This window comes from Hevea brasiliensis, chromosome 17 (genome assembly GCF_030052815.1).
Source record: "Hevea brasiliensis isolate MT/VB/25A 57/8 chromosome 17, ASM3005281v1, whole genome shotgun sequence".
NCBI lineage: Eukaryota > Viridiplantae > Streptophyta > Magnoliopsida > Malpighiales > Euphorbiaceae > Hevea > Hevea brasiliensis.
The window spans coordinates 46,203,980-46,276,068 of record NC_079509.1 but is presented as its reverse complement, the minus strand read 5'-3'; the positions used below and the strand labels follow the sequence as shown (position 1 = coordinate 46,276,068).

Here is a 72,089-nt window from a genome sequence, read left to right as displayed (position 1 = left end):
GATACTAGCTAAATTTTGAGGATGAAATTTTATTTTAAGGAGGGGAGAATTGTAACACCCAGAACCTCCGAGCTCTGAATAGTATCATTTTTGGTCTGTGACTTATACTATTCAAAGACACCTTGAGGACCAAAAATAAAATGAAAATTTATTGAGATAGACACAATAAAAATTCAAGTGAACCAAAAATCTAAGGACTCATAGGGTATTATGAAAAAAAAGGATTATGACCCAATGAGGGGCATTTTGGTCAATTCACTTTAAGAGTTGATTTTTGACCAAAATGTCAATTAAATTAAATGAAAATAAAATATTGAATTATGAAGAAATTTTTAGGAAAATTAAATGTAAATGTAAAAAGAAAAAAAAAGAAATAATATGCATAATAAAAATTCAAAAGAACCAAAAATCTAAGGACTCATCGGGTATTATGAAAAAAAAGGATTATGACCCGATGAAGGACATTTTGGTCAATTCACTTCAAAAGTTGATTTTTAACCAAAATTCAATTAAATTAAATGAAAATAAAACATTGAATTATGAAGAAATTTTAAGGAAAATTAAATGTAAATGTAAAAAGAAAAGAAAAGAAATAAAAACTTAAGTTTAATTACCTTTATGCCATAATTAAAATTTTAATTTAAATAAACTAGTTTTTGGGGATAAATATATAGGAGACAAGACAATTAACTAAATTAAAAAAAATGCCATTTCCTTTCTTCTTTCCTTCATGTGCCGCCACCCTCACCCCATCGTCTCTCTCTCTCTCTTTTCTTCATTTCCTCCATTTGCAACCTCCCTCCACTCTTGATTTCTCATCTTTCACTTATGAGTTTTCTTTTAATTAATAGAAAGCATCAAAGAAAACCTTGATTGAGGGATAGGAGCAAGAAGATTTAGAAAATTGGAAGAGACATTGAAGATTAGAAAGAGAGTCACTTGAGGTAAGCAACTTTCACACTTAATTATAGGTATATTACATGGATTTAAGTCTATTTGAGTAGAAATAACATGCGAAATTGAAAGAAATTGTGCATTTATGAAGAGGGAAACTTTTGGCCAATTTGGGGAAAACTTAGTGTTTGATGTATTTGAATGAAATTGACGATAAAATCAAGCTTAGTTGAAGTAGTATGCATGATTGGGGCAAAGAGATTGCTTGAGATTTACATAAATTGAATTATGGAAGATTAGGGTTCATGGGAAAATTAGGGCCTTAGTGCTAGAGAGTGAAATTGATGTGTGTAATGTTAAATTATGGTCATTTGAGGTTCCTTTAGTTTGAATTGACTTTGGGTTGATGAATGGAAGTAATAAAATGGTAGGATTAGGGAAAAGTGCAAACTAGGGATTTGAAAAATTGGGGATTTTTGTGCTATAAGTGCTATGGATGTATTAATGCTAAATTATGGTCATTTGGGGTGAGTTAAATGTGAATTGACGTTGGTTAGTGGAAGTAATTGAAGAAATGAAAATTTAACCTAGGGTAGAATTTTACACACTGACTTCAGTGTGCTTGGCAGCCCATAAGTTGAGCTACACAACTCCAATTGGCGTAAAACTAATTAAAAACGAAACTTAAGACATAGGGCTAGAATTTTCATAAAGATACCCTACCCAGAAAATGACCATAAACTGCCCTAACTGAACCTTGAAACTAGAAGCCAAAATTTGGACATCTGAAAATTTATCAAATGAACAGTAAATTTTGCAAGGCCATAACTCTCTCTAGAAAACTCCGATTCAGGTGATTCTTAAACCAATGGAACCTCAAACATAGTAGAAAATTTCATATGAAGGACTTAAGGCAAAATTATGGACTTAGCCCAATCAAATTGCTAAGCAAAATTAAGTCACCAAATCTGCCAAAATCTAAAAATTTGCAAATTGACCATATGAACAGTAAATTTTGCAAGGCTATAACTCTCTCTAGAAAACTCTGATTTAGGTGATTCTTGAACCGATAGAAACTTAAAACATAGTAGAACATTTCGTATGAAGAACTTGAAGCCTAATTACAAACTTAACCCAATCAAATTGCTGAGCAAAGTTTAGTTGATAAATCTGCCAGAATAATGAATGGTAACATAAATAGTAATTTTTCATAGCCATAACTTTCTCTAAAAAACTCCGATTTAGATGATTCTTAAACCAATGGAAACTTAAAATATATTAGAACATTTCATATGAGGAACTTGGAGCCAAATTATGAACTTAACTCAATCAAATTGTTAGCCAAAGTTAAGTCACCAAAGTTGTTAGAATCAGCCCCACGTGCATAGTAATTACTATTTTGGTCATAACTTGGGATACACAACTCCAAATGAAGTGATTCAAAAAGGGAAATAAAGACGAGACCTAGAGGGACAAGTTTCATGAAGAATACCTCACCAAATTATGATGGGAACTAGGTAAAAATTTAGGTTCAATGCTTAGAGCTCCAAGCTATCCACAATTTCAAAACACTTTGAAATTTCAAACCTAACTTAGGGAGACATTAGACCTTTATGTGATGAGTACTTGGCAGCAATTGAGATAAGTATTGAGGCATTCTATTTGTGTGTTTTCTATTGAAAAAGAAGTTGTAACAGGCAAGTAGAAGTAAGTAACGAGAAAGAAGAAATATTGAAGGTTTGTGCACAACTAACCTTTTTCTTTGTTTTAACATTGTAAATTGATTTGAATGAGTTTATTTGAATGAGTCTATTTTGAATGAGATATGATTTTTCTCTTGCATTTGAGAAATTGGTGTATTGCCACCCCTTTATGGCTTTTATGATGATTTGAATATGTTTATTGTTTTGCAAATGTGATTATTGATTTAGAAACTCTTGAAAATTATTTTGAAACCACAGTTAGCATGACAGTCACTTCGGAACTCCCCAGTAGTAATGGGTACTTGGGGTTTGATATTTGATATGATTATGTCCTCCATTAATAACAGTTAGTGGGGTGAGACTATATGAGTACTCATTAGCTAGCTAGCCCTTCCCTCATTAATAATGATTAGTGAGGTTGAGATTGCTTTGTCATGGTGTATAACACAGCATTGATCGTGAAATTTTGTGTCATAGTCTAAACTATGTGTTGATGTTGGCAACACTTATGCTTTGTGAATGGTGATTTGTAAAGTATGATTTCTCATTCGAAATGTGATTTCAATAAATGATTCTTATGGACTCAAAAAGTTTTGTCATGCTATCATGATTATGCAAATATATAATTTCTTGTACTTTGACAAGTTGTGTTTTACCTTAAGTTTTAAATTTATTAGTTATGCACCACTGAGTGATATACTCAACGATAGCTTATTTATGCTATTGCAGGTAAGGGAAAGGAGAAGGCTGCTAAGTGAGGGACTTGGAAGCAGCATTTTGGTTTTGACTATGGGTATATATTGTAGGTATGTCCCTGTAATTTCCTTTTATTGTATTTTGTACTTATATGTATGGATGTATGGACATTGAGTAGTATGTATTTAAAAGCATTACATTGCTATCATATTTTAAGTTTGTAACTATATGTATTTTATTTTGAGACTTATGGAAATGTAACTTTTATAATATTTAGTTTATCATTATTTCCAATGAATGTTTACATTGAATTTTAACTATTCTCATGCAGTTTTCCGTAAAAGAATTAATAAGATAAAAAGTTATGATTTGTTTAAAATTCCTTGTAGCATAATTAATGGGTTATCGGTAGGTGCAGTTCAGTAATTCATTAGGTATGCTACGGGAACATGTCATGCCTTACAAGGACATAGGTGTGACAGTTTCGCTCAAAGAAAAGTTTTAAGCAACTTTTGGGTGGAAGGAGCTCCGATAGCCAAAAGATGGACTTCCGGCAGCCGAAGTCTTTTTACTATTCAAATTCATTTTTAGGCATAATGGAGTTTGACAGCCAAAACTATGACTTCCAATGGTAGAAAGTCCTTCAACAATAAGGGTATAAATAGCCAACAAATTATTTTTAGACCCAAAAGTAACTTGAACTCTCACTCCTCTTTTTCTCTTAATGTGGTAGACATGCAAATGACTTTCCAAGGAGATTTTCTTGGCAATTGCACATAGTGAAGCTTGATTTCTTCTTCAGGGAAGCTTGGTCAATGTGGATTGAAGTTAGAATCGTCAATTTGCTTCCTTTTCCATTTTAAGGAAAGGAGGTAATTTCTCTTTCATTGCTCTTTTAGAAGAATTCATGTATATCTAAGTGTATGAGATTGTTTTGGTTTTGAGTTTCATGTGATTTTTTACATGGTTTTAAGTCTTTGATTTTGGAAAAAGAGTTGCATGTTGAGTTTTTGAATGAAAGTATGTTTTTTTTATGTATTTTGGATGTGGAATGAAGTTTTGTTCTTATTTATGTTAAGTCCAAGTGTTTTTAGACCTAGAATGGTTAGTTCCTTGGTTAAGCTTAAGAATTTTGTGTTTTTAAGTTGATGGAAGTTGTTTGAACCTTGAATTCAAGCTCCAAATGGTTGCATGCAAGATGATCATAAATTCAAGTTGTTCTAGGCCTTAGGAAGGTGTTTATATGTTTGGATTATGCTTTGGAGCTTTAGGGGTATGCTTTGGATGTTTTGGAAGACGATTTTTACTAGTTTTTTAATTGGGAATTCTAAAAATTCCCAGGTTCAACTATCGAAAGCCATTGTTTCAGTAGCCAAAGCATGCAGCTTCTCGGGAAAATCTAGAGAAATTCTAAGTTCGACAGCCAAAGTCCAAGACTCTGGCAGCTAAATTTGGTTCTGCTAACTTTATTTCTCTTCAATTCTAAGGTTCCAAAACATGATTTTATGGTTCCTCAGGGCCTAGAATAAGATGTTTGCTATGTGTATAGAGTTCTAAAGCTTCAAATAACTCATTGGGTTCCAATGATTATAGGATATGACTTGAGGGATTCAAGAAGCTAAGGATCCAATGTTAGCTACCATTCATGTTAGGTGGATGATAGGCTATAAAAGGTAAGTAATTCTAACCTTAATAAATGAAAGCTTATTAAATTTAAATTATGATCATCCTCATGCATCATGTCATATTTATTTAGGGCGTAAGTATCTAAAACATGAATATGTTACATAATTACATAATTGTCGTTGCTGCATTGATGGATGATGGATAACCTACTAACTCCCCCCATTTTTATGATCATGTTATGTTATGTATGTTATCAATCCATAAAATCCAAGAGGAGATCTTACAATGCCTCTTGATGCATGAAACATGTCGTGTTATAAGCAGAAGTCCTGAGGAGCCTATGTATGAGCCGAGTATATTGGATTAGGGGAGTCACTGGTGACAATCTATCCTATGTGAAATGTTTATGGTGTGAAAACTCACCTAAATGATGCATTGCATATGTATGAAATGAATGTGATAATGAAATGTTGTTGGTTATTTTATTCATTAAGCTTGTGTAATCTTACCTTTTCCCCCTAACCCCTGGTGCAAAAGTGTAGGAATAGAAGAGTTCTTTGGAGTTTGAGTAGCAAGGATAGTTGTGGAGTGTTTAAATATATGTTGTTTTAGTAGTGGACATGTAATATGTAAAGAGATAGTTACTATGGTAATCAAGTTTTGATAGATGTTTTATCTTAAACACAAGTGATGCAATTATGTATGTTTTAAATCTAAGCTATCATCATGTGAGAATGTATGTATGAACTAATTACACTTTAGTAATTTTTATGTATGCAAAAGTTCAAATTCTAAACTAATTTTATGTTTATGATGAATGAGAAAACTAAAGTCTAATGGTTTGGAGTATGCTTGGATTATGAAATATAGGATTATGTTCATGCTCAATAGATTTTTAGACTAGCTACGAGTTATGACAGCCTTAAGCTGACTCGATCTCTAGCTCCGTTAACGGCCTCCTGGCTAGGTCCTTATAATATCAGCGTTTGATGGGATATTCTTAAAGACATTAGATGGTGGTGCCCTACTAGTAGCTACTGGCGAGGATGGGACAATCAAATGTTCCCTGTGGCTTAGGCAGTAGTTGAGGGTGAAAAAGAGGATAGTTGGTAATGGTTCTTATAGATATTATTTAAAGAACTAAACATAAGAGATGGATGTGGATAGGCCTTTATCAGTGACCAACAGAAAGTAAGTCATTCTCTTACTTAAACTTAATTGTTGCAGATATCATTTAATACAAATGTGGATTAACTATGATCTGATATTGCTGTAGCATTTTATTAATGCCATTAGTAGGTTGGCCCCTCATGCTGAGCACAGGATTTTTGCCAGGCATACATGGGCTAATTGGAAAAAAGTTCATAGGTTCTTATAAATATAGAAATTTGTTTTGGAATGCATCCTATGAAGCAAATTACAAGAAGAAGTTAGATGACATGAAGGATTAGCCTCAAGCTGCATATGATGATTTTTTAGAAAGAGAACCCAAATTCTTCTGTAAAGCATTTATTGGCACTAGAACCAAGTCACATATTATGAGGGTTTTAACTCTTACATCACAGAAGCTAGGTCATTTCCTCTTATTGATATGCTTAAGAAGATAAGATCTCAGTTAATGGAAAGAATGCATGTGATTTTGAGAAATATATTTAAAGTAGAAAATATTATTTGCCCATGGACTAGAATAAGGCTAGAGTCATCTAAGTTTATGATAAAAGATTATACTTTAAAGCCTGCTATTGGTGATATACTTGTGGTATCCATCAAAGATAAATTTGTTATTGATTTGGTTGGGAAACATGTACTTGTCAAGAATGGGACTTAAGTGGTATTCCTTACCATCATCCATGTGCATGTATCAACTATATGAGGCAAGAACTTGTGAATTATGTGAATGAATTTTATTATAAGTCCACTTATATAGCAACCTGCCAAAATGCTTTGAAACTTTGAATGGTCCCAAAATGTGGCCAAAGTTAGAAAGTTGGCCAATACAGCCTCCACCTATCAAGAAAATGCATTAGGAGGCCCCCAAAAATGTAGAAAAAAGGATGTGACATAAGCAAAGGATGGAAATAGTCAAATTCCTAAAGACAAGTGTGAAAATGAAATGCACAAAATGTCAAGCTTATGGACATAAAAGGAGATATTGTCAACAAGCAACATCTAATGAACACTTTAGTGGTATATACATATATACTGAATATTTTGTGATGTTTAATGTACATGTATGCTTCTTATATATGAATATACTTGAACTAAGTACAAATTTGTTACAGAAGAAAAGAGGCAGGCCTCCACTGAGTGGTAAATCAAGTGCAACACTAGAACCCTCCGTGAAGGATTAAGAAAAAGAAGGAAACCTGAAGAATAAGATGGATGCAACAATGAAAATGGAGCAAACACAGTTACAGAAAGGAGAGAGGTAAATAATAGAGCACTACATTGCAATGAGAGTATTGTATTTACCTAATGCACATTAATTTATCCATATGTAAATGAGAATTTAACTTTAACTAAAGGTTAGACAAGGCTTCTTTTTTTTTTTAAACCTATATCCAACACCTATTTGGTAGTAATTGATATGGTGTATTTTTTGGTTATGCAGATGCCTTCAAAAACTTGTGTCAATAGGGTTATGCAAACAGACACAAGTGGAAATGCTACAAGGGGTGGATTTAGTAGAGGTGATAGAGTAAGTAGAGGTGGCAGAGTAAGTAGAGGTGGCAGATGTGGAACAGGTATAGTTATGGGAAGGGGTGGAGTTACTGCTAGGGTTGGTGTTGAAGGAATGATTACAAAACAAGATCAAGTCATTTTTAGTAGCCAAAAGTTAATTTTGACCCAACAAGTCAACCAAAGTCAAAGGAATTAACTAGGAAATAGAGAGTTGTTTTAGTTATGCTAGATGAATGTTGGCCCTTTTTGTATTTGGAAAGGATGATTATATAGATCTTTTTGTGGTTGATAGGTGATGATAGCAAATTTTTTTGCTTTGTAGGCAAATGGTGTTTATTTCACTTTTTCTAGCTTACTGAGTGTGGTTATTGCACTTTTTGTAATTACTAGGTATGAACATGATGTAATTGAGAATTGGGTATTAATGATATTCATAGCTCACAAGTGCAATTTCCATTTCTTTTGTAACACCCCTAAGTTCGGTAGTGCGTTCTACTGCTCCGGTGACCAGTGCTGTCCGGACAGCTAGGATGCCTAGAACCGTACTTCGATATGAGTGAGGAGACATAAAATAATGAAATACAAGAAAAGAAAGTACAAGAAAAACAAAGGAAAAATAATAGCAAATAAATGTAACCAAGTTAAGCGAGCCGAGAAACCTAGCGATGGGTGGCCAGACCGAAGTCACGGCGTGGACCGTTGGATCGCCCTGGATCATGGGAACCACGGAAAACATTTTTAGGACATAAATAGAACCTTATTGAAGAATAAATATCATAAAAAAGATCAAAGAAAAATTAAATAATTAGTACAAAGAAAAGTGAGAAATCGAAAAACAGACAAAACCCGGTAATACCGAAAAATCGGGAATGCCACCCGAACAGGAGCATTATGGTCATTTGACATCCCGAAGTGTCTTTTGACCTAAATATCCATTAAAAATAAATAATATTACACTTAAAAAATGAAATGAAAAATTAATTTGGTGGTACCTAAAGTAAATAGTAGAAATTAAAGGTTAAATGTGGAATAAGTGGGAATTTAGCTTATTATATGATTAAGTGACTAAGTGGACCACTAAGGGGATTAATTAAATACATAGTGGGACATGTGTACACTTAAAATGCAGCTGAATAATCCATCTTCCTCATTTGCATTCAACATTGCCGAATTGAGGAACCAAATAGAAACTCCATGGGCGTTTGCATGAAAGCTTCATCCACTCCCTCTTTTCATCTCTAAATACTTAGGTTCCTTCATGAAAAATGGTCTACACATCACAAGGAAGATATTGATACCAAATTTGAGAAGTTTGGTGAAGGTTTAGCAAGTTACAATTAAAGGTAAGTTTGCATTTTTGAGAATTTCTTTGTTAAAGTTTATGTTCATGTTATGGGTGTTGGTTTGGTGAAGGAAAATTTTGAGTTTGAAGGATTATTGTTGTTTTCATTTTGGACAGCCATGAGTCACGTTTTTTATGAGATATTTGTGCATATAATTGATGAGAAATGGTGTTGATCATGATGAATTAGTAACCTAGTGAATTATTTCATGTTTATATGGTGATTTATGCACTTGGATGGGAATTGGTAAATTGGATGGCACTTTGATGTTGAAGAATGGTTTGCGGCAGCTTGGGGACACTTGAGTAATGGTATATATTGAAGGAAGTGTGGGCAGAATATTGACCTATAAGGTTGATGAGATGTATGTAGATTGATATTGTAAAGTGTATGTAAAATTTGTAATGGTTAGGTGTGTTTGTAATGGTAATTAGAAATTGTAATTGTGAATGATATTTGGCGTGTTGAGGGTAATGGTAATCTGCCCAAAATAATGTTAATGTAAAGTAGATAATGCTTTTGGTAATGTACCAAAACAGATTGGTAGGGTATGGAAGTAAACTTTGCAAGTTAAATGTGTGTTTGAAGTGGGGTGTTAAAGGCATAGTGAGGGCAGTGTACATTTTAGCCTATAATCTTAAATGTGTAACCTCAATTGGTATGAGACCAATTTGAGGTGAAACTAGGCACAAAATGTGCCAACTTTCATTGAGAAAACATACCAAAATTCTGCTTGCAAGGTGACCTAAAAAAATGACCAATTCGGATTAGGTGCAATTAGGACCTGAAAAATGACCAATTGGGCAGCAGTGAGTGTTTAGGCCATAACTCACTCAAACCAGGTCCAATTGACCTGAAATTTTGACCAAGAATAGTTAAGACCCATACCTACAAGTCTTATGAAGACACCAAAGCCCAGAAATGACCATAAGCAAGTCAAACAACTTGCACAAGTTCGGGTCCAAAAACTGGCCGAACCAGAATTGACCAATTTGACCTAAAATTGACCTAAAATGGTACCATTTGACCAGCAATAGTATAATGACCATAACTCGGTCTACTTAACTCGGATTGACCTGAAATTTTGCCCCGCGTGCAATAAGACCTAGATCTACAAGTTTATAGTTTCGACCGAGACCCGAAAACCGAGGAAACTAGACCGTCCAGCTAGGTCAAACCAGTATCCCGAAATCCAGCAATTTGCATTAAAATGCACTAAGCAAGGAAATGACTTTGGTAAAACATACCAAACCTAAAACCCTATCGAATGTGACATATTAACGACACTAAAACCTAATTTACCTAAAACGCAACGAGGGTCGGTATATTAGGTGATTAAGTGAAAAATTGAGTTCAGTGCATTATTTACCAAACATTATCGTTAGAGACAATTTAATTTAGTACTGAAACACTTCAAATTGTGTTTCTCAGTTACTAAAGACTCAGGAAAAGAAAAGGAAACACTGAGTCCAGACCAGGGAGACAGTCATCAGAGGTTTGTGCACAACGGCTATTGCTTTTGAATTTTTCAATTGAAATAAATATTGAATATTTGTATATTATTGTTTTAAATTGTGTTTGTGCACAATAACTGTTTCTTTTGAATTATTTTCAATGGAAATAAATATTGACTATTTGCATATCATTGTTTTAAATTGTGGAAATGTGTTTGGTGGACACTTATTGATTGAAAAACATTGTGAATGGTTTGAAACTGTGAAAAATTGTTTGAATGATATTGATGGAAACTTATTGATTGAAAAGCATTGTAAATGGTTTTTGTGGAAATTGAAGTTAATTATGAATTGGGTTGCCATTTTATGAATGAAACTATGAGTTTGGAAATTTATTGGATTCTCACGAATCATTTGAATAAAATGTTTGGAATTGATTTTGTGTTCACACTTAGCATGACAGTATCGTATCATTCCTTCTCTAATTATGGGGTTGTGATCGTTTATTTTCCTTCTCCATTTATGGAGTCGTGATCGTTTATTTTTCTCCCTCTCTGATTTACCAGTTGAGGTGATCGGATGAGTTCTCATTATATAGCTAGCTCCCCTTCCTCATTGATTTCGATTAGTGAGGTTGTGATTGCTTTGTCGTGGTGTACAACACGGCATTGATCGGAAAATTGTGTCATGGCTTAAGTTGTGAATAAATTGGCAACACTGTATTCTTAAATTATTCGACTAAATTGCATTATTATGTATTGTGAGATTGTGAAATTGATTTAAATTCTCATTGACATATACTGTCTTTTGAATTCAAACATGATCTGACTTATGGAAAATTATTGTGATATTGACAAATGGAGTTTAAATTCTTGTTGACATTTATTGTCTTGAATTTAACTATGATTTTAAGTATCCACTATTTACATGACTTATGAATTGTGATTTAAATTGTATTTGGTTAATGTTGTGCACCACTGAGACATTTTCTCAGCGATAGCTATTTAATTGCTGTCGCAGGTAGAGAGACAGACAGGGCAGCAGACTAGGCTGCATATACCTCCAGCGAGAGATTTTTTGGGTATAATGAGTATACCAATATTTTGCATTTTGTACTGTAATGTATGACACTGTATGTACATATTGTTTTTGGTTTTGAGCAGTTGTAAATTAAATTGTACATTGAAGTTGTAAATTAATTATGAGTATTTTGGATTGTAAAAGTTGTATTATATTTCCTTATCTCAGCTTTTGAAAAATCACTATGGAATTGAGTTGATAAATTGTTGTGTTGAGAAATGCGTTGGAATTGAGATTTGAAAATATATTGAAGTGCCTTTTTACAGGTTTTCTGAAGAACTGTTTTATCCAAAATACAGATGGCACTCTGCCAAAATTTTTACAGAAATTCCAAGTAAACCAAATGAGTTAGTTATTTCACTCAGTTCACCAAAGTCTTTAACACCTATAAATAGTGCTCACCACTGTAAAAGAAGTAAGAAAAGTTTTTAAAATCCCTTGTAGTGTATTTAATGGGTTATCAGTAGACGGAGTTGGTAATTCATTAGGTATACTACGGGATCATGTTATGCCTTACTGAGGGGTAGGGTGTGACATCTTTTCTTCAAGAAATATTAGCAATAGTCATGTGTGTTTTTATCAACAAATGGCAGTCACTACTCATGTTGTAGCAGTTAAGTTTTTTAATAGCAAGTGTTATCAGTAATACAGCATACTAATATCAGTAAACAGTGTACATATGGCAAGGAATTATATCAACAATATGACAAACTCATTTGGTATTGCATAAACAATTTACATTTGGACAGTGAACATTCAAATTTTGTCTCAATATACAATTAGAAATCAAGGCAATCTCATTACATTCATCCCTTCACCAATCTGTCCATATAACTGAAATAGCCACAAAACTCTAACTATAATAATAATTATAGAGCAGACCACATGTTTCATTCTTCATTTCCTCAAATCTTTCTTCAATACCTTCAACATTTGTCTCAATCTAGCATTCAACTTGGAATTTTGGGTTTTAGTGTCTTCACATTTTTTTTCTAATTCATTAATTTTCCTTGTCAGCATACTGCCTATCTCTTCCAACCCTTTTACTTTGTCCATAAGTAAGTTTCTTTACTAAGAAACTCTGCACCTCTCTCTCTCTCTCTCTTGACCCATGCATGGTGGGTCATACCACTGCAAGAATGAACAATCATTCCCCTATATTGAGGTAGCCAGAGAAATTAATCATTTCATCATAAGAAGATTGAACAATCAATTCCCATCACACCCTCAATGAAATAACTTAGTAAGAATCATAGCCAAACATAAAATCAACACTAAGGAAATTTGATTTTACTTCTGATTCTCCACATCGAAAGAATCTTCGTCCCGGGTTAACCAATATCCACGTCGTGTATAGTGATGCCCTTAACCCATGTCTGCAGAACACAACTACTTCAGAGCTCACTTCTTTCATTCACACAAGAGACACATTAGTTGCAGATAAAGGAGCTAAGGATTGAGGTTTTGTCTAAGAAGATGAAGACTCATGAGTTGGGTACCTCTATTACTTTTTGTTTCGTTTGTAACGGTTTTAGTAACTTAAAGTAATTAGGCCTAATTAACACTAATTAGGGTTTTTAATATGATAATTTGGGGTTAATAATACTAAGGTGACATCTTTTATTACATTTAACGGGTCTTTTGATGGCAAGGTAGAATCATAAATGATGATGATATACGTTTAGGATATTTTTATTAAAAGAAAAAAGGTTTTGGGTATAATTGTTAAAAATCCTAAAGTTTGTATTTTTTTTTTTTTTGCTATTATCCCTTTAGAACAAAATGTACAATCATTTTATTATAGGTGATCCCACGTAGGTCTCATCATAATCACTCAGTACGTACAATAATTGTATTGTATAATTTCTTGTCAACATGGCAGTACCTATATAGGCTAAATGCTATAGTTCTGTGAAGTGCCGTTATATAATTGCTATTTACTTTCTGAGTTCGCGGTCATCTCTCGTACGGGATAAGTACTAAAACACGGGGGGCTAGCTAGCGTTCCCTGTAGCATATAATTGAAATTCTGTCAACTTTCATACAGCCTAGCCTTCCTTTTTTTTTTTTTTTTTCAAGCTCACCAAATTTGAAATGAGCTTATAATGTTAACGCGGTACCTACCAACCATTAAATATTGTAAAATGTAGAATTGGCAATCAAATTGAATAGAATTGAGAGGATTCAAATCCTAGTAATTAGATTTCAAATTATGGATCATTTGAGATTTTTTTTTTTTTAATGTATTTGACTCGAATCATTTCAAATTATAAGTTAATTTCATTTTCCTTTTTGTTCACTATATATAAAAAGAAAAAAATTTGAATTAAATTCAGATTAATTTATAGATTACAGATCATTTTATCTAAAATGATATAAAAAAATAATTTTAATTTATTAATACATAATTAATTTCAAATAAAGCTGAATAGCTGAAAAGATATTTATATAGTTAACTTTGACTAATATACAATTAAGACTTAATTATAAGTCATTTAACCCTTAATTTTGTGAATTATTTAAATTCAATTATTTCGAATTTCGTACAAAACAGATTATAAACTATTTTGGTTAAGATAGGAGGAGTTAAAATTTAACACATCTAGTAAAATTTAATAATGTATTGTACTTTTCAGCCTTGTGCTTGCAACAATGCTGCAGTGGCTACTGTGAAAGTGCAAGAAGAAACAGTGCTCTTTCTGTTAGGTGGTACAAGAAAATTGATAAGGCTATATATATCTTCCATTCCAGTGTACGTTTCGAATATTTTCACACGAGAAATTAGCATTATATCACAAAAACAACTCCATATTCGGAAAATGACAAGTATATCCTAGTACCTACAAATCGCCTAATACGACACCGGATTTCTTAACCATGATATGATAATACGAACCTTCAAATTATTGAAGCTTGATTCGGGCCACAGAGAAACAGTTTTCGGAGCTCAATCATCGTAATCACATAAACCAAATCTGTCTCAGCACCAAATTCAGCTCATTTTGCATCAAGATTCATATAAGCAGTAAAAGTTTAATCTACGCTAAGAGTCATGGACAAGGACGCAATCTGCCAAGTGGGGAATGTCAATTTTCTGTGAAGTCTAATCATCTAAATAATGACGTAGATGCAATGAACTCTTTGCTTGTAAGTTTTTTTATAAGATAAATTTTATTGAAAATAAGAGGACTTCGTACAAAACACTGTAAGTTAGACTTTGTACAAAATCATTTTTGCATAGCCCCAATTCAAGTACAAACAAATTAACAATTGAAAGAGAATATAAAGTAGGAGCCAAGTCATATTGATTCATATCATTTTGATGGAGACAACATCAAAATTAATAATTAAATATTATTAACAGTCATAATTAAATATTATTATGATAGGTAGTACCGTAATGAGCTAGACCAATTAGATTCATAAATTAGTTAAAACAAAAAACTGTAAAATCAAGCAAAAAAAAGAGTTAAACTCTAAATGGATCACTGCATGTAGTTCAAATGACAATTGAGCATATTAACTTGAATACAATCTGATTACACTTGAAGGGAAAGTATTAGAGTCTCACATCAAACAACAAACAAAAATTAAAAGAGAATTCATAAAGCTTGATTAACTTAAACCATTTTGAATAGAGATAACTCCACAATTCTAAACACTTTCTAAATCATAGAAAATTTCACACATTTTATCACTACAATAAATCAATCAAAACGTGTTTGAAATTAAAGCTAAAACTGCTTTTTTGAAAAATATTTTTTTTTTACCATTAGCTGGACTAGAGCTCAAGCTCTTACAATTCTAAAAACAACCTTAACACCAATAGAAAAAACTCTCTTGAAATTCTTACAACTAATATATACCAAATCAAATTTCCATGATCTCAAATAACTTTATTCAAGATAATATTTTTCTCAACTGCAAAAAATAATGCCGAGTAAACGACAAATAATTTCCACAGAGTGACAAACAACATTTCCCAACCTGTCAAAAGTAATTTGAGCACACCTTACCTGATATTTAGAAGCCTAATTAATTGCTAACTTACAATTACCAACTTGAGTACACACATTTGCACTCGTGAACACCCCAACAAAAGATTTCAACAAAGAAAACACCAGCATTAAAAATTTCAATACATTCGAAACCATAAAATGCTTTGCATGTCTACTTGCCAAGTTTCTGCAATAGTTTAGTCAACAAGAAGCTTCTTTAGCTGTGAGTGGAGCATACCTTTCCCCGTTGAGGAACAAAAGGAAGAAAGTCTTGATTTTCTATTAATTCGCAAGGAAATTGACAATATATGTATATATGGAACATTCTTATATACTAGTAATTACTCAAATCGGTTCCACAAGTATTGTTCTGTTACATAAAAAGAATGGAGAATGGTGAACGGTAAACCATCTAGCTTACAATGTCAAATATTATGCTTTATGCTCCAATTTCCATCAATAATTTTTAATAATGCATCCCACTTTACAGTTAGGTATGCATCACAGTCACTAGTGAGCTTTAACTCAGTGCTATTAGAATCTTTTTCAATTTTCAGATGTGATGTGAGTGTACAAATTTGAACTTCAATGAGAGCACAATCAATTATAGAAGAGAAACGTATGCATCACCATTAAACCTTATAATTCAGTCCACTATTTCCCAGTAAATGTTTGCATGCATAGAGCCCTGTCTGAAAGGAGAGTTGATGAAAAGGTAGCCTTAAGTCATCCAAATTGCCAGCAAGATTAGGCAAAATTTGGGGAAGTCGACAATGAAATCAGGTTAAGTAACAAAGCAAATGGTAAGGAATATGACCTGACACAGAAGATGAACGACAAACTTTGGTACACCATGTGCTTCGCCGATTCCCTGTGCTACAACTTTTGCAGACCTGAAATACTTCTTTCAGGAAGATTGCGGATCTGGGTGCATTCCTCGTCTGCTGTTACATTTGATGCCTTAACAGTGGATTCATCGTCCTTCCTAATTGATTTCTCCATCGAGACTTCCATGGTGTCCCGCTTATAGTATTCACCAAAACCTGAAATCATAAAGAAATTAAAAAAAAAATTTATAAATAAAAATAGTGTAGAGTGATCTCTTAGTGATATGCTATCTCATTCGAATCCAAATTACAATCAAATTATAATAAAAAAAAGGTAAACCTTAACAAATATTCACAATAATTTATTTGATTAGAATTCATTACCATGCTTGTATAGGATCACTACTTTTTCCTGTATGCTTCACTAAGTTAATTGTTTAACTTTCACTGGTTTCATCCAATAATTTTTCTAACTTTCAGTCATTTGGTCAATATTTAAATTAAATTTTAACTTTTTTTTCCACAGTAATTTTTATGTATTTTTCCAACATAAGAAAAATAAAATTCCAAATTCCAAAAGCAGTGAATTTCATTTCATTTGTAAATAAATTCCTTTATTATCAGCATAATATATATTAAAAATATAATTTATTTTCAATGAAATGAATTTTATATTTAGAATAAATGTAAAATTCTATTTATTTTTCTAGATTTATTAATGAATTTCGATTCATAATATTTTATGTAATTCATTTATACCAAATATAATAAAAAAAATGATGTAAATTTAAGTTCTTAAACCATAAGGAGCATTACACTTTGAATTTGTCACGGCCCAACCTATGGGCCGGACCGGCACTAGGACCTGGGCCAGCCTAAAGCCCCTGAGGCCCGTAGTAAGCCTAACTATTCACTTAACCCAACTCTAAGGCCCATTTGGGCCCAATTTCAAGAAATCAACCGGACGGAGTCCGGCCATAAAGTGGACCTTTCAACGGGGAGTTTTTGACTCACCCGACCTGTAAACAAAATATAACATCAATTGGGGAGCTCAGCTCACCCTCCACATACTCATCATCATAAAAATAAATTGGAGCTCAGCTCCCTCATCCAATCCATCAATCATGCATAGAATATTTTACAGGTCCACAATAATAATTTAGTTTACAGACCCAAATCAAATAAACATTTCTAACACATGCGGAAATTCTAGGAGTAAATAAAATTACACAAATATTGATAAATAACCTGCGAAGGAGAAAAGCAGGTTAACCAAAATAAAATCTTCCCGTACCTTGCCTCAAAAAATATTGAACAGAGTGAGCGTTCGACTCGAGAGTAAAATATCAATTTTAACCATAATCTCTATAACTATCTAAAACTAATGCAACTTGTGGAATGAAATGCAACATCGACAATAAATTCACATCATAGCATCAAAAGGTAATTTGGAGCACTCACGCACTCGTAGCATCAATCATAATATATGGGAGCCGATCCCTATCTGACTCTCTTAAATCCAACTTTGGTGCCCAAGAACTCATTTCGGACTTCCACTTAATAACCAAATCGGGGTCCCAAATGAAGAACTCAAGCCGTGACTACCCCTCAAGGATCGGGTCCCAATGAAGAACTCAAGCCGTGACTACCCGCCCTATCCATAGTCCACACCACATCACACGCACGCCAACGCACGCACCGCTGCTCCAAATTACCACAACAACACTCATGGCACGTTATGATTATGAATGCAACATAAATCGTGCCTAGAGTTTAACTACATAAATATATATGCATATAAGTGATGCATGGGCATCTTTGAACATATAATAATATCGAAATTACAATTAAAATTAATATTTTACTCACGGACTTGACGACAATCACTGTGGCCGGGCGGAGGAAGAAGGTCATCTGCTCACCTGACAATTTTATTACAATCATTTAATAAATCTGACTCAATACAAACAAAGAAAAAAAAGACCAATACGTCCTAAGTCGTGCCGAAAATCCGGCAGAGTCTCCCCTATACCTAGGACCTACCCAACCTGCAAAATGGCTCAAAACACACTTCTATATTTACAATCCATATATCCACAGCTCAATCATATCACACAGCCCTCCCGCCCATCAAATCAATCATCCATCACAGTATGTAATATTTCAATTTAGTCCTTATAATTGACCATTTTTGCAAAAACTGCCCAAATAAGCTCTAAAAATTCTAAAACTTTGCCCCGCGGTCCTTAGCAATATTACTAGGCTATTGCAAAAAGAATCATAATTTTCTAAGCTACCACGAATATTTTATAGATTTTTAATCCTATTTAAGCACTAGAAAATTACGAAAAAGCAAGGTTCGGGTTTACCTTTGCCAATTCCGACTTCGGGAACGCGCCGACGCGTCGACAATGGGGCTAGCCAAAACCTCGATCCAATTCGGAGACTTTTCCAGTAACGGGTCTGTCTGGCCGGAATTTCACAGACCCGATCAACTGTCGAATTTCCGCGAATCGAGGATACCAACACGAAGCCCATAACACGGGGGTTAGTACATAAATTTTTCAGAATTTTCTAAGCTCATTAAATGCTCGGAAAAACACTGCGAAGTTCCGTGGGACCCACCGAAAAACGGTGTCGGAAAAATTTGAAATTTATGTCGCCGCGAAGCTCTCGACGAGTGGAGCGCGCTGGTAGCCTCGGTTTTCTCGTGGGATTCACGGTTTTCGAGAAATCTAGCCCAAAAGTCGAAATGGGCTAAAATCTTCCCGAGCAAAAATCGGACAAACCGCTCAATGGATTTCGGCGTTCTTGGTGTCTATGGAAAGCTCTCGCCGAGTAGATGATTTTAGACACAAGACCCGGTCCAATTGGTGGCCGGATCGGCCGGATTTTGGCCGGAGAAGCCGAAACGCCGCGCGCGCGAGGGAGGGAATTCGCGCGCGGTTTCCAGCCATTCTGGGCGGCGGCCGACTGGCTGGGGTGACAGGGTGGCGGCGCCGGCCTACTGGGTGGCGAGGAGGTGGTCGGCCAGGGGGAGGGAGGAGAGAGAAAAGAGAGAGAGAAGGGGAGAGGGAACGACGCGCGCGGGGAAGAAAAAAGGGAAGGGAGCCGGTCCGATTCGACCGGTCCGATCCGGTCCGGTTCGATTCGGCCGGTTCGATTCGAAATACAAAATTTTGAATTTTTACTCTGCCTCGGGACCGAAAACGAGGTCCAAAAATTTCGAAAAAATTCCAGAAAACTCAGAAAAATACGTAGACTCCAAATATATTTTTAGTTTTGCCACGTGGTCTTTAAATTAATTTTTAAAAATCATTAAAGTTTATATTTTCGGAAAATCGAACCCGATTTTTAAAATCCGAAAAATCTCAAAAAATTTTCCTAAAATTTAAATAAAATTAAAATACCAAAAATGCTCATAAAATTTAAAATTTTGGGGTGTTACATTCTTCCCCCCTTACAGAAAATTCGTCCTTGAATTTTACACAAGGCAGAATAAAGCACATGATTATACATTGAACAAATAAGGGTACTTGCTACGCATGTCCCGTTCTGACTCCCAGGTGCACTCTTCCACTAACTGACTCCTCCACAAAACCTTAACCATAGGGATCTGTTTGGATCTCAGTTGTCTCACTTGGTAGTCCACTATGGCTACAGGCTGCTCCTTAAATGTCAAGTTCTCCTTTAGCTCTATCACATCCGGCTGTAGTACATGAGAAGGATCTGGAATGTATTTCCTGAGCATGGAGATGTGAAACACGGGATGAACGTGAGAAAGATTGGGTGGTAGCTCCAACCGGTAGGCAACTGCTCCAACTCTATCAGTAACCTCAAAAGGTCCGATATACCGAGGTGCCAACTTGCCCTTCTTTCCAAATCTCATGACTCCCTTCATTGGAGAAACCTTCAGGAATATTCACATAGTCACCCACTGCAAACTCCACATCCCTCCGTCTGGGGTCTGCATAACTCTTACGCCATCTAAAAGTCAAGCTGATTGTTCCCTGATTAAAGGAACTACCTCTGAAGTGTACTGCACTAGGTCTACATCATGCACCTTCGCTTCGCCCATTTCTATCCAACACAGAGGAGACCTACACTTTTCTTCCATATAGTGCCTCATAGGGTGCCATCCCTATGCTGGAATGATAACTGTTGTTGTAGGCAAATTCCACCAAAGCTAGCTGCTCATCCCATTGACCTCCAAAATCCAAAACACTCATGCGAAGCATGTCTTCCAGTGTTTGGATTGTCCTTTCTGATCCGTCCGTCTGCGAGGGTGGAAGGTCAGATCAAGTTCAACTGTGTGCCAAGTGCCTCCTGCAACTTTCTCCAAAACCGAGAAGTGAACTGGAGCCCTCTGTCAGATATTATGGAAGCTGGAACTCCATGCAATCTGACTATTTCTCGAATGTAGAGTCGGGCGTACTGTGCCATAGAATATGTAGTCTTCACAGGCAAAAAGTGAGCTGATTTGGTTAGACGGTCCACAATTACCCATATCGAATCATATCCTCGTGTGGTACGAGGTAACCCAGTCACAAAATCCATGGTGATCATTTCCCACTTCCATTCTGGGATAGGGAGCTCTTGCAGCTTCCCTGACGGTCTCTGGTGTTCAAACTTCACCTTCTGACAAGTCAAGCACTTGGACACAAAGTTTGCTATGTCTCTCTTCATGCCATTCCACCAATAGCTATCTTTCACATCATGGTACATCTTGGTGGAACCTGGGTGGACACTGTACAGTGTGTAGTGTGCCTCTCGCATGATTTCATTCCTGAGGTTGTCCACATCGGGCACACATATCCTAGAACCTTGCACTAGGGCGCCATCATTGGCAAATCCAAACTCACCACCTTCACCTTGCTGTACTCTTTCTATGATCTTCATCAATTGTTGGTCTCTGTGCTGGGAAACTCTAACTCTGTCCCTCAAGTCCGCCTCACCAAATGTGAGCCAACAATACCCCCTCATCTGAAAGATCTAGGATTAAACCTTGATCCATCAACTCATGTACCTCCTGAATCAATGGTCTCTTCTCTACTGAAATGTGCGCCAAACTGCCAGAAGATTTTCTGCTCAAGGCATCTGCCATAACATTAGCCTTTCCAGGGTGGTACTGGATGGTGCAATCATAGTCTTTCAGAAGCTCCATCCATCTCCTCTGTCTCAAGTTTAAATCCCTCTGTTGGAAGATGTACTTCAAGCTCTTGTGGTCGGTGTATATCTCGCACACTTCACCATACAGATAGTGTCTCCAGATCTTTAGTGCAAAGATTACAGCCGCCATTTCCAAATCATGGGTGGGGTAGTTCTGCTCATGCCTCTTCAGCTGCCTTGAAGCATAAGCCACTACCTTTCTATTCTGCATCAAAACACACCCTAGGCCAACTCTGGAGGTGTCACAATACACGGTGTATCCTTCACCACTCACAGGTAGTGTCAACACAGGGGCAGTGGTTAGACACTCCTTAAGCTTCTGGAAACTCACCTCACAGTCATTTGTCCAAATGAATGGAACATTCTTCTTGGTCAACTTAGTTAGGGGAGCCGCTATCCTGGAGAAATCTTGTACAAAACGCCTATAGTAGCTAAACCTAAAACTTTGCACCTCGGTGATCATGTAGGCCTAAGCCAATCGATTCTGACTTCAATTTTCTTGGGATCCACTTGAATGCCGTCACTAGAAATCACGTGTCCCAAGAATGAGATGCTTTCTAGCCAAAATTCACATTTTGAAAATTTGGCATATAGCTGGTGCTCCCTCAACGTCTGCAACACCATCCTCAAGTGCCACACGTGTTCTTCCTCGGTCCGAGAGTATACCAGAATGTCATCTATGAATACGATGACAAAACGGTCCAAAAATGGCTTGAACACCCTGTTCATCAAGTCCATGAAGGCTGCTGGTGCATTAGTGAGTCCAAAAGACATCACCAAGAACTCATAATGACCATATCTTGTCCTGAAAGCCATTTTGGACACGTCCTCATTCCTGATTCTCAATTGATGGTAGCCCGATCGCAGTCTATCTTGAAAAGAATCTAGCTCCTTGAGCCGATCAAACAAATCATCGATCCGAGGAAGTGGATACTTGTTCTTCACGATACCTTGTTCAGCTGTCTGTAGTCAATACACAACCTCAATGACCCATCCTTCTTTCTCACAAATAGAACAGGAGCGCCCCAAGGTGAAGTGCTCGGACGTATAAAACCCTTGTCCAAAAGCTCCTGTAGTTGCTCCTTCAGCTCTTTCAATTATGCTGGTGCCATCCTGTAAGGTGGCATCGATATGGGGTTTGTACCCGGCACAACATCAATGCAAAACTCTATTTCCCTTCCTGGTGGCAACCCTGGAAGCTCCTCTGGGAAGACATCCATAAATTCTCTGACAACAGGAACATTTTCCATGCTGGCACCTTCTACAGATGTATCTCTCACCAATGCCAAATACCCTTGGCATCCACGCCTCAACATTTTTCTAGCACTAATTGCTGACACTAAGTTATATGGAGCCACGCTCCTGTCACCGTCAAAGCTAAACTCTTCCACACCAGGTATGTGGAAATACACCTTTTTGTTCCTGCAGTCTAAGGTGGCATAATGAGTTGCCAACCAATCCACCCCCAAAATTACATCAAAGTCCATTACTAGTAGAGGAACCAAGTCTGCTGGGAGGATCTTTCCATCCACTACCACTAGGCTACCCGGAAAAACCATATCTACATCTATGTTGTCACTAAGTGGGGTAGCTATGACAAAGGGCACTCTAAAGTTGTAGGGTTTCTACCCAACCTCATGGCAAACACAGGGGAGACAAATGAGTGCGTAGCACCCGGATCTATCAAAACACGAGCCTCATAAGAACAGACCAGAAGAATACCTGCCACAACTGCATTGGAAGCCTGAGCATCCTGGTGGGTCAGGGTGAAAACCCGAGCTTGACCCCTACCCTGAGTGGCAGAACCTTGATACTGACTTCTACCTCCTGATCTGCCTCCAAATCCACGTCCCCCTTGTCCTCGGCCCTGTTGGCCACTGAACTGACTGCCTGCCATGTTGGAAGTACCCGGATACAACTGGCGAGGAACATTTGCAACAGAACCCTGTGACCCCATCTGTGGCTCGCTGAACACGGGGCATTCCCTAGCAAAGTGACCTGGTTGGCCACACCTGAAGCATACTCCTGACCCCATCAAACAAGGTCCTGAATGTCCTCTTCCACACTGTGCACACGGTGCCAAAGAGGATCCTGAACCAGACCCAGAACTGCTGTACCCCGAACTGTGACCACTGCTGGATCCGTACCCTGGTCTGAATCCTCGTGGTTTGTGTCTAAAACCACTTCTCTTGTTCCTACTCTTTCCTCTGTAATTACTCTGGCCACCACTATCCGGAGTACCCATTTGGGGAACACCGGTAGAACCCTCTGCTCTGTTTTTCTTTGCTCTTCCGCTGTCATCCACAGCATAGCTAATCTCTATCTGTCTGGCTCGATCAACTACCACGTCAAAAGACTGATCAGACATCATGGCCAGGTTTGCATACCTCCTGTCAAGCCCCTTTAGGAATCTTTTCACCTTCATAGTCTCTGTAGATACTGCTGTAGGGGCATATCTGCTCAATTCCAGAAATTCTGTAGCATATTCATCTACAGACCTGCCATTCTGTCTTAAGGCCTCAAAGGCCCACTGCTTCTGATCTCTGAAGCTTTCTGGCACAAACCGATTGATAAAAAGTTCCACAAACTGAGCCCATGTCAAGCCCTCCATCCGGGGTAACACGTAGTCATTCATCCATTGTCTAGGCATAGGCCCCATGACATGCTGCATACACTCTATCGCCTTCTATCACCAATCAGAATTTCCTGCCTGTCTGCAGGAATCCAAAAACCGATATGCATCGTCTGACACATCATAAGTACCAGGCACCAACTTCTTGAAATTTATGATCTGTTTGTAAGGTTCCCCTCTTGGTGCGGTGGACTGCTGCTGCTGTGGAGGGTGGACCATATACTGCGCCATCATGTCGATGGTTCTCTGCAGACCAGCTAGAGTAGCTGCCATGGGGTCCATGGGACCCTGTGCCATAAAGGACTGATCCTGTACTGGGGGTGGCTGCTCCTCTACTTGAGCAGCTCTAGGCCTCCTACCCCGCCTCCTCGGGGCAGGCGCCTCATCCTGTGCCGACACCTCGTCAGGCACATCTGGTTCTGGTGCAGTGGCAGCTCTCCTGCTTCTACGCATTTTCCTGAAATTCAGCAGCATTAGCCCACAAAATTCAAAACTGCACATTACACAGCTCTATAGACTCATATTTACACACAATATATGAAGCAGAAACTAGAAGCAAAGACGACAATGCAAGACGAATGTGGACCCTATTTTTCCGCATGTGACTCCTAGTAGACTCTTCCCAACACTTTAGACAACATTCCCTAAGAATCTGGAGCCTAAGCTCTGATACCACATTTGTCACGGCCCAACCTATGGGCCGGACCGGCACTAGGACCTGGGCCAGCCTAAAGCCCCCGAGGCCCGTAGTAAGCCTAACTATTCACTTAACCCAACTCTAAGGCCCATTTGGGCCCAATTTCAAGAAATCAACCGGACGGAGTCCGGCCATAAAGTGGACCTTTCAACGGGGAGTTTTTGACTCACCCGACCTGTAAACAAAATATAACATCAATTGGGGAGCTCAGCTCACCCTCCACATACTCATCATCATAAAAATAAATGGGAGCTCAGCTCCCTCATCCAATCCATCAATCATGCATAGAATATTTTACAGGTCCACAATAATAATTTAGTTTACAGACCCAAATCAAATAAACATTTCTAACACATGCGGAAATTCTAGGAGTAAATAAAATTACACAAATATTGATAAATAACCTGCGAAGGAGAAAAGCAGGTTAACCAAAATAAAATCCTCCTGTAGCCTGAAAAAAATATTGAACAGGAGTGAGCGTTCGACTCAGAGAGTAAAATATCAATTTTAACCATAATCTCTATAACTATCTAAAACTAATGCAACCTGTGGAATGAAATGCAACATCAGCAATAAATTCACATCATAGCATCAAAAAGGTAATTTGGAGCACTCACGCACCCTGTAGCATCAATCATAATATATGGGAGCTGATCCCCTATACAGCTCTCTTAAATCCAACCTGGTGCCAGCGAAGAACTCAGCTCGGACTTCCACTTAATAACCAAATCGGGGGTCCCAGCGAAGAACTCAAGCCGTGACTACCCCCCGAAGGATCGGGTCCCAGCGAAGAACTCAAGCCGTGACTACCCGTCCTATCCATAGTCCACACCACATCACACGCACGCCAACGCACGCACACTGCTCCAAATTACCACAACAACACTCATGGCACGTTAACAGTTATGAATGCAACATAAATCGTGCCTAGAGTTTAACTACATAAATATATATGCATATAAGTGATGCATGGGCATGCTGAACATATAATAATATCGAAATTACAATTAAAATTAATATTTTACTCACAGACTTGACGACAATCACTGTGGCGGCTGGGCGGAGGAAGAAGGCTGTCCCGGCTCACCTGACAATTTTATTACAATCATTTAATAAATTTGACTCAATACAAACAAAGAAAAAGACCAATACGTCCTAAGTCGTGCCGAAAATCCGGCAGAGTCTCCCCTATACCTAGGACCTACCCAACCTGTAAAATGGCTCAAAACACACTTCTATATTTACAATCCATATATCCACAGCTCAATCATATCACACAGCCCCTCCTGGGCCCATCAAATCAATCATCCATCACAGTATATAATATTTCAATTTAGTCCTTATAATTGACTATTTTTGCAAAAACTGCCCAAATAAGCTCTAAAAATTCTAAAACTTTGCCCCGCAGTCCTTAGCAATATTACTAGGCTATTGCAAAAAGAATCATAATTTTCTAAGCTACCACGAATATTTTATGGATTTTTAATCCTATTTAAGCACTAGAAAATTACGAAAAAGCAAGGTTCGGGTTTACCTTTGCCAATTCCGACTTCGGGAACGCGCTCGGGACGTCTGACAATGGGGGGCTAGCCAAAACCTCGGTCCAATTCGGAGACTTTTCGAAGAAGTGCATTCGCCTAATTTCACGCACCGATCAATCGCCGAATATCCTCGAATAGAGGATACCAACACGAAGCCCATAACACGGGGGTTAGTACATAAATTTTTCAGAATTTTCTAAGCTCATTAAATGCTCGGAAAAACACTGCGAAGTTCCGTGGGACCCACCGAAAAACGGTGTCGGAAAAATTTGAAATTTATGTTGCCGCGAAGCTCTCGATGAGTGGAGCGTGCTGGTACCCTCGGTTTTCTCGTGGGATTCACGGTTTTCGAGAAATCTAGCTCAAAAGTCGAAATGGGCTAAAATCTTCCCGAGCAAAAATCGGACAAACCGCTCGATAGATTTCGGCGTTCTTGGTGTCTATGGAAAGTTCTCGCCGAGTAGATGATTTTAGACACAAGACTCGGTCCAATTGGTGGCCAGATCGGCCGGATTTTGGCCGGAGAAGCCGAAATGCTGCGCGCGCGAGGGAGGGAATTCGACGCGCTTCCAGTGCTCGGGCGCGCCACCGGGCCGGGTGGCAGGGTGGCGGCGCCGGTGGGCTGGGGTTGCAGGGGGAGGTGGCTGGCCGGCGGCAGGGGATGGAGGAGAGAGAAAAGAGAGAGAGAAGGGGAGAGGGAACAACGTGCGCAGGGAAGAAAAAAGGGAAGGGAGCCGGTCCGATTCGACTGGTCCGGTTCAATTCGGCCGGTTCGATTCGACATACAAAATTTTGAATTTTTACTCTGCCTCGGGACCGAAAACGAGGTCCAAAAATTCCGAAAAAAATTCCATAAAACTCAGAAAAATACGTAGACTCTAAATATATTTTTAGTTTTACCACGTGGTCTTTAAATTAATTTTTAAAAATCATCAAAGTTTATATTTTCTGAAAATCGAATCCGATTTTTAAAATCCGAAAAATCTCAAAAAATTTTCCTAAAATTTAAATAAAATTAAAATACCAAAAATGCTCATAAAATTTAAAAATTTGGGGTGTTACAGAATTCTTAAACTATTAAGTAATCACTTATAATATTATTATTATTTTTTTTTAAATGACAAATAAATTTTAGTATTTTAAAATCTCAACAAAAGAACAAAAAAAGATGAATTTTGAAACAAATGTTTTATTATTATTATTATTATTATTATGCCAAAAGATCCAATCTTCTCATATAGACAACAAACAAAGACAACCAACAGTATGATAAGACAGGCTTCAATAAAGCCCTTAACACTTTTGAACTAATGATCATTCAAGGAATATTGTTTCCCTTGGGCCAGTTAATGAAGGCCTATTGGCCTTGTCTAGGCCCTGTCAAAGCAAGTCATGGCCCTAGCTAGTTCAATACACTCCGTTTAAGGATCAGTATCACTTATTATTTATTGCAAAATCAGAATTATGTAACTGAAAAAGCTATATAATTTCGGTCATACTATTGCATAAATTTAGAATTTAATTTTCAAAATGATATATAATTATTTTTAAAGAACCACATGACAATAATAAGAATAAAAATATTTATATTTACATAATCATAATTTATCAAATGATTCACCAATGTTGCCTATAATCCTTTACAATTTAATCTTTAAATAATAATTTTATGCAATCAAGAATTATTCAACTCATAATTGCTTATTTGGCGTTTATTTTATGTTTTAATAAGTCAAGTTGACATTTTTCTTTTAGAAATTCTTCAATGGCAGAACCCTCATGCTATGAACCAATAGGTTCTGTTCTGTCTAAAATTGAATAAATTGAATTTAATATTTTTCAAAATTGAATTGAAACAAATTAAATAAAAAACAAATTAAATCAAACCAAATCAATTTGATTTGACTAATTCAATTGATTGATTCTCAAAATAAAGCATATTATTTTCAAATAAATGTTCAATAAATCTCAATATTTCAAGTGCACAGTATTCATCCATAGCACAAGAAACACAATATTCATTTAATCTAACTAATTCTATAAGAAAAACAACAACAAAAATAAATTTTATAAAAAAAAATCTCATTAATTTTACACATTTCTACAAAAGAAAACATAAAACAATGAATAAATATAAAATATACATAAAATTAAAACAGCAAAATATTTAAAACTAAAAAAGCGGGAAAAAAAATTAAATCAACCAAATTAAAATAAGAGTACTAAAATCTCCCTAGATGGAAGAAACAAGTGAGAGAGCTAAGGAACATGGAATGACAATGCCGACCAAACAACTTCACTTCTATGCCAGACATAAAACTTATCTTACAATTTAATTTATATCAATTTGATTTTATTTTATCTTTTTTTTTAATCAAATCAAATCAAAATAACCGAAAAATTTATAAATTAAAACCGAATTCTGCTTACCCTATTCAAAGGTAAAGATTTATGCCCACAACCAACACTTTACGAGGCACCATATATTTCTTTGGGCAAATTCTTATATTCTTATTCTCTCCAGCTTGTGCTATCCAAAGCTATTTAAAAGCCAGCTTGTGCTAGACGCTCAAATTGCATCCGAGTTAGAATTTCAACAAACGGTTAACCTCCATTTCACTAACCACATTTAAAAGCACCACATGACATGAACTTAGAACATGACTTAAAATAATAATAATAACAACAACTTGATAATAATGCTTTAAAAATCGCCATTTAACATATAATTTAAAAAGAAAAAACTTATTATCAATCATATTATTTAAAAATAATTAAATTATAATATTTTTTTAAAAATACATATATATGTCTCTCATAATTTGTTACTACCCAGTTATTAAAAATCACTAATTTGCTAATTTATAATAGCAAGATTAATTTCATGAGTCTTATAAATTTTGGAAGTCTGCACAATGGTTGCAAATTGATCAAAATTTCAATTATCAAATAATCAGAATAAAGAAGTATGTCATTAGCTTTATAACTTTTTAATAATTTATATAATTAGTTAAATTTTATTTTAAAAAATACAAAATATTATAAAAAAAAATAATGAAGATTTACAAATGCAAAAATAACAGAAACAAAAAATGAAAATAATAAATTAAGAAATGATTTGACTTTTCATTTTTTTATTATTTCTTAAATATTAGCATAATATCTAATTTAAAACAATATCTTTAAGTATACTTATTATTATATTTATTATTATGGATATATTCTTTTAAATCATACATTTTTTTTATTTCATTTATATTTTAAAAATATTATATTCTTATAAAGAATACTTTAAAAAAATTGATAATTACTTAATAAATGAAATTTTAATTTGATTTCGATAAACATATAATTACTTAAAATACATATCTAAATTACATTTACTATATTTAGGAAAAAAAATATTATTTCAAAAATATACAACATAGAAAAATAATTAAATTATATTATTAAGACTAGTCTAAATATGAAAACCGGCCTTAAAAGATAATTTACAAAAGTAAGTCACTTCACTAAACAGCGATACATAAAAAATGAATATAATTTAAAAAATAATAAAAAAATTTATTGATCAATTTATTTCAAAAATTATTTGATATATATAATTAATTAAAATATTTATTAATAAAATTTTGTAGTTTGTTTTTAAAAATATAAAATATAATAAAATAAATATTAAATTATATTATGAAAATAAATAATAAATAACCTGCACAATAAATTGACAAAATGATTAATTAATAAGACACATATATATATCATTCCATTAAAAAATATTTTCATATGCTTTTGGATCAACCAAAAATCCATGAATAAAATCTAAAAAAATATAAAAAAAAATCATGAATAAACGCATTGCCACTCCATGTGAGAACGAAAATGCACAACAAATTGAACAATATAAGAAATAGAAACTTTAGGAGAAGTAATACGTCGATGAGCAAACAGGGGAGCATAGAAGAAATAATCAGATTTGAGATAGTTCACAACCTTCTCCCGCAAGCAGCTTTCATTCCTACCTTTCATGTAATCCTTCATTTCCACTCCTAAGAGCAAAATGGAATTAAAGCTTCTTTTAGCCAACACAGTCAGAAAACATGCAAAGCAAAACTAAACTATATGGAGGATGAGAAAAGTTGTACTGCTAGTGGAAGAAGAGACGATCCTTGATTCTAGAAATTGATGAGTTGATGTTAAAGAGATCAAAGGGGCAAACATGTAAGTATCTGATTTTAGATAGTCCACAACTTTCTTGAGCAATATTCTTTTCTTGTTTCTTTTGATGATGGGTTTCTTATGAATCCTGTTTTGAACTCTTAATAATGCTCTCTTCTCCCTTTCCGTTTTTGTTAAATTTTCAAAGAAAATTGAAAACAGAGAACAGAGAGGAACTGATCCGAAACAATTAAAGAATCCCGGATGTTTATGGCGGTTTGTGTGGTTTTGGATACGTATGTGTCGATGGAAGAGAAGGGCAAATGGCTGCTTTACTCTTATTTTGGAACGTGTGTAATACATTTGGCAAGTGGCAAGGGTAATTCGGTGCCTTTTACACCTACAAATAATTTATACATCACTTTATGTTTTATAAATTAAATAATTAATGTTATAAAAAATAAATATTATTTTATGTAAATATATAAAATAAAAATTTAAAAATTTAGAGATGAAATTGTTGAATTACTTAATTTAAATGAAAGGAACTAAAAAAATTAAAATTAAAGGTAACATTAATTAGAGTTTGATTTTATGTTAATTTTTTAGTATATTTTGTAAGGATTTTTATTTTAGTGGTTGATTTATTAGAGCATAAATGTATATGCATGTTATTAATATATTATTGATGCCATGAAATATTATTTAATATTGTCCCACTACGATTTGATTTCACACTAGTATAATCACTAAATATTATTTCTACTTAAAAGTATAATAGGAGGCAACGGCGAGTTGTTTAAAGATTTGCAGCTATAATCGTTTTTTATTCTCATGTTTTCAATACATAAGTTACAGATATAAATAGCAGTACAAGGAGATAAGAGTAACAACAAGATATGCACAGATTTACGTCAAGAAATAATGAGATAAATGTAACAAATTAATCTGAACTAATGATAAAAAACCAACTCTATTAGGTAACATAATTGGTTAAATCAGTTGGCCGGGAGTTATCCTCAATACGCCCCCATAAGATGGTGCTCCCATCGGAGACACCATTCTTGGATCGAAGATGTTGCAGCCTGGACTTAGACTGAGGCATGGTCAGTAGATTAGCAAGCTGATCTTTGCTCGAAATATGTTGAACGGCTAAGCAACCAGAGGTGACTTGCTCATGAGCAAAGTGGTAGTCAAGAGAAAGATGCTTCATTCTATAGTGAAAAACAGGATTTGCACAAAAGTAAGTTGCACCAATATTGTCACAGAGAATCAATGGCCTACAAGTGATAAACAGTTGTAGTTCTTGAAGCAATGACCTGAGCCATAAAAGTTCAGATGTGGGAGTTGCAACGGCTCGGTATTCTGCCTCTGTGGATGACCTAGTAATTGAGTGTTGGCATTTTGAATGCCATGACACCAAAGTACTACCAAGATAAATCACATAGGCACTTGTAGATAAGAAGCTATCTTTGTCACTTGCTCAATCAGCATCAAAAAATGTTGTGAGTGAAAATTTTTTGTAAGGCTAAAGAAAGAGACCATGGTATACAGTGCCCTATAGGCAGCGAAGAATCCATTTGAGAGCTTGCCAATGTAATTCTGATGGTTTATGTATAAACTGAGCTAGTTTATTAATAGCATAACTAATATATGGACGGGTGAATGACAAGTACTGAAGAGATCCAATAAAACTCCGATAAGTATGAATATCAGTAGTAGGACTACCATCTAGGAGACTAAGTGAACTAGTGGTGGCAAGAGGTGAGCCAATTAGTTTAGCTTGTTCCATATGTGTACGTTTCAACAAGGCAATAATGTATTGATGCTAAGACAAGAGCACACCACCATTGAATTTGTTTATTGAAATTCCAAGAAAATAGTGAAGAGGAGCATGCTTTTTAACGGAGAATTGTTGTGCCAATATGGTTGGAAAATCTGCAATCTTGCTGTCATTATTGCCAGTCACTATAAAATCATCCACATATACAAGGAAATAAATAACGCAACCGTTGTGTGTGTACATGAATAAAGAAGCATCTGCTTTAGAATTGATAAAGCCACAAGAGTGCAGAAAGTTTGAGAGAGCTATATACCATACACAAGGTGCCTATTTCAAACCGTAGATTGATTTGTGATGTCTGAACACATAGGAAGAGTGATTAGAATCAACAAATCCAAGAGGTTGGACCATGTATACTTCTTAATTCAATGATCCAAGGAGAAATGCATTGTTTACATCTAATTGTTGCAACTTCCAACCATTGCAGATAGCAATTGTAAGCATTACCTGAATGGTAATGGGTTTAACAATGGGACTGAAGGTGTCAGTAAAGTCCTACCCAAGTCTCTGATGAAACCCCTTGGCAACAAGTCACACCTTATACTGAGAAATGCTACCATTCGAGTTTCGTTTGATGGGAAACACCCACTTACAGCCAACAGCCTGTTTCCCAGGTAGCAAAGGAGCCAAACTCTAAGTGCCATAATTAAGGCATTGAATTCAGTAGAGAGAGCAGCAAGCCATTTTTCATCTTTCAAAGCTTGAGTGACACAAGTGGGTTCCTATGAAGATGGAATAGGGTTGGTGATTGTGGAGTGAAGTTGTTTAGGTTTATAAAAGTTATTCATGGAACGAGTGGTCATTTAATGTGTTCTAGGAAAGGTATGGGAAGGAGGTGATGGATTTGTGACTGTCATTTGTGTGGTAGGTGATGCAAGAGTAGATTGGGCTAGTGGATCTGTGTTAGCAGAGTGGTGCTCATCGGTCAAGGAGTCAGAAGAAGATAAACATACCTGAGTGGATGAGGTAGAGTCCACCATGCTAGTAAGTTGTTAGAGAGAGGAACTATATAAAGGAGTGGTAACAGCAGAGGAGAGCCAATGTATTTTATCGGGGTTAGCAACTCTTTATAGATCAAGATTATTGGTAGCATAAGGGAAGATAGATTCATCAAAAACCAAGTGTTTGGAAGTAAAAGTTTTGCCTATTTTATAATCAAAACAAAGATAAGCACTCTGGTTAGCTGAGTAACTAATAAAAACACAAGGACTTTTGTTGAAGTTTATGTCGAATGTAAGGCTACAACCATGGGAAACAGAGACAACCAAATGTTCTTAACTTGTCATAGTTGGGGACTGTTCCAAATAACTTTTGATAGGGAGAGGACATAGAAAGAACAGGAGTAGGGAGTCAATTTATGAGATAACAGGCTGTTTAGAAAGCATAAGACCAAAAATGTGCAGGTAAGGAAGCAGTTTGGAGAAGAGTGAGACCTATTTCAATGATGTGATGGTGTTTTATTTCTGAAATTCCATTATTTTGTGGTGTATGTGGTGGAGTGAGCAAGTGTTGGATCCCATGCTATTCAAGAAAAGGTTTAAGAGCTAAGAATTCGCGCCCGCCCCCGCGGCCCCCCCCCCCCCCCCCCCAACAACCCCCATGTGTATAATTGAATTAATGATTTTTAGAATAGTCTTTCAGCTTAGGCCTTAAACTTTGGAAAATGATAGCAATAACAGATTTGTGTTTTAATGGGAACAACCAAGTGTAACGTGTATGGTGATCAACAAAAATAATATAAAAACGATGGTTGTCAATAGAATTAAAAGGTGCTGGACCCCAAACATCTGAACACACAAGTTTTAATGGAGAATTAAAAGAAAGGGAGGAGTCCCCAAATGGTAAACGGTGACTTTTATTACATAAACAAAATTCACAAGAGGAAGCACTTGAGGGAACAACCAGAGAGACAATTTTAGATAGTTGTTGAAGAATCTTTTGTGATGGGTGACCAAGACACTAGCAGAAGTTATAGGAGCAGGTGGATGGTCCCTCATTGGCCACTCATATACGCCATCTTTATTCCTGCCTTAAATGAGAAGTGCCCCTGTAGTGAGATCCTTCACATTGAAAAAGATGGGAAAGAATTCAATAGATACGTTGTTGGTCAAACAAAATTGGGAAATAGAAACCAAATTCTTCTTCATGGTAGTTACACATAAAACATCAATTAAATTAAAAGAATTTGAGGGATGAGTAAAAATTGTGGTTCCTGTATGAGTGATTAGCAAACTTGATCCATCACCTATCAAAATTTCATCTGGGCTAGTGTATTCAAAATGGATTGAAAGATTGCCAAGATCGCAAGTAACATGATGTGAGGCTGCAGTATCCAGAAACAATGGAGATGAATTGGCATTTGAAGTGACAGTTGCATTTGCGGACAAAAAATTGTTATGTCCTTACTTGACTTTGAAACAAGTCTTAGCAGTATATCCATAACGATCAAAAAACTAACATTGCGTCTGAGACTGGAAGCGAGAGGTGTTGTTGCGTGGCTGGGAAGGGCACAAGAATTGACCTCTAGTCCTTAAGAAACTGTTGATATGTTGGATAGTGCATTGTGGGGAATTGAAGGAGGTTTGTGGCTACGTATTACATCTTGTGACATTGGCAGTGATAATTGGAATTTCATAGGAGGTGTCTTTCTTCAGAAAGGCATCATAATCAGTGAGTTTTTCATGGACCTCTTCAAAAGAAATTGGTGTTTCATGTGCTCTAATAGCTATGGTGATTTCTATGAATTCAGGGCCTACACCATTCAGAACATGTATGGTGATATCATCATCAATGAGATGTGAATTAATGAAAGCAAGTTCATATGCTATGGCTTTAATAGATTGGAGATAATCAGATAGAGAATTGGAGCCACGAGGTATAGAGAGCTTTTCCTTGATATGCATAACACGAGAACGGGATTTATTGGCAAAGAGTGTAACTAACTTTTTTCCAAGCATCTTTGGATGTTTTTGATGCTGAAATAAAAAATATCAATGAATCAGAGATAGAAGCAAGTATGGCGTGAAGAAGTAGGTTGTCTTGATGAAGCCAAATTGCATAAGCAAGATTGGGTTTTGTGGTTTGATCAGATGCTATGGTAGATGGAGGACATGGAAGTGTTCCATTGACATATCCAATTAAATCTAGACCAATAAAGAGGGCAAGAAATTGACCATGCCATGAGGGATAATGTAAAGAGTTTAGCTTGAGTGGAAGTTGTGTTGCAGCATTAATGCAAATCAAGGTGTTTTGAGAATTAAGTGGAATGGTGGTGGAGGTAATTTGTGGTGGGACAATGGTATTTTCACTTACTTCTCACATTTCTAGATCTTAACTCGTTTGAGTATTTGTACGCTTTGATACCATAAAGATTTGCAGCTATAATGGTTTTTGGTTCTCATGTTTTCAATACATAAGTTGCAGATATAAATAGCAATACAAGGAGATAAGAGTAACAACAAGATATGCACAGATTTACATCAAGAAATAATGAGATAAATGCAACAAATTAATTTGAACTAATGATAGAAAACCAATTCTGTTAGGTAATAGAATTGGTTAAATTAGTTGGCTAGGAGTTATCGTCAATATTGTCTAATGGTTTGTCTCATTGAATACTGTCTCGGGTTCAGTGGTAGGTTCCTTCTTATGAGATTAAATTAAATCGAGGACGTCAATCAGTAATCCCAAGTCTCGAACTTAAGGGGATTGTAACCATCATACTCAAAAAGCCTTCATTATTTGTTCAAAAAGAAATATCATTTAATATTTACTTGCTATTTTAGCGACCAAAAGGCTTTAATCTTGTTGAGGAGGGGTTAATGAATTATTTCACAGGCATATAAAATAATAATATAATATTCATAAATAACAATTTATAAAATTAAAAATAAATTAAAACCTTCTAAAATAGTTCTTTCAAATATTGTCAACCAAGGTAGCCTTTGTGCAGCTAGCCATAATTTCATTATTCCATTAACCCAATGTCACAGCTACATATCTAATAATTAATTTATTCAGCTCCACTACCTTTTTATTTTTCACATTCTAAGTATATTTCGTACACCAAAATAATATTCTCTACTTTTAAATAGACAGGTAAATCCAAAAGTTAATAATATAGAAGTAAAGTAGGGTTTTAGAGTCATTGGATCGAAAAAAACAAGTTGCATCTTTGTCATTAGAATGCTGAATTACCTCAAGAGAGATAATCTTGATTTTTCACCCACTAGTTACTTTTCATAGTTATTGTTTATGGAATATTGAGGCATTGTAATTGACAATCGTTGTTCACTTGCAATGGTTATTATAGATCAATGAGGTCCAACAATGGAATTAGGTGACAAATTTAGTATCAATCCATTCACTTAAAAAAAAAAAAAATAGCAACCGGCCAAATCATTTGCTAATTTATTAAAAATGGTTGCTAATCAATTTAGTAGTCGATTCAGTCGATTACGATGAGGCTAGTTATAAATAGCAACAAATAACAAAATTAGTTACGAAATTAATTAAATTTTTTTTTAAAAATAAAACTTTTGGTAAAAAAAAAATCAGCTACTAGTAGTAACCGATTTAGCAATTAAAATTGCTTATTAATAACAACCGTAATATAATTAATTACAAAAAAATTGGTATCTTTAATTTTATAATTTTGTAATCATTTTGTAAATTGGTTACTATTTACAACTAATCTAGCAACTGAAAAGTTGGTTGCTAATTTTAAAAAATATATATTGAAAAATTAAATTTCTAAATAATAAATAAAAAAATTCAAATAAATAAATTTTTCAAAAAATTTGTAAAATAATAAATTATATATATATATTATAAAAAAATTACTAAAAATTAAGACTATTAGAATTATGACTCAAAATCCGACTGGGGTTTGGAGACACATTTTCCTAATTTAAGCGTGAGAAATATTTCTCAATAGAATAGAGGAATATTTCTTATATAAAGTAGAACTATTATTTTAGTGTTATTCCTAAATTGAGTGGGACTCCTAATCAGATTAGGATTGAGGGAATTAACGCCATAAATAGGAGAATGGTAGAAAAGATTATTTAGCTTTCAACTTATGGAGTGAGGCTATCACCCATTGCAGAAATGGGCTTTGCCTATTGATGAGGATTTGGCTTTGCCTATTGATGAGGGGCTCTTACTTATTGGTGAAAGGCTTATGTCCATTGCAGTCCCATGGAGGGAAAGAAGCTTCAGGCTAAGGTGAAAAGAGAGTATAGAATTTAAGAGAAAGTAATTCTTGTCCATTGGTGAGAGGGCTCTTGCCCATATAGTTGAAGACACTCTTTGTGATGTAGCGATTAAAATAATAAATATATTTGATTATATCTAGAGGAGACTGAGAGAGACTAACTAATATATTTACTATAAGTAGTTTGATGTATGTAGTATGGGTTCTCTTGGGTATAATTGGGATGATGGATAGTGTAGTTTGAGCTTGTAAATTGATGATTTATTATTTAAAGATAGTGAAAGATTGCATGCTCGTTGATGTAGCCTTATGTTGAGAAGATGAATCACGTAAATATTATTATTTTGTGTGTTTTCTTTATTTCTTTATAATTTACACACTTCCATGATGCACAATAAATTGGTACCAGAGCATGTAGATGATCTTTGTAAGTTTGGTTGAATGTAGAGCTACTGCGATATGTGGAAAGTCGCACATACAACAATGGTGATGGTGGAGAGTTAAAATTCAGGTGAAGCTCTTGATATGAAATCAAGATGGTCAATGACGTGAAGATTTTTTGAAGAAAGAAGCAAGTTACACCCAAAATAAAGATTGGAGAAATTGATAATTTAAAGGGTTCAAGCTCAAGCATAGAGATGTGATAATTGAAGGCACCCAAGAATTCGAGTTGTGCAATAGTTTATGGATTTTGAGTTAAGGTAGAGATTATTAGAATTATGACTTAAAATTCTAGTAGGATTTAAAGAGATCTTTTCCTAATTTAAATGGAAGAAATATTGTTTAATAAGATAGAAGAATATTTCCTATATAAAGTAGAACTCTTATCTTAGTGTTATTCCTAAATTGAGTGAGACTTCTAATCAGATTAGGATTGAGAGAATTAACATTACAAATAGGAGAATGGTGGAAAAGATTATTTAGCTTTCAGCTTATGAAATGAGGCTATCACCCATTGCAGAAAGGGGCTTTGCCAATTGCTGCGAATTTAGCTTTGCCCATTGATAAGGGGCTCCTGCCCATTGCAGTCCCATGGAGGGAAAAAGGCCTCGGCTTAAGATGGAGAGCAGGCATAGAATTTAAGAGAAAGTAATTTTTGTCTATTGGTAAGAGGGCTCTTGCCTATATAGTTGAAGACACCCTTTGTGGTGCAGCAGTTAAAATAGTAAATATATTGAGTTATTTGTAGATAAAACTGAGAGGGACTAACTAATATTTTTACTATGAGTAGTTTAATGTGTATAATGTGGGTTCTCTTGGGTGTAATTGGAATGATAGATAATATAGTTTGAGCTTGTAAATTGATGATTTATTATTTGAAGATAATAGAAGATGGCATGTCCATGGATATAGGCATATATTGAGAGAGTGAACCACATAAATATTATTATTTTATGTATTTATTTTATTTCTTTATAGTTTATAATCTTCTGAGGTGCACAACAAATACTATAAATAATTTACTAACAAAATATATATTTGCGCAAAATTTTTTATTTTATGCCATTAAATAAAAAAGATGATAAAGAAAAAGATGATAAAGAAGAAAAAAGATGATGAAGAAAATAGATGAGAAAGAAAAAGAAAATGAAGAAAGTATGTTAGAAAGAAAAAGATGATGAATAAAAAATATGATGAAGAAAATAAAAGAAAAGAGAGAAAAAAAGGAAAAAAAAAAAGCAGTGAGGAAGAAAATGAGTAGCAAGGAAAGAAAATGAGTAGTGATTTCTATAAGTGAATTAGCAACCAATTGTTGATTGCTAATTTCTTTTAAAAATTGGACGAAAATTTTTGAAGGAAAAATTTTGTAATCAAGTCTCAAATTGGTTACAAAATCAGTTGCTAAATAGCAACAGATTTCAATCAGTTACAAAAATCAATTGTTGTTAATAACTAATTTGCAAATAAGTTGCAAATCAAAATAAAAAAAAATGGATAGGAATTTTTAGAGAGAAAAAATCAATTTCAAAAATCAGTTGCTACTAACAACCGATTGGCAAATTGATTGTAAATTTTTTTTAAAAAAAAGTGAGAATTTTTTTGGGGAAAAAATCAGTTGCATTTTAATTAATTTCAAAAATCGGTTGCATTTAGTAATCAATTCACAAATCAGTTGCAAATCAAAGATAAAAAAAAATAAAAAAATTGTGTGGGAATTTTTAGGGAGAAAAAATTTGATTACAAAATTAGTTACTAATAACAATAAATTTTAATCTGTTGTAAAAATCGGTTGCTATTAGCAATCAATTTGCAAATTAATTGTAAATAAAAAATTAGGCAGGAATGTTTGGGGGGGAAAAATTTAGCAATCAATTTGTAATGAGTTGTAAAAATCGGTTACTATTAGTAACTGATAAAGAATCGGTTGCAAATAATAACCGATTTTGGCAATCGATTTTTACAACTGATTGCAAATTGATTGCTAAATTTAAAGTCAGTTAAAATAATTCTTTAATTTAGCAGCCAATTCCCTAAATAGATTGTTGTTAGTAACCAATTTTAAAATTGGTTGCTATTAATAACAAATTTTATCAACAAATTTCTTTTTCAGTTGTTACTAGCAATCGATTTTTAAATCGATTGCTAATCATATATTTAAGGTTTTTCTAATATCAATTAGCAACTAATTATATATCAGTTGCTAATAACAACCGATTTTAAAAATCAATTATAAATCGGTTGTTAATAACAACCAATTTAGTAATCGATTCTTGAATCGATTACTAAATTTTTAAAAATTAACAATTTTACTAAAGAAAAGAATGAATCATAAATAGGTTATAAATTCGGTTACTAATAGCAACCGATTTCACTTGGTTGCAATAATTGGTTGCAAAACTGATTATTTTTTGTAGTGACTTGTCTCAACTCGGGGAGATGGCTCGTACTCTCCCTAACTCTCGATAGTTTGCTATATATCAAGGAAAGAAGGTGGTGGTGATGTGTTTCTGATCTTCCTCCTTTGGTCGTAAAATTTGATTTGGTTGGGTGCAAATGAAAGGTACTAAGGCAAGGATCATAATGGTATACGATACTCTCGAAGAGGATTAGCTGATTGGCCAAAATGTTGAGCTAAAGTTTCTTCTCTTTAAAAACATATCTCTTGATTTAATATGTTTTCAGTGATGAACTGGGTATTTATAAGCTAAGATGATGGTGGAGGTGTCTAGAATTCAAGTTTTGGTACCAGTCTACCTAATTTTAATCGAAGTTGCTAAATTTTATGACCAAATTTAGGTAGGTTTGCTGCTATAGTAAAAATCAGTAATTGCTATAATAACTTGGTAAGTGCTACAATAACTACCAAAGACATCACCATCTATAGTGATTCTCCATTTCCAGCACAAGTTTTCGAATTTCAAAAATTTGCCAAAAATTCTCGGCATCTTAAAAAATTATGAAAGTTGTACCAAAATTCTCATAAGATTTCAAGCTTTATTTTGATGCCAATTTTGTAAATTTTTGGGTATTACATGCTTCCCAATTGAAAATGCAATCCTGGGTGCTAATGAAATCTCATAGAACAAAAGATACCTATACAAATCTCATAACAACCAAGTTAATTTCTGCTTTTATTTTACCAAACAGATGATTAGAAGGGCAGAAAAATTCATCGATAATATCATGATTGAAAATTTTCTAATAAATAAAACTGTTTTCATTGGTCTCTATTAAAAGCTCTCGATGAGTGTAACATGCTAATGGTCTTAGATTGTTGATGGGATAGCTAATTTGTCCATAATTGAGCCAAAATGATCGATAGGCCAAAATATTTCGAAGTATGATTAGAGTAAATTGAGAAATTTTGATGAGCAAAGTCAACCTTGAATCAAAGCCCAGGTCTAATTGAAACTAAAAAGCCTAGAATCATCAGTTTAGGTGGCAAAAATTGTTAAATGAGGAGGAAAGATTAAGCTATTGGTGAGCATTTCTCATAATTTTCTGGCGAGTTTTGGCCAAGAATGATTCGTTGGATGGGGAGACAAACATGCCGAGTTAGAAGGAGGCCCGAGGGTGGCCGGGGGGTCAAATTGGTCGAAATTTAAATTTCAAATAAATAAAATAAATTTTCAAACTTTATATACATCAAAATACACCATAAAATAAAAAAATGCGGAACATCATTTGAGATTTTTTTTATAAAAAATAATTTTAAAGTGCTTCGACAAGATCTAAACGTAATTAATAAGAAAGGGACTCATATTTTTATCAATTGGACTAATTTTATTATAACTATATATGTGGAAAACACTTTTCTTACTAAAATTAATTTTTATTAATTGAATTCTAATATAAATTAAATTCATAATAATTATAGATGATTTTAAAATAACTAAATATTTTTAAAATAGAAAATATACTTAATTGAATGAACATGACATTTTTTTTTATAGTAGTGCCATGTAACATTCTCTTATTATATATAAGCTATAAATTATTTAATAGTTATTCTATTAAAATTATAATAAATAATTATTTTTTATAAAGTAACTTGTAATATATTAATTATATATATATATATATATTTTAATTATTTCTATTATGAAATTTTACTAAAAAGTTTAAGAGATAAAAATAATAAAAATAAATTTTAAAATAATTAATAAAAAATATAAAATATTATATTTTTATATATATAAATATTAAAAATATATACATAAATTAAATTTATAAATAATTTTAATGCTACGTGCAAATAATAATAATAATAATAATAATAATAATTACATGACAAATAGTAGATTGCCTACCTTAACCAGATGAATAAATAACAGCCACAGAAAAAACTCACTATGACCGTTTGGTTCTTGGTTTATCAGAGCAGCCCAAGTAGGAAACTTTTTGTTTTTTTCCCAGCTCTTTTTCACACGCAATCCTTTCTTTACTTGTTCTTTTTTCTTTATTTCTTTTCTTGAACATCTAGAATTTTTTTGTTAAATAAGCTTTCTTTTTTTGATTTTTTTCCAAGAGTGGAAACTTTTCTCCACTTTCTAATGGCATGTCTTCAATTGATTGGTCATTATCAAGCTAGTTTGAGATTGATTCCACGTAAATGCTAGTTTGGCTCTTTTCTTTTCTTCATTGTGTTTTCCTTGTATTAATGTACTCTATTGCTTCCAAATTTAGAATTGATCAACTTCGAGCGTTCTCTGGGTTAATTTCAACTCTCTCTCTCTCTCTCTCTCTCTCTCTCTCTCTCTTAATATTATATATAACATATTATCATCGATTTATAAATTAAGTATAACTAAATTTCATTTGCCGTTTCTAAATTTAGATGAGTATATTATAATCTTTAATAAACTTCAATTTATATTAAAAAAAATATTAACTTTAATTTAATGTATGATAACCTTTAACATAATCTTTTATAAACTTTAATTTATATTAAAAAAATATAAACTTTAATTTAATGTATAATAATCTTTAATTTAACTAAATTTCATTTGCCGTTTCTAAATTTAGATGAATATATTATAATCTTTTATAAACTTCAATTTATATTGAAAAAATATAAACTTTAATTTAATGATTAAAAATATATTAATGATAAAAAAATATAAATATTTTATAATAATATGGGACTATATCTATGGTATGACATTTGTTAATATGAATGAAAAATAAATAAGAAATCACTCCTAAGTATATATATCCAATCATTTAAACATGACACGTTATATAAATTCATAATGATTTTAAATAAAATCATTATAAGGCTTAAAAAATAATAATTTACTAATTTTTTATTAATTAAATATATATACACCTAGTGCGTACAAGAATTTTTCAAGAAAAAAATATTTATACTGAAAAAGTCCCAAAGCCTGTGCATTGCATTGTATTACAAAGAGTACACAGGTGCTATATACACTACATGAATAAGATCTACGTATTGGAAACTAAGAACTCTCCCGCAATTCGAGCCTGAAGAAGGCCGAATTGTTGATTTATCAAATTCGTGATTTTAAAGGAAGATTTAGGTTTATCTATTATTATAAGTAGACTTAAAAAAGAAGAAGAGGAAGAAAAAGTCAGAAAATTAACCAAAAAATTGTTAGGCTTAATCAGCTCAACAGAAACGAATCAACAAGAATTAAACATACACTCTAATTCAATAGGAATTAAATCAAACTCATTTATAGAACATGGCCCATATTGAGTTTTGAGGGCAAAAGAAGAGTTGTATTGAAGAAATTCACCTATTCTTTCTCATTCTCCATTAATTTAGAGTTTTCTATCTTCATCATCAAGCTTGTACTGCCATTCGAGAAAATTCTTTGCACTGGCATTTGAAGAATTATCTGGAACTTCATCACCATTTCTAAACTCTCTAGATCGATCCATCCACCGCCATGAAGATAGTATAAATAGATGTGCATGTGTGTGTTGTGTATGTGTGTAAAGAGAAAGTGAATGTGAGAGTGCTATCAAGTGAGTGTGTGCTGTGTGCACAAGTGAGTGGGTAAGGGAAAGTCTTGTGTGTGTTAGAGTGTTGGTGTGACTGAGAGAAATAAGTGTGTGGTGTGCCCGTGAGTGTTTCTTGGAATTGTAAAATTATGATTCAATCCCTCTAATAAAGTTTCATTTAAGTCCTTAATCCTCCAATTTTCAACAAGTGGTCTTAGAGCATAAAGATACCCAACAAGTGATATCAGAGCTTGACAGTCTGAGCCTGTTTATTGTGATATTAATCAAGGTGCTACTCGAAATTTTGCTTGTATTAGAGTAGGTGGTCAGGGATCGGTATTAGAGCCAACGGTTAGGGATCGTGAAAACTCAAGTGCTATAAGAGGAGACTCTATTGGACATAGTTGACCTGTGGAATGCATTAGTTTGGGACTAGGTCTTCTAAAAGCCGATAGTCAGAGATCATGTCAAGTTGCCAAGAAGTGGCATTGCTAGCCATCAATCTGGGATTGAAGGAGATTATGCTCATGAGCAGTCCGGGACTGTAGAGCTTGTCGATCATGGACCAAACTTGCTTAATTAATTGGAGCAAATAAACAAGTCACTATGGCAAACATGTTGACTCCGATAAGCACTCTAGAAAAACTCAATAATAATAATTATAGCAGTTGGAGTACTCGTATGCACTTTTATCTATTTTGTCAAGATTTATGGGAGATTGTTGGAGGAGTTGAAATGTCGCCCCCAATAAATTTAAAAGACCTCAAGAAATGGAAGGTCAAGGCTACTAAAGCTATGTATGCTTTGTCAGTCTTGGTAGAGGATGAATTGTTGCAATGCATCAAGGATGCAAAGACCCCAAAGACGCGTGGGACAGTCTTGCTGAGTTATTCGCTCGGAAAAATGATGCAAAGCTGCAGCAACTCGAGAATAAGTTGTTATCAATCTCGTAATAAAACATGAAAATGAGTGAATATTTCACTAAAGTTAAATCTTTATGTTAAGAAATTTCAAAATTGAATCCTCAAAATCAAATTTTTAAGACCAAAATGAGGAGAATTATAATCCATGGGTTGCGCCCTGAGCTCAATGCTCTTGTCGCGACAACATGTGGATGGACTAAAGAGCCAACTTTGAATGAGTTAGAAAATATTTTAGCTAATCAAAGGCTCTAGACAATCAAATGTCTAAAATCTCAGTTAAAGAGTATGAAAAAGCTCTTTTCAGTAAAAAGAAAAGCAAGGAGAAGGATCTTAAAGTTGCGAGATCAAAAATTGGAGGAAGATCAAAACAAGAAGGATGGCAGAGTCATCAACCAAGAAGGAGTTGGTAACAAGGGGAGCTCACCACCACTAGCACAACCACAATTAGATAGAGGACAGGACAAATCGTCTCAATAAAACTCAATGTTATATTTGTGGCAAAATAGGCCATTATGCTCAAGATTGCTAGCATAAAAGAGCAGAAGGAAATGTTGTAACAACCTCACAGCCTAAAGCTGAAGTTGAAGAATAATAGGATTTTCAAACTACTAGTGCCATTGTAGAGGCTGATGATATTGACGAGTCCATTCAGTCAAAAGAGTCTATAGAATTCAATTGTGTGGAACTGCAGGGGGAGATTATAGTCATTACCACAGGAGAAGTTTGGTTTAACAAGAAGTCAATAAAAGTTTTGAAGTGCAATATGAGAGCGAGGAAGATTGGGATATGGAAGCATCGCTCATTACAACAAAGTTAGCTAAAAGTGAAGAAGTGATAGCAGCAAACTTCTTTGAAGAAGTTCCTTTGGAAAAAGAAATTGACTTTGACGAAACAAGAATTCATGAGCCGAATTCAAGTCCAAGCATTGATGAGGTAGCTCTAAGCTTATTTATGGAAGAAGACAAGGAATTCACTTCTGCATTGACATCAATTGAGGAATTTGATCATGCAAAATAGGACAAACATTGAAAGAAAGATTTAAAGAGGAAATGCTAGAAGTGCAACATTGTTCAAAATTAATAGGGAGCTTTCATGGTCTGTAAGTAAAGAGGAAATTAAAGATGAAGTAAGATGAAGTTATGAAACAAAGTCAAGGGAATGCTGAAGTAGATGAAGTGTAATAGTACAAGAAGTAAGAGAAATTCCAAGTCAGGTAGACAAGTTAAAATCAAAAGGTATTGTTGTTAAAAAGACAAGTAACCATATGAGATGTGAAAGACCTGAGAAGATACTTGGCAATAGTGGCCGACAAAAAGAATGTGAAGATATATCACAATATGTAATGGCTAAAGCTAACTCTATCAATGTTTAAGACTACTAGAATCAAGATGGACATGGAGTTCCAAAGCAAGATAATGAAAATAGAGTCATAGAGAGTCGGTGTTGAGGGAGAGTATTGAATATATCAACACCAACTCACTATACTCTAGAAAATTCTCACAAAATGGATAAAATTTGGGTGCTTTGGAGAAAGGTTTGCACCGCCATAAGGGAAGTACCTTGAAGTTTCTTAGTATTGTCGACTTACAATCTTATCGCCATTTACTATAAATATGTGATAATGTGTGCAGTGTACAAGTGCAAGTGAGATAGAAGAAAATATAAAAGAGAGTTTCTTGTGTGTATGTGAGAATATGTGCAAGTGCAATTGACTTTGTGGAAAATACTCAAGTGTGAGTGCGTGAGTGTCTTATGTATAAGTGAGTGTTAGTGCTATAAATGAGTGTGCACGTGAGTTAATTAGGAGTGTAGGTGCATGAGTATTTTATGTATGAGTGAATTGTAAAATTTCAATGTAGTCCTCCATAATAAAATTCCAGTTAAGTCCATCCATCCTTCTCATCCTTTGATTTTCAAAGAGTGGTATCAGAGCATAAAGATACCCAACAGCTTGTATTGTGTTGCTTTGGGATGGAAATGGTGTAGAAGACAACAAGGGGACCAACAACATGTGTATTGTGAAAACAACGATAAGAGAACCAGCGGCACGAAGATGGTATGCATGTGTTGGTGGCGAAAAACCTAAGGCGGGCTCATCTATCAGTGAGCTAATTCTTTGGAATTTTACATTGGTTTGTGGATGGGTGCGTGTGATTTATAAGGGTTAGTGAGCCTTGGTAAAAATACTATGATATGTTAAAGAGTTTGTCCATTTCCTTAACCCATGTGTGTGCATATTTACCTTCGATAAAAAAGGAAAGGGAAGATCAAGTGAGACATAGAAATCGAGATAGTATCAAAGGCTACGAATGGCAATGGGGCAGATTGAGAGCGGAGATTGCTCATCAGAAAGCGGAGCAAGGCGGATTTCTACGTAGAGAATTTTTTTATTTTTTTATTTTAATTTATTAGCATATAATATAAATTTATTTATTAAAAAATAAAATATAATTAGAAATACAAATTTTAAATATAATTTTAACAATATATTTTTTTTGCTAAAATTATGTTTTTTTTGGCTAAAATTATGTATATAAAATTAAATTATTTTATAATAAAAAATAATAATATATTACTATGCAAGTGAATTATGGGGATTCGAATAAAAAAGGTTTTTTCATCCCTGTTCTACACAATATGAAGAACAGGACGAGGTGAGAGAAAATTAATCTATTTAGAATAAATTGAATCGAGACTAACTTGAAAAATAAAATAGAAAAAGAAAAGAGAGAGATGCGCTATAAAAAGATGGTTAAATTTTTATTACTGGATATTTATGTCTTTTCAATTTTTTACTGATGCCAAATCAACCTCCTAAATGTTAAATTAATTATAATATATTAAAAGAAATCTTACATTATTTAAATTAAAACTTGTGTAGTTTTATGCTATAAATCAAAATTTAAAGATCATTATTATAATACCTGAAACAAGAATGACGGGTAAAATTTATCCAACATTTTTAACATTCTTATAATATATTATATTTAATTTAAAACTAATTTAAATAAACCCTAATTAATATATTTTAAAAAAAATAATTTTCATAATGATAATTACAATTCCAATGGCAAACAAACTCATATAAAGGAACCGATCCACTGGGCTGCAAGGGCATCAATAAGTGTGTGGGCAGAAATTAGTAGTCACTTTCTTTTTTTTTTGTCCGGATAGGAATTGGGTGACCCAAGAATGCCACATAATATTAAAGCCTATAATACAATATTTACGCAGATTTATATTATTAATAATTTATTTTATTTTATTTTTTATATATAAATATAAATATATTGATAGAAATATTTGAATTATATGTATGTATAATATTTTAATAAAAAATATCTTGCTCAATAGGTCTGTTATACCAGATTAATAATTATGTGATATATACATTGAATGTAAAATAGTTAAAAATATGTAATAATTATTTTTTAGACACTAATATTTATAAATATGTTAATTGATTCAATCAAAATATAAAAATCTAAACTTTTTTTTTTTCACAAAAGTACCGTTAATTTTGAATTTTTAATAATTTTATTATTCATTTTAATGGTGAAAAAAATAAGCTATTTAAATTATCAAAAATTTAAATTTATCATTAAATTATTTATTTAAAGAAACGTTGCCCTTTTAGAGAGTATGCCAATCGGTTGAATGTTGAAATCATTGTGGTCAAAGTGCTGTTGGCAACATATGAAATCAATGGCTAATATAAGTTTATTATTATTATTATTATTATTATTATTATTATTATTATTATTATTATTATTATTATTATTATTATTATTATTAAATCACTGGAAATAGTTACAACCAATTTTAATTAGATTTTTTTTAATTTTAATATATAAAAAGAAAATAATATTTTAAAATTTTTTATTAATTACTCTATATTTTATTTTTATTATTTTTTATATAATTTTTTTTTAATTTTATTATTTTATAAAATAATATTAAAAATAAAAAATATAGCGCAAAAGAAAAAATAAAATAAAATTACATGTATATGCCATATAAAATTATAGGTATATGGAATTAATATATGTTAATATATTATAACTTAAAATAATAGAATAACTAATTAATAAAAAAATAAAAAAATTAATGAAATTAAATTAATTATAAAAATTTACATGAAAATACTTGTCTACTTTATATATATAAATAGATAGAAGGTAGATTATAATGACTTAGAATAATAAATTTAAAAATAAATTAGTCATTTTATTTTATGGATTAATTATAATTGATTAGTTATGGATTAATATTATTCCTGTGAAACATGGGCAAGTTGGTTTTTTAATTTTTTGAAATATTTGTTTTATTGATCGAATGAAATTCTTTCACCTTGAAATTCAAATTTAAGCGGCTCTTATAATAAATCTATTTTATTTTTTATTTTTAATTTTATTTAAAAATAAATTATTCATGTCAAAATAATTATAAAATTAAATAATGTATGAAAATATATTTTAAAATTATTAATTCTTGATAATAATATGAAATTCGCACCTACTTACTCAATGATACTTAACCCTCATTTGTTACCTACCGGGATGTACATATACATGGCAGGCGTTTCTCATGTCACCTACCTAGAATCACATGTGGAGCCATTATTTGTTGGGAGGGCGGAGTTCATGGTGCCAAAAAAATCTTTCATTTAATGGAGTGCCGGTGGATATACAGATTATTTGGTTTACGTTAATTTATTGTGGCTATAGAATTTTATCAATTTACTATGGCTTGCACAAGAGAAATAATTAAAATCTTTTATTCAGAAATATTTTGAATCGAGAAAAATAATCTTTCAAGTATTAATTGATTTTTTTTTTTTCAATTTGAACGATTAAAAAAAATTTTTATAATGCTATATTTTCAAAAACTTGCTACTTTTATAATTCGCAAAAGATATTAAATTATAAAATATTAATGAATAAATAAGCCACACTATTAATCTATTGATCGAAAATCATTATTCATATTTAAAGATAAAAAATCTCAAAACAAAATAAATCAACAATTTATACTGTGTTTGGAACTGTCAAGAAATTCATCAAATATGGCAATAAAAAATAAAAAATAAAAACCCCACTAAGGGGAGAAAGCAAACTCCAATATAGACAACATAAGATCTATTTCTAATAAATATAAATCTGTATAGATCTAAAGAGATAAATTCAGATATGTTCAAAGCAAACACATATATAAGAATTTATTAGAAAAATAAAGAAATCTATCTAAGGTAGGTATAAATAAGAAATTTATGGTTGGCGCTAAAGAAGAGATCTAAAAGAAAAGAGAAAGAGAAAAGAGAAAAGAGAAGGAGAGAGGAGGATGATGTGGTTGAGGTGAGATTACTTTAATTACAATAATATTGAAATTTAGAAGATGGAATTGCTAGAAATGAAAATTTTATTCCCACAACGAAAATTAACATAATTATTTTAATAGATGGAAATGGAAAGTTAGTTACCATAAATACAAATTTACGTGGATTACGTCTAGATGATAATATGTATTTTGAATTCTGATGAAGCAAAATTTGACGGGTATCCATTTTCGAACAGGAGATTAGAGAGAGTTTCCATTATAATGGTGAGAGTCTTCATTTTTTTTTTATTTATATCTGATAATATTTATAATAGAATTCAATAAATTTATATTTTCGACTGATGATGATTGAATTTAAATAAAAATTTTCTTTATTTCAATGTCTAAGTTATAAATTTTTTTAATGAAAAAAATTGAAAATGATATGATATTATATTTAATATATTTTTGTGCCTGGCAAGAGGTGTTAATTATTGAAACATAAATTATAATTTAAAAATTCAAAATTTATAAGAATTTAATTAAATTATTCTTTTTTTCAATTATTCTAGTCTTTGAAACATAACAATTAAAAGAATTTAGCTCTTTAACTGAAAAAAGGAACTTATTTTAAAGGAAATAAAAAAAAATTAGATCAAAAGTTATATGAGATTTGTGAGAATTCAATTCATCATAATTCTAATCAAGTTATTAAAAATAGAAGTTATATTCAAATAAGATATATTTAATGTTAAAATTATTCAAATAAAAAGAATGAAATCTCTGATTAAATTTCTCAATAATTCTTAAATTTAATTGAATTACCAATAAATATTGAATACAATAATAAGATTTATTAAAGAAAAAACTTATATTTAATCATTGAGAAGACATTATTAAAAGAGTCAATTTTCTGGATGATAAAAGAGAAATAGAAAGTTAACCTGGTAAATAAAATAAAATAAATTCAACTACACCTGTCCACGCATGAATACCAGATTTTTGGCAACTTTTGGAAAACCTACCCTTTCAACATAAATAATATGAAGTAAAACAATGAATATATTATATATAACTATGAAGAGCCAAAAAGACCTTTCAAGCAAAGGATGGTGAGTAGATGAGAACGTGTGGCAAAATAGTTCACCAACTCTTCTTCTATCAGTGTCCGTCCATTGATCTCACCTACAAATTCCCTCCCCTCTACTTCTATATACAGAAGCTGTTATAAAAGCAATCAATTACAAGAGTAGCATAGTACCAAGATTTGTAAAGGAAAAAAAAAAGCCCCAAAACAGCTCGCAAGATCAAGAATGGATTATGAAGTACTGCCTGCAGTTTGCGTTCTTGATGCTTCAACTTATGTCGGTTTTTGGATTCTCAAGGGACTCTTGAATAGAGGATACACAGTTCATGCAGCTACCCAAAAGAATGGTAAGTTTAATTATCTTAACTTATTCATTTTTGTTCGCCATGGATGACTAATCTTGTTATTAATCAGTTTTTCTGATCTGGGTTTCTTGCAGGAGAGACAGAGATAGAGAAGAAAATAAGAGATATGGAGAAAGAAGAGGAGAGATTGGTAGTATTTGATGTAGATGTTTTGGATTACCAGAGCATTCTTTTTGCTTTGAAGGGCTGCTCTGCTTTGTTCTGTTGTTTAGATAGTCCAGATGGATATGAAGTGAGCATATTCTTGATTATTTAACAAGAATTTGATTCTATTTTATGTCTGCAATTTGATCTCTGATGAATCTTTTTGTGGTTTGAGAAGGATGGAGTTGTTGATTTTGAAGTTAGAGGAGCAATCAATGCAGTTGAAGCTTGTGCACAAACTGATAGCATAGAAAAGATTGTATTTACTTCTTCTTTAACTGCAGCAATATGGAAAGAAAACGTCTGTTCACAAGAAGATGTAGATGAGAAGTCTTGGAGTGATCAAGAATTTTGCAGGAAATTAAAGGTTTGAATCTCTGCAGCCTAAATTCTTTTCTGTTGTTCATTTTTATTTCATTCTATTTTTCCATTTTTTTTTTATATTTTGAGAATTTTTTAAAGAGAAAGTTCCATAAATTTGGACATATATTAATTAATTTTTTTAATTAATATATTTTAAATTTAAAATATAAATATATAAATGTTAGTTCATTAGTACGAATTTATAATAAATAGAATCTACAACAGTTTCCTAAAAGTCTTAATCACTTGTTAATGCCTTTATCAATATGATATTGAGATAGTCAAAAGGCAATTTTGAGTGGTAATATCTTTTGTTCTCCAATATAAGAAAAAGATGACCAATAAAAGGCCGATAGCAAAATGGCCTGATTCAATGCAACCTCATTTTTTTATATTATCTTAAGCTTTTCATGATTGCTTTTCCCTATTTGGCTGTGTATTTCAAGTTTTTTTTTTTTTTTTCCCTGTTTTGTCACATTTTATTATTATTATTATTTACATTCTAGTCCTTTTAATCGGTTTTGAATTGATTTAAAAATTAAAAAATAAATAAATTAAAATTTATAATATATTATATTAAATCAAATAAAATTAAATAAATTGAATAAATTTAAATTAAATCAAAGAGTCTCTATTTGAGCCATGATGATTTGAAACCCATTAAAGCCCTCCAACGATAATGATATATGAAAAGATATTTGAACCCATTAAAATACGCATTAAATGTCTTATAAATTAATGGATGTAAACAAATAACAAGGCCTTTCCCTAAAATAGATTGGAAGGCTTGCGTGCCTAATTTATGCGGAGTTTGACATTCTATTCAGTAAAACTGAAAGCCGCTTTCATCATATTTCTTATTATAACATTAATTTTAAATTTAATAATAATTAATGAAAAATAAAATATTCGATTCAGTTGATTTTATTATTTTTTTAAACAATCAAATTAAATTAAATTAATTAAAATTTTTAAATTAAAAATAAAACAAAATAATTTATTAAAAAAACTGAATTAAATATTCAAAGAAAATAATTTAATTGATTTTTTCTAATTTAAATTGAATTATACTCACCCTTAATCTTAGTGACCACTTTTATTTTTATTCTTATATGTAATTATAAGTAAATTCTTTTATTCACTTAACATTTCATATAATATATGTACATCAACATAATTACTCAAATTGATGGTTTAGTGTGGCTTGTTTTATATGTTAAACAGTTGTGGTACGCCCTCACAAAGACACAGTCGGAACAAGTAGCTTGGGCTTTAGCAATGGACCGAATGCTGAACATGGTTTCCATTAATGCTGGACTAGTTTTGGGCCCCGCTGTTGCTCAACAAAATCCACGATCCACTATCTCTTACCTCCAAGGTACAACCCCGTACCATATTTTAGTGTTCCTTTATTTATTTATTTTTAGAAAACAATATTTGAGATCAGTTGGAGGCCAACTGGGCATAATTTGATTGATATTTTTCAATAAAATGTTTATAGATTCAATTAGTAAATTATATGTGTAACGATAAAGCATCTGAACTTTAATTTATAGCATAAAATTTTTTAATTTTTAATTTAAATAACATAAAATCTGTGAAATTTAGTAGTCAATTTTTAGTTATTGTTGTTGATGTAGCACTTATCAAATTAAAATTTATATTTTTTTTTTATTAATATAACACTCATTGGAGAAAAAATATAATTTTATTCTCTATTTACCAACAGATTTAACGATTCAAATTATATATATTAATATTTTAGTGACCTAAAACCTGTTTATCCGAGATTATCAATCCATAAAAATATAATTTTTTAATTTGATAAATGTCATGTTGACATAAATAACATAGAAACTAGATACTTAAGGTCATAAGGAGGTTCTATGTTATTTAAATTAAAGAATATGAGTTTTATATTACAAATTAAGGTTTAAGTACCTTAATGTTACATATTCTTAAGTTGAGGTACCATTTGTATAATTTACTCAAATTAATTCCATATATAATTTTACCTACTCAATAAATTAGGCTTAATCTTTCAACTCAAATTGAAATATAAAAATTCATATATATATATATATATATATATATATATATATATAATCTTTAATTAAGACTCGAACTAAAAATCTCACAGTTTTATAAATGATTCAAATACTACTCAATTAAAGCTTATTAATTATTAAGTGATTATATTAATCATGTTAAGGGCTGAAAAAGGGTTTAATGTCAGTCCAATTAACATTAGAGACGTATCAAATTATAAACTGATTTTGTATGCAAAAAACCCAATGCTAACAGGAGCAGCTCAGATGTATGAAAATGGAGTGATGGCCTTTGTAGATGTGAAGTTCCTGGTGGATGTTCATATTCGGGCTTTCGAGGATAGGTCAACATGTGGGCGATACTTCTGCTTCAACAAGATTGTGAATACTGAGCAAGAGGCTCTTAAACTTGCCAAAAGCTTGAGCCCTTTAATCTCTTTACCACCAAGGTAATTAACTAAATTAGTTGGTAGAATAATGCACGTGAAGGATGATAAATTGATGCATGCATACGTGAACGCTTTGGGCCCATTTTTTTATATGCAGGTATGAATGCCAAGGAAGTGACGTGCATGCTGAGAGGTTAAGGAACAAGAAGTTGAACAAGTTGGTTGAGGGTACTGCCTATTAGTAGTCATTTAATGTACTTTTTTTCTTATATATAATATGATCAGCTATATGAGATAGCCGAATGGCTAACCTATAGCCGATTGGCTGCATGTTCTCAGGTTTTTTTAATGGCATCTTGTGATTTTTATCAATTATCATGATATCTTTTTGGATGTATCTGCGGGGTTATATTATTGCTTTTTATTGTTCCTTGATAAAATTAAAATGCTTTTAAATATATTTCGAGTATAAATGCTTTGATGGTTTTATGAGTGTATTATTTATAATTTATCATTTTGCATTAATGATTTGAGGGTGAGTACTTAGTTTGATTTTGAATTAAATCAAATTAATAAAATCAAGAAATTAAATTATTTATTATAATTAATTGAATTGAATTGAAAAATGGATAAAACCAAATCAAATAAAAATTCAGTTCAATTTGGTTTCAATTTCTTCTCATTCCACCGACAGATACAACTCAAAAAATGCAGCCACAGAAAAATGCAAAAATGGAGAGATTAAGTTGACATGAAAAACTATCAAAATTCAAGAAATGCAGATTGCTTGAAAGGTCACTTCAAAGGAAAAAGAATGAGCCAAAACAGTTCCCTCGGGGACATCCGATAAAATTAGCCTAAGCGAAGGCCATGTACAAGCAAAAGGACTCCAATAAAGTCAACGATTTACTAGGAAAATTGAAATAGCCAAACAAAACCGAGAACCTCAAAACGAAACCAACCTAAAATCTTAGAAACAATCACAATAATAATAATAATAATAATAATAATAATAATAATAATAATAATAATAATAATAATAATAATAATTGCCTTCAAGAAAGCAACCAATAGCTCCCCACAGTGTGACCTAACGTTAGGTCAAAGCTTCCAATAGTTGTTTTCTCACTGAGTTGAATTTTTATGTGCGTCAAAAATACATATGACCTTTTCTCACATGTGAATTAGATTGCGGATGTGTCTAAGACACAAGGATCCCAATTGTGAATGTAGTTGCGTTAGTTTAACTTCTAATCAGATCGATTGAAAGAAATAAAGAACTGAATTTTCTCTTAGATTCTTTGACTCCTTTAGGATGCCTTTGTCAAGGTTTCTACTTCTATCAACTTTGTGAAATTTGAGAAAGATAAGATTGGTTGTTGGAAAATTAAAGAACCGCTTGTCCATTGAAATGTAAAATTGTGCTTGGAAAATAAAGGATGTTCATTGTAAAAATTGTAAATGACTACATTAGAAAATAAATTAAGCTTGATCGAAAGTAAATTGAGAGCATTGCAGAAAAAGTAAATCGATTGTTTGAGAAAATTAAATTTGAGCAGAAAAATATAAATGATTGCTTTGAAAAAAAATTAAAGAACTAGTTGTTTGAATGAAAGCATTTTGTAACATCTCAAATTTTTAAATAATTATTTTATATCTAGTATGTGAGTTTTAACTAGTTGAAGGGCCTAGGAGGAGCCAGATGATATTGTTGAGATGTGAATTTGAGACTTGTGATTTTATAAATGTGATTTGAGCTACTTTGCAGGTTGGATAGGTTCTAGGTATAGGAAAAATTTTACCGAATTTTCAACAAAATCGAGGCTATCTTTGACTCTTTCAAAGTTTTGTTTTAAGTAAATATTGATCAGTTTGTAATATAATTGTTTAGGTGAGCCGGGTTAGCCTTCCCCCTCTGCCCAGTCACCGCAGTGATTTGTGAAGTACTGTGAGTAGATATTGATTTTACTTATAATTTCAATATTATTATTATGTATTCAAGGCATGTTCATGCATCACTTATAGATATATGTACATAGTTATTTGTTAAGCACGCCTTGTATTACATTTGTAATTGATGATGTTGTTGTGATTGTTACTTTATGGTAATCTGGAGCTGTGTGTGTGAGTTGGTGTGTATGAGTTATGCGTATGGATATGGATAGGACAGGTAGACACCGCTGGAGCTTGACTCGCTGGGACCCAATCCTTATTATGGATAAATCAGAGTAGGCACAGCTTTGAATTGATCTCGCTGGCCCCCACATTTGGATACCAAGAGAAAGTCTAGCTTTGAGTTGACTTTGCTAGCAGAGGTTGTAACTAAGAGAGCTGTAAAGGAGATCAGCTCCCATATTTATATATGTGAGTATAGATTGACACACAAGTGCGTGAGTGCTCCAGATTGCCTTTAATGTGATTATGACTTGACCTGTGTGAAGGTGTTGCATTCATTCTTAGGGATGCACTAGACTTAAGTAGTTATAAAAATTATATGTAAAATCAATATCTTACTCTATGAGTCGAACGCTCACTCTTGTTCACCCATTTTTTCAGGCCATAGGAGGACTCTTTCTTGTGTGTAATCTGCTTTCTACCTCATGGGTTTATTAGATGTTCTATGTATGTTTGTGTTGTAAATTTGAAAATTCTAGAACTCCGCATATGCTAGAGAATATTTCATTTGACTTGGGACTGTAATAGATTATTATTTGAAATCTGTAACTTATTAGTTCTATATATGTGGATTTCTGGATTGAATGGGTTATGTGAATGAGGGAGCTGAGCTTCTAGTAATTATATTGAATTGTTGATGATTGTAAGGGTGAGCTGAGCTCCCTAAATGATTTTATTTTGTGATCACAGGCTGGGTGAGCCAAAAACTCCCCATTGGATAGTCTAGTTTATGACCATATTTTGTCCGGTTGATTTCTTGAAATTGAGCTAGAGAATAGTTAGGCTTACTACGGGCTTTGGGGCCCTTATGTTAACCCAAGTCCTAGTACTGGTCAAGCCCGTGGGATTGAGTCATGAAAATAATGGTATTAGAGTTTAGGCTCTAGATTCATAGGAAAGAGTATAATTGGGAGGGTGAAAGGAGTCTTTCAGGAGGTCACATGCGGAGTATAGGATCCTGTTTCATCTTTGATTTTAGATCCTGCGTTATTTCTCAGGGAATATAAAAATGCTTTTAGTGTCTTGGTTTTCATGAAGTGCGTAGAGATGTAAAATAGAGTTAGCAAATGTATTGAGGTATGCCATGGGGATATGTATGCCAAGGAAATGTTGTGTTTCTATCATAGTGGGGCTAAATCGTATGCTTATCTAGTGCAAGGCACAGGGACATAAAGGTGATTTTTGACGTTATAGCTACCCTAGATGGGAGTGAGGGTACCACTGCGAGCAGTCATCGATGGATGGCCCAGTCAGAGTAAGTTCATGGTATCAGTGGATTCAAGAGAGATAAGAGATAGGGAACTCTAGTATATTGGGATGTACCATAGAAACTATGCAATGTTCTTTATGTATGTGTTGTAAGCTGCTGATTACAGTATTAACATGGGATTATTGTGTAGAGCTGCGTGCTTCCCCATGGTGTTCCATGATGAGAGTATTTGCAAGTAACCTCTAGTTTGGTATAGATATGCCAGAACAGAGTTCTATATCTGCAAAGGAGTTGAGAATTCCTAGTTAGGGGTTTAAAACCCTTGAGTTAGAATATCAAAGGTCACAGTTGAGTAGTAGCTAAAGTCAGTGACTTAATTACCCTAGCATAAGCTAGAGTTATATCAGAAGTTACCATAAGATTAGAGGTTTTAGTATAGTAGCAAGTAAAGGTAGCACCTGCAGAATGAGATCATCTGGTCTCCAATATGGGGTCTTGGACAGTTTTGGCATTACAATAAACATTTTGCTTAAAGTTTAATGAAAATAGTATCTTCTTTGTGTGGTAGCAAGGCACAGAGTATGACTTTGCTCTCCTAAAAAGGAGATTGGATGCTATGAATGGTGTTCATAACTTGTGAAATGACACTTTAAGGAGTTTGCAGTATGATAAAAGAGCAGATAGCATGACATGGTTGTGGCAAGGTGACAGATGTAGTACTTCTTTTGCAGTCAATTGTGATGTAGGGTATGGTCTTATTTTTTCAAGAGAGATAAAAGGTTACTACTGTTGATGGTGACCTGCAGAATAGTGTCCCAAATGAGACTGTAGAGTGTGGTAGAGAGTTGTCAGCTCAAGTATCCTGGAAAGGGTGCAAGTTCTGTTGTAGGAGTTATAAGTGATCAGATCATGATGGATGTAAAGCCTTTGATTTGAATGAGGGGTTTATGTACCCGGTATCTTAAGTTTTGACTAAGTGAGTGGATATGGGAAAATAGAATGGTTGTAGATTCCCTCCTCGAGATAGTAGAGGGTAGTATGTAATATAAAGGATGGAAACAGAAATCACATAGTGAATGTATGGCTATTATTCCCTAAGTTCCTACTTAGCTTCTTACTGCCCAAGACAAGAGTATACTCTAAGTAAAGAAAAGGATAAGGACAAAAGTTAGCATAGATACATTATTGAATATGTATATATATATAAGAAGTGCATAAGAAAAAGATAAAATAGTTGGTTTAGATGTAGCAGGAGAAATAACACGAATGCCAGTGAAAGTGCTAGCTAGAGTGGTCTGAGGACCAATTCTGAATAACACCAAGGTGTAGATGATTGATAGAGACAGTGAAAAGGTACAAGTTTTTGGCATGGCGATTAGGTCAAGAAAGAGAATAGAGCTAAAGAATAAAATAGTCAAAGTTTGATTTTGGGTAAGAGAAAAAGAGTCGGATAAAGAACAAATTGAAAAGCCCAGATCAAGATAAGATTAGGAAGAGTAAAGTTAAGATACAGAGAAGGCAAATGTGGTTCTAGAGAAGGTAAACGAGGTAAACAGAAGGGTAAGGATATGGAAAACTTAGAAAAAGATGACATTAGGGAGAATATTTATCATGGTTTAGGACCCAAAAGTGCAAAATTTAGAGCAGGTCATAGTTAATGTAGTGTTAGGAACCAGAACATGGAGCTTAGAGTTATAGAATCTGAAATAGATTTTGTCTATTTTCTACCTCAAGGTAGAATAAGGGGCAATGGGATAAGGACATTTGAGATTGTTAATAGTATGAGGAAAGTTAGGTGAAATATGCAGCCAAAGTAGATAGTAACCTAAAGGTGTGCAACGATAACTCGAATTGTCTTATCAGACAAAGAAGTAAAATTAGTAGGTAGTAAGTTGAATAAAACTCAACCTAATGGATTCAATTATGCATGATGAGAGATCAGAATAAGGGATAATAACACAAAGATTTGATGTTAGAATTCAGAATGGCGAGACATCGTCATAGAATCTGTAATCAGAGGTTAGGCAGATGTTTTCAATGTGACCAACCAGATAACTTTGTAAGGAAACATGAGTGACAGTTTAATAATAGGTAACATAATAATAGTTGTAACACCCTCACCTGTCTATAGTGTAACCAAGCAAGGCATGTCACATGGAGTGCCAGAGCACCTTATCTTATCTTATTTCACTTCAGTTCTTGATATAAATGGTTTAGGCACTAACGTTGTTTATTAAAATCTGACTAGTGTCGTAAATATCACCTATTCTTCATATTCACAATTTCAATCTCATTCATATTCAGAATCAACTCATATATCAAAATGTTCAATTCCATTAAATAACATAATTTGTCAACTAATTACATAATTTCACAGTCTACATATTATACAAATTAATTACATCTCAAACTTACTTAATGAAATTTCTTAATTTGAATTACAATATAAGAAATAATTAAAATATACAAAATACATAATATGCTTAATGTGAGCCCTATCTACATGCATTGCTGAGGAGGTGAAAACCTTGAATTCTTCTGCAGATCTGAACTCTAAAAATCTCAGTCGAAGTACCTGTACGAGAAAACAATTCCATCGAGCTAAGCATTTCTGCTTAGTGGTGCAATAGTATAACAAGAAATAATATATACAAATAAAGGATAGAGCATAATTTAAATATTCAATAATCAATTTGATTTACTGGAATGTTTCTAGTATTAACCATCTTATATGCTAATTTGTATCCCTTCGGAAATGCAAAGCTTACAACTTTACAGTAATAATATTCAATTGTTTTTCTATTGCTAATCCTTTTTCTCATTACATTCAATTCTTTCTAATGTTTTTAATTGCTAATATTCTTAAATTTATTTCAATCAATTACACTGCCCAAGTAACCTATGACAGGCTGACTAAACTGGATAACGGTAACTATGGCTAAGAAGCCACCAAAATGTCAATGATGTAATCAATGACTATGGCTAAATCCATGATAATAGATATAAACATTACGGCTAAAAATCCATCAGACAGATAATCAGATAATTGGCATACAAGCCTCAGTAATACAGGCATAAAACCCTACGCATAAAGCATGAAATATAGGCATAAAGCTTCACGCATAAAGCGCTATGTAGTACTGCTCAGACATTACCCTATTGGCATGCCAACCTATCCAATCTGACACACGTGTTTAGGCAATACATGGGCACATAAGTACAATTAAACATTAATAGGTATTACAGTGTCATTATTTAATTATAAGTTTTAATTACAGGTTGTCACACTTGATTCTGTTCCTAGTGGGAACATAGATTTCTAAGTCACAATTGCATAATTATTACATTCCTTATACATTCATTATGTCATTGTATCATATCAGATGTTCAGAAGTACTATTGTACTTAAAACAGATTTCCTCTTTTTGAGGATGAGGACTAATGTCCTATGCACACATTCAGATATTTTATCATATCATTCTATTACTATTCACATCACTAGCTGTCACAAGGTATTTTGCGGGGACGAACACTCACCAAAGTAGGAAAGAGTGAGAAGTCGCCACTTTAATTTTGAGAGAAATTAAAGAAAACCATTCATGAAAATAAATTTAAATGAAAGCACTTCGAAAACAGAGATTCTAGGTTCGGGGTCCATATATGGGTGGGGAAGGTGTTAGGCACCCTGCCTCGTCCCTCAACGAGGATAAACATATTTAATCTTATGCTCTTTCATGAATTAAAAGGGTAACTAGGGGATTGGGATAATGATGATATTAATCCTTTGTGCAAAATAAAGGAATGTTTGATATTTCACTTATTTTGGGTTGCCCAGGAACACAAGTTCGTGAGATGGCCCTTTGGTGAGTAAGTGTTTGAGTGAATTTGCCTTGTGTATTAGGGTCATGTCGTTTAGTTTGAATTTTGTTAAGAGAGCTCGGGCAGGGAATTTCTCCCGATCTCTAGATATATTTATTAAGGGTTGGGAGATTTCGGATAAGAACTCTCCTCCGATCTCCGCATTTTATTTGAATGAGGATTGGGTAAGAACTCTCCCCCGACCCCTTAAAGTATTCGGTTTAAGATTTTAAAGAGGGATCTCGGATAAGAACTCTCCTCCGATCTCCACATATTTAATAAAGTTTTTGGTTGAGGATCGGATAAGAACTCTCCTCCGATCTCTTTAAGTATTTAATTTAGGGTTTAGCGTGAGGAATCTCGGATAAGAACTCTCCTCCGATCTCCACATATTTATTAAAATTTTCGGTTAAGAATCGGATAAGAACTCTCCTTCGATCTCTTAAAATTTCGTATTGTACAATCTCATGAGTTAAGGAATCTAGCGACCGAGGGCGTAAAAAACCCACATGTAGATTTTTGAACCCACTGAGCCTTATCTAGAGGGCGGACATGACACCGAACTTCTTGCCGATCTCTTATGTGATCGCCTTATTAGAACTCTTTAGTCCGATCTCTTTTGTTGCTCACTCGGAATCCAAACTTATCGGATTCCAGATTTATTACATCATCCTTTGGGTTCGCCCCATGGCCTGACTTCTAGACTTATTTGGTTTAACCCACTATTTGACCTTTTGTTATAACTTTTCTTTTTGTCATTTTTATTTGTTTTGAAAACTCTCATATCGAAATACCCATACCTACGCTCTATTGAATAGTTATAAGTTGCCTACGGGATGAATGTCTACTGTTGAAGAAAATAACAACCAGATGATGATAAAAGGGATTTGCAAATAAAAATAAGAGAAGATACAGGAAATGACTACTGGCCTAGACAACTTATTCTGAAATTTAATGTGACTGGATGTGAAAGAAACCTTAAAAAAAAATTGGGGAAAACCAAACGAGGGTATTCAACAAAATAACAGTTTACTGCAACTGTTTTGGGATTTTAATGTAACTGAACATAGAAGAAATTTTTAAAAGAAAAGCTGGAGAAGATAGACAAAGGCATTCAACAAAATGGCAATTGAAACACTTACCTGTGGAAGATTGAGGCTATTGAACTAACTCTGGAGCCACAAATATTGCTGCGTTGAAGGCTAGTGGTACAAGGACCAATGCTTACTTTGAGATTGGGAGAACCAGGTTGAAATGCAGTAGAACCAAAGTGACGAAAACCGGGTCAGAATAAGATCAAGCTAAAAGAAATAATGGGTTGAGATTGGGGGGTGATGCAGACGAGACCGAACGAAAATGGTAATAGCAGAGTGATGAACAAACTGAAAATGGAGAATTTCTGGGTTCTTAAACTCTGTCAATGGAGATACTAAAAAAAAACTAGTTTTTGAATTTCCTCTATTTTATATAAGCTTAAAGTAGCAAGACTGAATTGAATTTCAAAGCCTTTCCACTACAATCACCACCACCTTTTTTTGTCCGTCCCTCAACAGTATTGCATGCAGGTATTTATAGGGAACGGGTGCTCCTAATGAAGGGTCAGGATCTCTTCTGGGAAGATGGAAGGTTTGGATTTAAAAGGACATGATCTGATACTTGAGAATTGAAGAGAATCGAAATGGACGGCTGAGATCCTATTTAGAATATTTGTCCTTTCTCTTTTTTGATCCAACGGCTCAGGATCTTCCTGTCAAGATGGATCCGAAGGCTGGGAACAAAAGGTGCATGTCCTGTCGTCCACTTTTTGGTCCAAAGGCTCCGAGTTTGTCCTTACAAGTAAGATCAATGGTGGAGATTGAGAAACATAGGACTGTCATAACTGTCCTGGCGTCTATCAGTATTGCGGGCGATTCTGCAAATGAAGCGTGCGGTGAAGATTTGATCTTGCCTGCAACGCTTTAACTACCTCGGCTCTGATTATGAAGGAGGTTATTGGAAGTCTTTTGTCCTCTTTTTCGATCTCCATTACTTCCGTTCTCTTAGTCGCAACTCTTTTCCGATCTCTCATATCGAGCCCCTCTCCTGATCTCTCCCATTCTAGAACCTCCCCTTCTATCTGGTCTACCTCAGTCAAAGCATTTAATTCTTCGGTTACCGAGGCATCTGCTTCTGTTTCTGCCAGTAATAAATGCTCAGGCCCCCTATATATATGCCTCAGCGGGGAATTTCTCCCACATTCCATTTCTTCTCTTTCCATTTTCACTTCTCATGTCCAAGTTTCTCCGATAACAATTCTGGCCATGGCGACCGCCTTTGATCTTTTTTCGACTGCTCTCTTTGCTCCCCGACTGAAAATTTATGATCCCGGTGATCGGAGAATCATGTAAACCACATCTGATGACAATGAGAGAATCGGACTAATTTACCGATCAAGATCGAAAATGTCGATTTTACCGATCTCGAATCAGTCTACCGATATAATCGGTGAACTGATATCGGGCGAGAGGACTGCTAATTTCCCTTTTAATATCGGTGACTGCCTCTTGAAGTTCATTTGGCTTCTCACCACATCTGGCGTCCCGATTGTAGCTCAATTATGGTCGATGACATCGACGATGACTCCGCTTACCATCGAACTACACATCTATCCGGTGCTTATGGCTGGCTTTCTGATCAAACACATCTTTCGATTCAGCCACAAGACTAGGCTTTGACATAGGTCCTTACTAGGTAGGATATAGTGCCAATCTTTAGAGATCGCCCAAATGATGTAATCTGACCTTTAAAGGTTCTTAATGATGTAATCCGATCTCTTGAGATTGCCCAAATGATGTAATCTGACCTTTTGAAAATGAAATGAAATTTTATTTGTCAGTTATCATCTAATTATTGCCTTGATTAATTTTCGATCTCTGATATGCATATCCGATCTGGTTCCTAACTAAATCACCCTTAGCCGATCTGTAACTCTCAACACCCGCCTTAATCCGACGATCTTAGCCAGCCGATCTCCTTTTATTTTATTTATGGTGTTTCTGGAATCTTCCTGCGACATGTCAGGAAAGCGGGTGGATTCCGCTAACCGATGCGTTGCTTGGGAGACTGTGAGCATTGAATGCTCAGATGGGTATAAATAGGGGAAGGGTCAGTCAGTTGCTTCCTTATGTCATTTTCATCACTTTGCGAGCGATTCTCTCATTTCTTCAAGTTTTTCTAACACCAATCACATTCTGGTAAGGGCTTTGATCTTTTCTTAGTTAAACTTTTTTGGTTTCTTTTGAAAATGAGCAGCGCCGAGGGTCAGAGAGCTGCGAATCTGTCTTCTGTCCACGTTTCATGGACCTCGAAAGAGGGTGACGTGATTAGATCGGGTGGTCAAGCCAGCAGAGCCCTCGACCCGGTAACTAGTTCGAGTGCCAGACTGAGGAGAGGGGCATTTTTGAGAAGAGACAACTTGCCAATTGATGAGCTGCCTTCAGTCTTAAGGGAAGTCGATCTCCAATCTATAAGCCAGGAGTACAATCTGCAGATAGACTCCTTTGACCTGATCAAATGTCATGGCAATCATCGGGCCGACCATTTCTTTGATGAGGGCGATCTCATCATGGTGTATGAAGAGCAACTGAAGGTTGGGCTCCTCTTTCCCTTGGATGAATTTTACAAAGCCGTCCTAAAATTCCACCATGTCTCGGTAGCCCAAGTGCACCCGAACTTCTGGCGGACTCTAATAGCCTTCCGGGGCCTCTGCTGAGCTAAGGGACTGGAACCCACAGCCAAAGTCTTTGCCGAGCTGCATAGGCTTGCCCGAAGGAAGGATAACGAGTTCTGGTTCTTCCGAGCTAAGCCCCATTGTTCTCTTTTTACCGATCTTCCTTCTTCATTGAAGAATTGGAAGAACTGTTTCTTCATTTTGAGGAGCAAGATTCGGGACGACTTTGAGGGCATCCCATGGAGTTGGCAACACCTGTTCACTCCAATCCCAAAAAAGATCACCTTAAATAAGGACGAAGATGCCGTGGTGAAAGAGTTAAAGTCTCAGGCGGCCACTCAGAAATTCTCTTGCTTAGACATAGTGATGGCCGAACTGTAGCATTGGATGATGCGGCTGGTCACTAGTAAAGAATACGAGCTTCAGCACTCTGACCTCAGCCCTGGTACTATCCATATCTCTAGTCTCTGAACCTTAGCGAACTCACTGACTTTCTTTTTCGTGCAGGTATGGTGGGCGGTGATGCTTCCAAGGAGAGCCACAAACGAAAGAGGGAGGTCTCCAGAAAAGTGAGGGCGATGAAGGGGGTCACCACTGCCGACACTTAGACCCCTCATCGTGAATCAATAGAGGTGCCGAGCTCTCCTCCCCGACCTCAGGAGCAACCGATCTTTGAGGTAGAAGTCATTCCCCTGGCTCCTCAATAAATCGAGCTTCCACCTCCCCCTCCTCCTTCGAGCTCTTCCAACGTAGAAGGGGAGTCATCTGGTCTCACTGTCAGGACAACTTCTGATCCAATCATTGGAAAGGAACCACTCTACTAGGGGGAATCCCGACTTGGCCAAAGTTATGGGAGCTTCTATTTGCTTCCAAGAAGACCGGAACTAGTTGGCAGAGGAGAGCATGGATGATATCTTGGCTCAGACAATGAGCTTAGGCCTAGAGGCCATCGCAAACCAGCATATTCTCAGAGAGAAAGCCCACGGCTTGAAGAAAGAGATCCTTAAGGCAGTCCAAGATGCCTCTGCTGCACAAGCTCAGCTCTCTTCTGCCAACGAGTACATCGCCAGAATGGAGGATCAGATGAGGCGTTATGAGGAGAGGATCATTGAAGTGGAACGGGAACTCGAAGACTCTCGAGCTAGTTGGTCTGCCGATCTCGCTCGTCATGCTGAAGACCTTCGGGCGAAGGAGGAAGAGCTCCGATCCAAGGATGAGGAGCTTCGAGCTAAGGAAGAGGAGAGCACTACGAAGGAGGCTGAGGCTTATGTGAATGCTTATAATGACCTTATGGTCGAGCTGAAGAAATGATATCCTGAAGAGGATTTCTCCTGGATGAACGAGCTCGCCCCAGAGGCCGAAGACGAGAGCGAGGAGGAGCCCGAGGGAGAAAGAGAGGGTGAGCGAAATGTTGATGTAAAACAGGCTGGGGGTGATCCTCCAGCCGAGTGACTTGTACTTTTATTTTGAAATGAAATGGAATCTCTTTTGCTCAACTTCTTGATGAGATCGGAAAGTATCCAAATGGTATGAGTGCTTGATTGTTTGAACATATTAGAACATCAAACTTAAAACGATTATTAATCTAAGTATAAGAGATCGGAGAAACATTGTAAGCATAAGATCGGCCTAAGGCGGAACCAAACACCGGGTAGAACTTTAGATCATCAGAATTGGAAACTTGATTTAACTTCCTAAGCTTGGAAACACCATTAAGTTGGACTGCAACCTTAACTTTATTAAATAATTTTCCCCAATATTTATAAAGGGGAGATTAGAAATAAGACTGGATGGTACGGAGACCTGACATTAGTTTGATTTCCTTTGACGAGAGATCGGAAATGAGATTGGACGGCATGAAGACTTAATATTAGTGTGATCTCCTTTGTTGGGAGATCGGAAATGTGATTGAATGGCGTGGGGACCTGATATTGGTGTGATCTTCTTTATTGAGAGATAGGAAAACATTTGACTAGATGCTTGATCAGTTTATTTCCTAATCAGGTTACTTGTAACCGAGAAATGTCAGTTGAGGGTCGATTTTCAAAGTTCGTTGACTTCGGTGATCGGCCAAAATATGGTATCGACAACTGCCCCTCTTTACATAATTTCTATTGAAGGGAATAAAATTTTCCCGTATAGGAATTATGTAAAGATTCAGACCCATATTTTGGGCGATTGGGTATTAAAACATTGAGACTCAAAATTTGACTTGGAAGTTAAAGTTAGGAACTAAAATCAACTTAGATCAAGGAACCAGAGGTTGACAGCAGAAAATTTAAATGCTGGAAATTAAAATCAACTTGGATCAAGGAACTAGAGGTTGATAGCAAGAAATTTAAATGCAAAAATTAAAATCAACTTGGATTAAGGAACCAGAGGTTGATAACAAGAAATTCGATAGCAAGAAATTAAAATCAACTTAGATCAAGAAACCAGAGGTTGATGATAGGAATTTAAATGGGAAGATTAAAATCAACTTAGATCAAGGAACCAGAGGTTGATGACAGGAATTTAAATGCGAAACTTAAAATCAACTTAGATCAAGGAACCAGAGGTTGATAACAGGAAATTTAAATGCTAAAAAATTAAAATCAACTTAGATCAAGGAACCAGAGGTTGATAGCAGAAATTTAAAATCAACTTGGATCAAGGAACCAGAGGTTGATAGCAGGAAATTTAAATACTGAAAATTAAAATCAACTTGGATCAAGGAACCAGATCTTGATAACAGAAATTTAAATGCTGAAAGATTAAAATCAACTTAGATCAAGGAACCAGAGTTTGATGACAGGAAATTTAAATGCTAAAAATTAAAATCAACTTAGATTAAGGAACCAGAGTTTGATGACAGGAAATTTAAATGCTGAAAATTAAAATCAACTTAGATCAAGAAACCAGAGGTTGATGACAGGAAATTTAAATGCTGAAAATTAAAATCAACTTGGATCAAGGAACGAGGTTGATGACAGGAAATTTAAATGTTGAAAATTAAAATCAACTTGGATCAAGGAACCAGAGGTTGATAACAGGAAATTTAAATACTGAAAATTAAAATCAACTTAAATCAAGGAGCCAGAGGTTGATGACAGGAAATTTAAATGCTGAAAATTAAAACCAACTTAGATCAAGGAACCAGAGGTTGATGATAAAAAATTTTAAATCAACTTACAAAGCAAGCCTAACCTGACACGAGAAGTTCTTCCGCAACAAAGTGTACTTAACAGGATCCCGAAGACAAACGATTAATGGAGGACGAGTTGCAAGATTTAACCTACCACTTTCCATTTCTTACTCACTTCCCCGGATCACCTTCCTGTTCTCGACTTTCCTCTTATTTTGCAGAAAGCGCCCTTGCAGGTTTTCACTTTGCCTTCTGCCCATTTGACTAAAAGCGCCCTTCCAGGTTTCCACCCCTAGTTTTTTTTTTTTTTGCTACCGATCATTCCCTGCAAATCTCTTAGCAAAGTACATGAGGTCATCAATATCCAAATCCTAATCTTATGACAAAATTTTAACAGATTAATAGCGCACAAAAGATAGCATTAGAGTGTGAGTATACAAGAAGGATAAATCTGAGTGTAAGCAAAAGGATAGATTAAAATGCAAATGTGTGAAGAAGATAGATTAAAGTGAAAGGATGATTTTATTATGGCTTGAGAGATAAAGGTACAGTCTCAAAGAAAAAAGGGTATAAGGATAGATTTCACAGATTCCTTGTAGTTGACTTCGAAGTCCCTTAACTGGCATTATTTCAAGTACTCTATTGACGAAGATTCATGCTATGGTAGTTTATTTCTGTTCTTGGTCCCGTGTCCCCTTCCTTATTTCTCTATTTTCTGGTTCTAAGGGCACCCTTTCGGGTCCCGTGTCCCTAGATTTTTTTTTTTCAGGCATAATACTTTTTGACAGTGTCAGCATTCACGGGTCTTGAAAATTCTTCACCATCCATATGGGTCAAGATCAGGGCCCCACCAGAAAATGCCTTTTTAACCACGTAGGGTCCCTCATAGGTTGGCGACCATTTGCCCCGAGCGTCGTTTTGATTCAGAACCACCTTTTTCAGGACCAGGTCTCCTGGTTGGAATTCGCGCTGGTGAACGCTTTTGTTAAATGCCCTAGCCATTCTTCTCAGGTGTAATTGCCCATGACACGCTGCCGCTAGCCTTTTCTCATCTAGCAAATTCAATTGGTCTAACCTTGAATGGATCCATTCCGACTCATCAATTCCTGATTCTTTGAGAATTCTCAGGGAAGGAGTTTCTACCTCAATAGGCAAAACAACTTCCATCCCATAAACCAGTGAGTATGGAGTTGCCCCAGTTGATGTTCTTACGGAGGTCCGGTATGCATGAAGAGCGTAGGGAAGCATATCATGCCAATCTCTATAGGTGACTGTCATTTTCCGGATGATTCTCTTGAGATTTTTGTTAGCAGCTTCTACCGCTCCATTCATTTGGGGATGGTATGGTGAAGAATTGAGATGTCGGATCTTGTATTGGTCACATAAACTTTGGACCTTCAGACCATTCAAATTCTTGGCGTTGTCAGTGACGATTTCGATGGGGAGGCCCTTGTCGACAGATGATATTATTTTGGAGGAATTTGAGGAATGTGTTCTGTGTGATGTGGGCATATGACGTCGCTTCGACCCATTTAGAAAAATAGTCAATAGCTACCAGGATAAACCTATGCCCATTGGATGCCTTGGGGTTAATAGGACCAATCACGTCGATTCCCCACATTGCAAAAGGCCATGGCGAGACGAGGTTGAACAATTGGTGAGGCGGAACATTTATCGGATCCGCATAGATTTGACATTTATGGCATTTCCGAAAGTACTCAATGCAATCTTTCTCCATAGTAGTCCAGAAGTATCCTCGTCTCATAATTTGCTTGGCCATCATGTGTCCATTAGCATGGGTCACACAATTCCCCTCATGAGTCTCAAAAAGGATCTTCTTTTCTTCTTTTGCATCCACGCATTTCAACAGTTCGCCATTGAAGCTCCTTTTGTACAGAATTTCACCACTGGGGAAGTATCCCAAAGCTAATCTCCTGATCATTCTCTTTTCGTTTATGCTTGCCCCTGGAGGGTATTCCCTGGTTTTGACGTAGACCTGGATATCATGGTACCAGGGTTTACCATCAATCTCTTCCTCGGCCATGAAACAGCAAGCTGGCTCACCCCTTGCTTTAATCCGCAATACTTGAGTCGTCTACCCTTCTTCCATTTGAGCCATGACAGCCAGGGTGGCTAAGGCATCCGCGAATTGATTCTTGTCCCGACTGAGGTGAGTGAAAGAAATTTCATCAAATTTCTTGATCAATTCCAGTAGGTACTTCTGATATGGGATTAGCTTAGGGTCCTTGGTTTGCCATTCCCCCTTGACTTGATAAATGATCAAGGCTGAATCTCCATATACCTCTAACTTCCTGACTTTCATTTCGATGGTAGCCTATAAACCCATCACACAGGCTTCATATTCTGCGATGTTGTTGGTGCAGTCAAACCTTAACTTGATAGCTAGCGGGAAGTATTTTCAGTCAGGGGATACCAGCACAGCTCCGATTCCATTACCAGACAAATTGACCGCTCCGTCAAAATACATTTCCCATACATCAGCTGGCTCTTTTTCCTTGCCGTCGACCTCGTTAACATACTCATCAGGGAATTCAAAATCCAAGGCTTCATAATCTTGGATAGGGTTTTCTGCTAGGAGATCAGCGATTATGCTACCTTTTACTGCTTTCTGGGTCATATAAACAATGTCATATTAAGAGAGTATGACCTGCCATTTGGCTATCCTCCCTGGCACAAATGGGCTTTCGAATACATACTTGATAGGATCCATCCTAGAGATGAGCCATGTCTTATAATTCAACATGTAGTGTTTAAGTTGATTCGCCGTCCAGGCCAATGCGCAACAAGTTTTCTCTAGGAAAGAGTACCTTGACTCGCAATCATTGAATTTCTTGCTCAGGTAATAAATGGCCCTCTCCTTTCACCCTGTATCATCATGCTGCCCCAAAACACATCCCATTGAATTCTGTTGGACTGCCATGTATAAAATCAAAGGTCTTCCCGCTACCGGAGGGACCAATATCTACGGATTTGACAAGTACTGCTTAATTTTCTCGAAAGCCTCTTGATAAACTGAATCCCATCGAGTGGTGTTGTTCTTTCGGAGTATTCTAAAGATGGGTTTAGCTTTAGCAGTGAGGTTGGAAATAAATCTTGAATGTAGTTCAGCTTCTCTAGGAAATTGCACACCTCCCTTTTTGTTTTTGGGGATGGCATTTCTTGAATGGCTCGAACCTTGTCTGGATCCACTTCTATTCCCTTCTCACTTACTATAAATCCCAACAGTTTTCCAGATCTAGCTCCAAATGCACATTTGGCTGGGTTTAACTTCAGTTGATACTTTCTGAGTCTCTCGAATACTATCCTCAGCACCTGTACATGGCTTTCTCCCTCCCTGGATTTGATGATCATGTCATCCACGTACACCTCCACTTCTTTGTGCATCATATCG

At 34.5% G+C, this 72,089-nt stretch overlaps 2 protein-coding genes across 2 annotated transcripts; one reads left to right on the top strand and one right to left on the bottom strand.

Annotated features, from left to right (window-relative positions):
* Nucleotides 1-15,341: 15,341 nt before the first annotated feature.
* LOC131175287 (uncharacterized) lies at nucleotides 15,342-30,860 on the bottom strand. The gene is made up of 3 exons (XM_058139004.1): nucleotides 30,485-30,860; nucleotides 30,275-30,388; nucleotides 15,342-16,519 (listed from the first exon to the last, which is right to left on the bottom strand). Exons 1-3 carry the CDS (start codon nucleotides 30,858-30,860, stop codon nucleotides 16,353-16,355), a joined length of 657 nt encoding a protein of 218 aa, XP_057994987.1. The 3' UTR covers nucleotides 15,342-16,352.
* Nucleotides 30,861-51,297: 20,437 nt separating this feature from the next.
* LOC110655633 (cinnamoyl-CoA reductase-like SNL6) lies at nucleotides 51,298-54,973 on the top strand. The gene is made up of 6 exons (XM_021812029.2): nucleotides 51,298-51,639; nucleotides 51,732-51,889; nucleotides 51,980-52,168; nucleotides 53,389-53,542; nucleotides 54,469-54,661; nucleotides 54,759-54,973. Exons 1-6 carry the CDS (start codon nucleotides 51,519-51,521, stop codon nucleotides 54,841-54,843), a joined length of 900 nt encoding a protein of 299 aa, XP_021667721.2. The 5' UTR covers nucleotides 51,298-51,518; the 3' UTR covers nucleotides 54,844-54,973.
* The last annotated feature ends 17,116 nt before the right edge of the window (nucleotides 54,974-72,089 follow it).

Coding starts and splice junctions, on each gene's coding strand:
- LOC131175287 (XM_058139004.1), bottom strand. CDS start 30,860: ATGTATTACACACGTTCCAAAATAAGAGTAAAGCAGCCATTTGCCCTT. Junction 30,389..30,484: donor CGTCTCTTCTTCCACTAGCA/GTACAACTTTTC, acceptor TTTTGCTCTTAG/GAGTGGAAATGAAGGATTAC. Junction 16,520..30,274: donor TCCCCTGTTTGCTCATCGAC/GTATTACTTCTC, acceptor TTATGATTTCAG/GTTTTGGTGAATACTATAAG.
- LOC110655633 (XM_021812029.2), top strand. CDS start 51,519: ATGGATTATGAAGTACTGCCTGCAGTTTGCGTTCTTGATGCTTCAACT. Junction 52,169..53,388: donor AATTTTGCAGGAAATTAAAG/GTTTGAATCTCT, acceptor TATGTTAAACAG/TTGTGGTACGCCCTCACAAA. Junction 53,543..54,468: donor CACTATCTCTTACCTCCAAG/GTACAACCCCGT, acceptor CAATGCTAACAG/GAGCAGCTCAGATGTATGAA.